At 51.5% G+C, this 52,859-nt stretch overlaps 6 protein-coding genes across 15 annotated transcripts in view; 3 read left to right on the top strand and 3 right to left on the bottom strand.

The window, feature by feature from the left end:
* Nucleotides 1–3,446: 3,446 nt before the first annotated feature.
* On the bottom strand, nucleotides 3,447–3,743 carry LOC127206498 (40S ribosomal protein S27-like). Its single transcript, XM_051165784.1, has one exon. It carries the CDS (start codon nucleotides 3,735–3,737, stop codon nucleotides 3,486–3,488), a length of 252 nt encoding a protein of 83 aa, XP_051021741.1. The 5' UTR covers nucleotides 3,738–3,743; the 3' UTR covers nucleotides 3,447–3,485.
* A 3,069-nt stretch (nucleotides 3,744–6,812) lies between these two features.
* On the top strand, nucleotides 6,813–11,509 carry LOC127200001 (C-C motif chemokine 27-like). 7 transcript variants are annotated; one of them, XM_051158054.1, is made up of 6 exons: nucleotides 6,813–6,914; nucleotides 7,206–7,273; nucleotides 7,528–7,587; nucleotides 9,783–9,835; nucleotides 11,002–11,134; nucleotides 11,326–11,509. In XM_051158054.1, exons 2-6 carry the CDS (start codon nucleotides 7,227–7,229, stop codon nucleotides 11,480–11,482), a joined length of 450 nt encoding a protein of 149 aa, XP_051014011.1. In that variant the 5' UTR covers nucleotides 6,813–6,914; nucleotides 7,206–7,226; the 3' UTR covers nucleotides 11,483–11,509. The 7 variants fall into 7 exon arrangements, with proteins under 7 accessions (XP_051014011.1, XP_051014004.1, XP_051013996.1 ...); XM_051158047.1 differs by having other exon boundaries at nucleotides 9,756–9,835; XM_051158039.1 differs by having other exon boundaries at nucleotides 9,738–9,835.
* A 124-nt stretch (nucleotides 11,510–11,633) lies between these two features.
* On the bottom strand, nucleotides 11,634–22,125 carry Il11ra (interleukin 11 receptor subunit alpha). Its single transcript, XM_051158098.1, has 13 exons — nucleotides 22,012–22,125; nucleotides 18,250–18,349; nucleotides 18,053–18,113; nucleotides 17,035–17,204; nucleotides 16,794–16,908; nucleotides 16,592–16,624; nucleotides 16,349–16,515; nucleotides 15,421–15,584; nucleotides 13,989–14,130; nucleotides 13,344–13,466; nucleotides 12,986–13,082; nucleotides 12,657–12,739; nucleotides 11,634–11,905 (listed from the first exon to the last, which is right to left on the bottom strand). Exons 2-13 carry the CDS (start codon nucleotides 18,347–18,349, stop codon nucleotides 11,865–11,867), a joined length of 1,296 nt encoding a protein of 431 aa, XP_051014055.1. The 5' UTR covers nucleotides 22,012–22,125; the 3' UTR covers nucleotides 11,634–11,864.
* A 1,988-nt stretch (nucleotides 22,126–24,113) lies between these two features.
* Galt (galactose-1-phosphate uridylyltransferase) lies at nucleotides 24,114–27,698 on the bottom strand. The gene is made up of 11 exons (XM_051158027.1): nucleotides 27,545–27,698; nucleotides 27,052–27,221; nucleotides 26,556–26,631; nucleotides 26,348–26,396; nucleotides 26,090–26,219; nucleotides 25,904–25,960; nucleotides 25,611–25,733; nucleotides 25,237–25,369; nucleotides 25,046–25,129; nucleotides 24,577–24,731; nucleotides 24,114–24,326 (listed from the first exon to the last, which is right to left on the bottom strand). Exons 1-11 carry the CDS (start codon nucleotides 27,624–27,626, stop codon nucleotides 24,240–24,242), a joined length of 1,146 nt encoding a protein of 381 aa, XP_051013984.1. The 5' UTR covers nucleotides 27,627–27,698; the 3' UTR covers nucleotides 24,114–24,239.
* A 6,665-nt stretch (nucleotides 27,699–34,363) lies between these two features.
* Nucleotides 34,364–36,722, top strand: Sigmar1 (sigma non-opioid intracellular receptor 1). 2 transcript variants are annotated; one of them, XM_051158014.1, is made up of 4 exons: nucleotides 34,364–34,611; nucleotides 34,773–34,973; nucleotides 35,083–35,175; nucleotides 36,361–36,722. In XM_051158014.1, the coding sequence occupies exons 1-4, from the start codon at nucleotides 34,461–34,463 to the stop codon at nucleotides 36,570–36,572; spliced, it is 657 nt and encodes a 218-aa protein (XP_051013971.1). In that variant the 5' UTR covers nucleotides 34,364–34,460; the 3' UTR covers nucleotides 36,573–36,722. The 2 variants fall into 2 exon arrangements, with proteins under 2 accessions (XP_051013971.1, XP_051013961.1); XM_051158004.1 differs by having other exon boundaries at nucleotides 34,367–34,611; nucleotides 36,231–36,722.
* A 10,208-nt stretch (nucleotides 36,723–46,930) lies between these two features.
* Nucleotides 46,931–52,859, top strand: part of Arid3c (AT-rich interaction domain 3C) — a 6,469-nt gene continuing 540 nt past the window's right edge. Inside the window, exons 1-6 of one of the 3 annotated variants that reach the window (XM_051165758.1) lie at nucleotides 46,931–47,242; nucleotides 49,021–49,093; nucleotides 50,969–51,152; nucleotides 51,268–51,557; nucleotides 52,098–52,280; nucleotides 52,663–52,752. In XM_051165758.1, coding sequence (XP_051021715.1) covers nucleotides 46,931–47,242; nucleotides 49,021–49,093; nucleotides 50,969–51,152; nucleotides 51,268–51,557; nucleotides 52,098–52,280; nucleotides 52,663–52,752 — 1,132 coding nt within the window. The remainder of the gene's footprint in view (nucleotides 47,243–49,020; nucleotides 49,094–50,968; nucleotides 51,153–51,267; nucleotides 51,558–52,097; nucleotides 52,281–52,662; nucleotides 52,753–52,859) is intronic. The other 2 variants (XM_051165775.1, XM_051165768.1) reach the window with 2 other exon arrangements.

The following is a 52,859-nucleotide window of genomic DNA, read 5'->3' as shown; positions in this document are numbered from 1 at the left end:
GAAAAATATTTGGAGAACTATTTTGAGAAGCCACTTGGAGAGCACAGTGGTGCTGTCAATAAAAGGAATGGCCTAATGGAGCCTTTGGCTGGAAAGCTCTTTGTTTTGCTTGGTAACTAACTTGGTTTAGGCTTGGAACAGCGCAGATAAAAACTAACATAGGGGCTGGTGAGATGGCTCAGAGGTTAAGAGCACGGTCTGTTCTTCCAAAGGTCCTGAGTTGAATTCCCAGAAATCACATGGTGGCTTGTAATCATCTATAATGAGATCTGGCGCCCTCTTCTGGCATTCAGGCACACACGCAGGCAGAACATTGTATACATAATAAATAAATCTTTTTTTTTTTTTTAACTGGCATAGATGTCTCAGAGGTTAAAAGCATTTTACTCCTTCTGCAGAGGACCCAGATTTGTGTCCCAGCATCTACATGGTGGCTCACAACCATCTGTCACTTCGGTTCTGGCCTCCTTGCACACTGAATGCATGCGGTACACTTATGCACATGACACTAACACTCATACACATCAAATTAAAATAAATCTTTTCTAAAAATAGAATTGGTATTTTTGGTTTGGTTATTGTTGTTGCCTGTCTTTATTGTTTGATTGGTTTCTGAGACACAGTCTCACACAAGCCAGGCTGACCAGAACTCAGTATGTAGTTGAGGATGAACTTCAACTCCTGATCTTCCTGTTTCTCCACCTCCCAAGTTCTGGGACTACAAGCTACCATGCCTAGTTTATGTGGTGGTAGGAATCAAAACCAGGGCTCCATGCATGCTAGGCAAGCGCTGGGGTAATAATATTTAAAATGACAAACTTGAGTCAAGGGCACAGTGATGCACAGTTCCAATCCCTCAGGAAGCAGAGACAGGAGGATTAAAAGATTGTGCTCAGGCCTGGAGAGATGGCTCTGGCTCTGTGGTTAGGATCACGTGCTGCTCTTGCAGAGGACCTGAGTTCAATGTCAGCATCCAGCTCAGGAAACTCACAGCCTCCTGTAACTACAGCTCCAGGGGATCGAATATACTCTCTGGGTTACTTAAACACATGTGCACACACACGCACATACACACCAATTTTTTTTTTTTAAATAAAGATGGGGAGCCAGGCGTGGTGGCACACGCCTTTAATCCCAGCACTTGGGAGGCAGAGGCAGGCGGATCGCTGTGAGTTCGAGGCCAGCCTGGTCTACAAAGGGAGTCCAGGACAGCCAAGGCTAACACAGAAAGACCCTGTCTCGAAAAACCAAAAAAATAAAATAAAATAAAAATAAATAAATAAATAAAAATAAAGATGGCCTTTGCCCATGATTGAATCCAGGTGAGCCAGGCAAGCACAGGAAATGATGTCATAAGCTGGGAATATATCTGCTTATACAGCACCTCCCCCACGTGTACCAATGCACTTGGCAGCCTCGCTCCTTTACCTGCATGTCCTATATACACACCCTTCTCCAGACAACAGACTTAGCATCTTCAGAACACCCGCAGAGCTCCCCCTGGACATCTCCCTCTCTGAACAACAGAACGGATGCCTCGGTTCCTGACAACAATCCTATTCATTCAACGGTGTCCCCAGAGCGTCCAATTTGAAGATGGGGAAGCTGATCCAGTCTGAATTAGTTTGGGGAGTACATGAAAGAAGTCAAAACCTTGTCTTCAAGTAAACTCTGAGGGAGAGTGACCCATTTACCATCTTTCTCCTGTGTGCAATTGGGTGGGCATGGGAATAAGGTCAGGGCATTATGTAAAGGGTCCTGTGTAGAAGGAAAATGATTATATAGCCTAACCTATCAATACCAACAGAGAATCACCCTCACGGTACCCCTAACCTATCAATACCAACAGAGAACCACCCTCGTGGTATCCCTAACCTATCAATACCAACAGAGAACCATCCTCACAGTACCCCTAACCTATCAATACCAACAGAGAACCACCCTCACGGTACCCCTAACCTATCAATACCAACAGAGAACCACCCTCACAGTATCCCTAACCTATCAATACCAACAGAGAACCACCACCCTCACGGTACCCCTAACCTATCAATACCAACAGAGAACCACACTCACAGTACCCCTAACCTATCAATACCAACAGAGAACCATCCTCACAGTACCCCTAACCTATCAATACCAACAGAGAACCACCCTTACAGTACCCCTAACCTATCAATACCGACAGAGAACCACCCTCACAGTACCCCTAACCTATCAATACCAACAGAGAACCACCCTCACGGTACCCCTAACCTATCAATACCAACAGAGAACCACCCTCACAGTACCCCTAACCTATCAATACCAACAGAGAACCACCCTCACAGTACCCCTAACCTATCAATACCAAGAGAGAACCAGCCTTACAGTACCCCTAACCTATCAATACCAACAGAGAACCACCCTCACAGTACCCCTAACCTATCAATACCAAGAGAGAACCAGCCTCACAGTACCCCTAACCTATCAATACCAACAGAGAACCACCCTCACAGTACCCCTAACCTATCAATACCAACAGAGAACCACCCTCACGGTACCCCTAACCTATCAATACCAACAGAGAACCACACTCACAGTACCCCTAACCTATCAATACCAACAGAGAACCACCCTCACAGTACCCCTAACCTATCAATACCAACAGAGAACCACCCTCACGGTACCCCTAACCTATCAATACCAACAGAGAACCACCCCATGCTACCCCTAACCTATCAATACCAAGAGAGAACCAGCCTCACAGTACCCCTAACCTATCAATACCAACAGAGAACCACACTCACAGTACCCCTAACCTATCAATACCAACAGAGAACCACCACCCTCACGGTACCCCAATGCCAAAAGAGAACCACCCTCAGGGTACCCCTAACCTATCAATTCCAACAGAGAACCACCCTCATGGGACCCCTTGTGACCAAGCTCCTCCTCTTTAAGCTCACAAAAAGAAGCCACAAACAAGAATTGGGTTCCTTCAAGAACACCTGGCTACTCACTCCAGTGGGAGCGGGGACTGCCCCTGACTCTCTTGCCTTCTCGTGGGACCTTTTCCTCCTACTGGGTTGCCTCATCCAGCCTTGATGTGATATGTGCTTGGTCTCATTGCAGCTTGTTAGGCTGTGTTTGGTGGGTGTCCCTGGGAGGTCTGCTCTTTTCTGAGTGGAGGTGGAGGGGGGTGTGAATTTGGAGGAGAGGGGAGGGGAGGGGAGAGGGGAGAGACTAGAGGAAGGGAGAGAAGGCAAACGGCACTCCAAATGTAATATATGAGAGAATTGGAAAATTGGGGCCCTTGCAGATCTTCATTCACATGGTTGGCTGCTCTTACAGTGAGTTAGGACCCTTTCTACTGCTTGGCTCTGGATAGTTTCTTTGCTATTTATACAAATCTGCGTGAGCTCCTAATTTTATTTATTTTATTTTATTTTTTATCTAAAATGTGTTCATTGGGGTGGTTCCCCCTAATCTTGAATCAGGTACTTTCAGTGCTGCCTCCTCCTGGAGGAGCATCCTCCTGTCAGCCTTGCTCTTTGGCCTGTAGGCTGACAGAGAACAGTGGTGCAGCCAACACACAAGACGACCATTGGTGCGTGGCTAAAGGCGGTGGTGATTTTATAGCATCCTGGGCATTTCCCATCCATAGTGTAGGAGCTGGGTCTCTGCACCAGGCGCTTTTTCCTGTGTTTCCTCTTCTCTTCTGGAGCAGGATGAAGGAGGTTCTCTGTCAGAGGCATGTTCTGGTAGCTTGAGCTCCTGTTTTCAATTCTTTGGATAAGAAGTCAAGGACCCCACCCAGGTCCCGACCAGGTCCCGACCAGGCCCCGCCCAGGCCCCACCCAGGCCCTGATCACCAGTAACAAGGGGACTCAAGCAGTCTGACCTCCACTCCTAAGTTTCCCTGTGTATGGGGTCTTCTCATAGGACACTCTTGTCACTTACTGCTTTTCTAGGGGCAGCAAACACGGCCACTAGACACCTGAGGTCTGATGAGCTGTTTCAGATCTACTTGCATTATTTTTTAACTGTGTGTGCAGTGGGTTGTGAACACATGTTCTGATCCCCTCAGAGGTCAGAGGTGATAATCCCTTGGAGCTGTTGCTGCAAGCAGTTGTGAGCCACCATCAGACATGGATGCTGGGAACCAAAGTCAGGTCTTCTGCAAGAGCAGTACACTGGAGTCATCTCTCTAGCTCTCCCATTTTAAAAAATGTCTCTTTACTCTTGATACTTCCAAACAGGCATAGAATGAAATACGATCATAGCTACACCTCCCAATTTCGTTTTTCTTTCTTTCTTTCTTTCTTTTTTTTTTTTTTTGACAACCCACTAAGTAAGTTAGCGCTGCCTGTATGTGCGCGGGTGTGGAGCATCCACTGGAGCATGAGAAACCTGCCAGGGGCCACAGGCTTCAAAAAGAATGGTTCTCTCCCTCCACCCAGCAGAAACTCTCAACTGCCAATAGCTCCTAGCACCGGGTGGGGCCGGGAGATCATCTAGCCCGTCTCTGACAGATTTTCAGCTAGCTGGTCTTATAGAGGTCTTATGCAGGTGACTTTCTGTGCGTTCGTGAGTGGGCTAGCCATGTCTCCCATGATCAGAAAGCTACATTTCACAGTACACAGATCCCCATACTCTGGCCCTTACATCCTGTCCACTCCTTTCCTACTATGTTCCTGAGCCACAGCTGGGGGAAAAGGGTTGACAGTGATGTCCCCTGTAGATCTGCAACTCAGTCTCTTTTCTTTCGGTGCTTTGTTGGTCTAGTAACCAATCTGTAGCAGTGGCCCTCCGGCATCCAAACGTCAAACCTCATGAAAAGCTCTGATTAGCTGTGCACATATTGACTGCTCAGGCCTTTATAATCTATCACAGTGTTCAAGAATTGGCATACGGGGATCACAGCACTGTGGTTGATAGCCCCACCACCACTATCATATAAAGTGGAAAACTCCTATAATCCTAGCACTAGAGAGACTCGGGCATAAAGATTGCTAAAAGTTCAAAGCCAGCCTGGAATACGTAGCAAAACCTTGTTTCAAAAATAATAAGTCAGGTGAGGTGCGGTGGTGCACGCCTGTAATCTCAGCACTCAGGGAGGCAGAGGCTGGCGGATTTCTGTGAGTTCAAGGCCAGCCTGGTCTACATAGCAAGTTCCAGAACAGCCAGTATTACACAGTTATCCCTGTCTCAAATAAAATAATAATAATAAAACAATAATAATAATGAAAAGAGAGATAAAAATGGCCTACAGGAAGAAAAACAGCCCATTAACAATTTTCATCTCTGGACATTCCTGAAAGTTATGGAACATAGAAAAATGGATCAAGAGAGGAGAGGGGCAGGAACGGCCAGACCAGGAGGGTAAAACCTTGGTAACCAGAAACGCAAGGCACAAAGATTGGATATAATATGAAAGCTTTTTATTTTTATTTTTTTTTTGGCCCTGCTCATCACGGGCAGGGTGGAGCTCAGGCGTTGGCTACACAGGCCCTGCAGTGGCTCTGGGAGGATCTTGCTCTGCTCCTGGGACTGTGTTCCAAGAATGGGAGGGGCCAGCTCACCCTCCCTCCCTCCTCCAGCCCCCACATATCTCAAAGCTATAGGGAAGAGGTGGAGTCTTACTTTCTTCTCTGTTGCTGCCGTAAGATACTCCCACAAAGGTAACTTAAAGGAGGAAGGGTTTATTTTAGCTCACAGTTTGAGGTGGTCTGTCCATCCTGGCAGGAAAGTGAAGGCAACAGGAGCTCACTCTTCACCCTGACTCCTGCCCTTGAGAACGGCAGCTCAAATACCTCATGAGATCAATACTGTAAACCTTTCCCTAGGGGTAACAATGCAACACACACACACACATACACATTTTACATTTTGTTAAAAAAAATTTATTTTCAATTATGAGGGGGTATGTGCACATGAGAGCTGGTGCCCTTAGAGGCCAGACGCACCTGTTTCTCCTACCGCTGGAGTTGCAGGTACTGTCTATACGTGCAACGCCTGTGCTGGGAACTAAGCTCCAGCCCTCTGCCAGAGGCTAAGCCATCTTTCCCACCTCCCATCCAAACTCCTGATTGCCGTCATGGTCGGAACAGAAATCAAGGAGTAAGAAACTAATGCAGCTACTAATAAGTTTAAAAGCAGCTGGGCATGGTGGCACGCGCCTTTAATCCCAGCGCTCGGGAGGCAGAGGCAGGCGGATCACTATGAGTTCAAGGCCAGCCTGGTCTACAAAGTGAGTCCAGAACAGCCAGGGCTACACAGAGAAAACCCTGTCTCAAAAAAAAAAAAACGAAAAAGAAGAGGACGAAGGGGAAGAGGAGTGCGCATACCATTTCCTAGACACTCGATACCACATGATTAACTGAATGTGAAAAAAAAAAATCCATTAGATGATTTGGCCAAGGCCACTGAGCTAAGAAATATTTCCATAGTCTCACCTGCTGTGTAGGCTGTGTTCTTTGGTGGCCTATTCTGGCCTGAGGTCGTTCAAAGGCTGGGCAAGCAAGAAAAACAATTGACAAGGTAAAAGTCAGGAAAGTGGGGGCGGGGAGGGGGACGGGGGAGGGGGAGAGTACTGTGAAGAGAATCAAGGTCACGTTCTACCAGTGTGATAAACTCTAAAATTTGTCTGCATCCCAGATAAGAGGATTCTGTGTGTTCGGCCTCTTAATAAACAACGACTACGCCCCTTAAACCACAAAAACACAATGCCACTTCTCAACGTAACATTGTGATCTCACATCTTCGGGGGAGGGGGGGGCGTAGACTGGTCCCTCCCCTTCCGGGAGATACGCAAGCCCCACCCCTAGAGTGCGAAGGTATCCCTGTGATGTAATTGCTAACGGTCCGTTTCCGGGGAGGAGCCAGGGAGGGCGGGGAGTTTAGGCTGTGCCGACCCCTGGGCCCCCCTTCAGGTGACTTCAGCCCCTGAAAAAAAATCTTGATCCAGGGCCCTAAATGTCCCAGCCCCACTGCCGCCAGACTTCCTGACGACTCCTCGTCCCGGTCCCCAGATAACCGTCCTCCTAACGCCTTAACTTCCAGTGACTTCCATACCATCAACCCCATCCTGTCCCGATGTGGCAGTCGGCTGCCAGGGGGCCGCCTGCCTCAGAGTACCTGAGGATTATTCACATTCGTCCCGGGAATGGTGGAGAAGGGGTCTTGCGGCTGGGAATAAATCTTCCCGTCGTCCTGTTCCCCAGGAACCGTTCGGAGCCCGGGACATGTCGCGATTGAGGCGATACGAGGTGGCGCTGGAAGCTGAGGAGGAGTGAGTGGGTGGAGGCGGGAGGTGCGGAGGAGGGATGTGCGACCAGGGGGGTGGGGAGGAAGGGGAGGAGGGGGGAAGGTTCGCGTCCAGGGGCGGGCGGAGCGGGCCCTGGAGGGGCGTGGGCTGCTGCTGTCCAGCCCCTGGGGGCGGGGTCAGATTCCGGGGGGCGGGGCTTTCTCGCGGGCTAGGTTCCAGGGGTGGGGTCTGTGGGTCAGCCCCGCCCCTCTCGGTCGGGCTCTGCTTTCTCTTTGCAGGATCTATTGGGGCTGCTTCTACTTTTTCCCTTGGCTGCGAATGTGGCGCAGGGAGCGGAGGTGAGGGGGCTGCGATCTCACGGGGCGGGCATGAACGCCTAGTTCAGTGTCTGGAGAACGGATGCGGGGGGGAGCCCAGGCGCCCCTGCCCCGCCTCATGTCCTTGTCGGGTCGCCCTACAGCTCGGCGCACCCCCGGGAGCAGAAGCTGGAGCCTCTGCGGGGCCTTATGAGCTGTTTGTCGAGCGGCCTGAGGCCTGCTCCCCAGCGCCCAGGTCGTGGTCTCCTCTGTCGCACCCCTACCACCGCTGCACAGACAGCAGGTGCATTAAAGATTTAAAAGTCACGCCCACTGCCTTCCTGACTTTTACCGCCGCAGACGCCTTTGGTGCTGGGAATCCCACTCCACACCTGCTGTTTTCCTTACCCACAGGGCATATGCCTCCCTGGTAGGATGCCCTTGCATGCTTTCAAGGGTCCCTTCATCATTGTCAGGCTTCCAATTACTATCAGTAACAGGCTCCCTGCCACACCCTCCCCAAAAGCGACTCCCCCCCCCCCCCCCCATTTATCAGTGTTCCCACAACTCCAGCTGTTACCACTTTCCTCTAGCTGGCGCTTTGCCAAATGTCTGAAGCCTCTTTTCCTGGGAGTGGATCTAAAACATTTCAGCCAAAGTTACAGAGTCAGCTGTCAGTGAGAGGAAGGACAAGTCCCTAGAGGCTGCCTCCAGCTATCCACCTCAGGAGAATGACAAGGGTTGAAGGTCTAAGGTGTTTCCGATAGTTAAAATCCCAAGCCGGCTCCCCCATCTGATCCCAGTCTTTTGTCTTTAATTTTATTATATGTGCGTATTTGCATGTGTGCGTACATATGCCCACAACAGTGCATGTGCATGCAGAGGCCAAAGGACAGCTTCTGAGAATCAGTTCTTTTTTTTTTTTTTTTTTTTCCCTACTCTATGGGTTTCAGGGATGGAAGCTAGGTCCTCAGGCTTGCCACCATGGCCATCTTGCCAGCCCTTGCTCGCAGTTTTAAAAATACTTGGCATCAGCAGGCACAGGCAGTTCCTGCTACTTCCTTAAAAGGGTCCTGCCACCCCCATTTTAATCTTGTCAGCCCAAGTCACTCTAGAACCAATGACCCCTTACAGTGGCCAACAGTCAGACCTGCACCTCCACCCAGACACTTAACTCCATCCAGCACCAGGAAGGACACCTGAGGATTGTGTTGTAGAGACGGCCTGGGTCTGGCTGAGCCCAAAGCTGACTTGTAGCCTGGCCCTGTCCCTGCCATGGCAGCTTTTGATGGGAAAGAAAACTTGGCCTCTGTATCTTTGAAGAAGACAGAAAGGACAGATGGGTACACAGCCAGGAAAGTGTTTCTGCCTTCCAAAGATATCCCAATTAGCAAGTCCAAGAGCACACACAAATGGCAGACAACCAGCTAAGAGAGAACACATGTGACAAGATGAGAGAACAGGGGAATTTCCTTAGAATGCCTCTCTTGGTGCTACACCCAAGCCCTGGGGCAAAGGTCTAGACTAGAAGTAAGAGAGATGCCCTGAAGCCTCTGGTACCGGAAATGCAGGATGCGTGGCCTCTGGGTTGTGGTTGCCTTCCAGCATGCAAGCCTCTGGCCATTTCCTCACGATCTCTAAAGCAAAGACCCCTTCCAGTGCTTTGCCTAGGCCTGGGCCCACATCTTCCCAGGCTGTCACAAGACCTCTGAGTCAATGTCCAGAAGGGGCCTTTGGGTCTCACCCTGGACAGGAGGAAGCAAAGCTTGGGTTTTCAGCCTAGCTGTAATGAACAAGCTGCTCAGGGCCAGTGGAAGCCATCTCCCAGGGGGCTCCACCCCGCAGAAGATGGCTGGCCTCAGAGGAGAAAAGGCATCATCCAGATAAGGGATGGATGGTTGGGGTTATGATTCAGTTTGTATTTCCAATCCAGAGCAGAACTTGAGGATTAAAATCCCTAGATTAGGAGTCTGGGCCATTAACCCAACAAACCCACCACACCTTATGCAGTTTACTGCTTTGCAGAAGGAACTGACTCAAGATGAGTCGGGATTTTGCAAGGAAGGAAGAGGAATAGCAAGATGGGGAAATGGGTATTTCTGAACCTGGGTTGGGAGGGGGTATGTTCCTTCAAGCCCAGCGTGGACAGAGAATAGAATTGAGATCCAAAGAGACCTAACTTTGCTCTTGAGTCCGATGTCTCCAACAAGCCAGAGACTAAGTCTGGAACCCCCCAGGCTCCCACTGACAAGCTGGCATCCGTGGAACAAGACAAAGCCGAAACAAGAAGGTGAGCTTTGAGAGAGGGACTTTGTTGTCTTCTGGGAGTTCCGTTGCTTGGCTTGCTTGTTGAGGCAGGATCTCACTGTGTAGCCCAGGCTAGCCTGGAACTCACTGTGAGGACCAGGCTAGTCTCAAACTCAGAGATGGACCTGCCTCTGCCTCTGCCTCCCGCGTGCTGGAAATAAAGACATGTGCCACCACTCTGCCCTACCCCCCCTTTTACCTGTTTCAACATCAGCAACCCAGCATCAAAGAGCTTTTATTTCTCCTCCTTTTTCCACCTCAGTCTCCCTCCTTATCTTCATAGTGAAAGTTTCCCTGTTGGCCAAGAAGAGTCTGTTAGGGGCCCAGTCCCATCAGTTTCTTGTGATTAAAAAAAAAAAAATGCAGGCCAGGGCAGGGAGTAAGGAGGAGAAGATGAAGGCAAGTTAGCGCTGGCCTGCCTCCTGTTCCTACCCACCCACTAACTCTTCCATCAGAATATGTGTACACTGGCACGGTACAGAGGGATGATTGTGGAAATGCAACAGCATTACGGTGGGGCTTCTGGGTATAGCTGGGTCTGTATGGGTTTTGTCTATGACTGTACATTCATGGGCGTGGCTGTATGAGGTAGCATGACGAACGTATGACTGTGAATGCGCGGCTACGGGTATGAGTGTAAATGCCTATTAGCAGATGCTACAGTGGGTCCTGGCTGTCCAAGCTTCTGTAACACCAGCCCCTACATCATTCGATACATCTCTCCCATCTTCTCTGTCCAGGCCTTATAAGCCCACGAGAACTGGCAGTCCGAGAAGGGGATGGGCTCAGTGACAGCAGGCCAAGAGTTAGAGCTCAGTATCACAAGATAAGCAAGGCATTGCCACCTGTCTCTGACTCACCTGGTACCCCCGAGGCAAAAGACAGCCAGATAAAAGGGAGGGGAGTGGAGGGGATGAGTGAGAAGGAAGTATCTACTAGGCTGAGAGCATGGAGGGGATCTTTCCCATCAGCAGCCTCCTGCTGATGTTGCTTCTCAGCCCGGCCCCGGGAGCAGGTAAGTTCTCGGGGGTATAGAACGTTGAGCAAATGAACTAGATGGAACGGGCCAAGAAAACTCAACCTCTAGCCGTCTAATAGAGCAGCTGTGGGTCTGGACCTTTCTAAAGACATGGCCCTGTTGTTCTCCAGCCTTGCCAATGCCTTCCAGCAATAGCTGCTGTACTCAGCTCTACAGACAACCACTCCCGATCAGGGTACTGAGGAGGATCATCCGAGTGGAGCTGCAGGAGGCCGACGGGGACTGTCACCTTCAGGCTGTTGTGTGAGTTCTGCCCCCAACCTTGATACCTCTAACTTTGCCCGCCGAGGCTGATCCCACCCCTAGCCCAATGCTAACTCTAACACCTACTCAAGGTCTTCTCCGGCTCTTACCCCTCACTCCTGAACCCTAGACCTAAGCTCCCCCCACCACCCCTCAGCTACGGGCTTAGCTTTGGACTTTTCCCTTCCCAGGCTCCACCTGGCTCGGCGCAGTGTTTGTGTTCATCCCCAGAACCGCAGCCTGGCTCGGTGGCTTGAGCACCATGGGAAAAGGCTCCAGGGGACTGTACCCAACTTAAACCTGCTACTACAAAAGAAAATGTCCTCAAGCCCACAAGAGCAAAACTAATAAGACAACATTAAACAATAATCTCCAGAACTTTCTTCTGTCTCTTTATTTCAACTCTTGCCAGTCCCGATAAGGGTCAAGGCCAAGACTGCACACACACTCCAACCATCTACACACACACACACACACACACACACACACAGTCACACATGGACACAGACATGCACATATACATACATTCCTTGAGTGGACTTCCACCTCAAGGATGACATCAGAGGTCCACAGAGCATTCAGCTGGCAGCAAGTTTGGAATATCGGGTCTCAAAGGAAAGGGCTCCAGGCTTCCAGCTAAGACCTCCACCCACAGCGATCCACCGCCCTGTGTCTTTCTGCCTGTCCATTTGACCTCTCGGGTCTAAGTCTGACCGGGTTACAGGGGAAATCAGCTGAAGTTCTCCTGGGTCCTCTGCAGGTTTGGAATGCCTAAAAGAACAGGGAGCAAATCAGGAGACAGCAGGACGTGGGTCCAGACATCCTGAAAATAAAAGGGCGGGGGGTACATTCCCAAGCCAAACACTCTGGGGGTGGAACAGAAGAGCCTACTGTTTTTTGTTTTGTTTTGTTTTGTTTTTTAGTTTTTCGAGATAGGGTCTCTCTGTGTACCCTTGGCTGTCCTGGACTTACTTTGTAGACCAGGCTGGCCTCAAACTCACAGCGATCCGCCTGCCTCTGCCTCCCGAGTGCTGGGATTAAAGGCGTGCACCACCATGCCCGGCCAGAAGAACCTACTTTTGAGGGAGCCCTAACAGCCTAAAGATAAGGAGGTAGGCATAGTTTTGGGCCTAGGGGTAGAGGTGGCAGAAAGCTCGGTGGAGCGTGTGCCAAGCAAGCCTGTGGCCTGAGGCCAGTCCCCAGAACCCCTGTAAAGATAGAAAAGGGGAACTCCACAAAGTTGTCCTCTGACCCAGCAGAGGAGAAGAGCAAGAATTGATCCAAGACATATGAGGGGGCTGGGGGGGGCGGTGGTGGAAATTTCCAGTTCTGACACCTTGAAACTGAAGGGAGCTACCTGGAATTCCCAAGACTTCAAGAGGGAAGAGACCCATTTCTGAGACTAGGCACTCCGGAATGAAAGGCCTAAATCCAGCCATGCCCAAGAGCCACAGATTCGCAGGGCCTCAGGTTCTTAGGCCAGACACTCAAGTGGGGCCACAGATTGCTAAGTGCTGCTCACCGGGAAGCTTGTCCACCGGGATCATTGGTGCCAAGAAGGCGGGTTTCTGAGGCCTGTCCTTCCCGTCCTGCCGCAGCCTCAGCCTGGAGCACAAAAGGGCAGCTGTCTCCCTAGTTCTGTGTCTCCTCCAAGAGGATTTATTAGCACGGGGTGAAGAAGTTAGTGAAAATCATGACGGAGAGGACAGCCAGGTGGGGAGAAGTGGTTCCAAAGTCAGGCAGGTCCAGCAGGCAGGCAGCAGGTAGTGGGGACGGTGGGACGAAGTGGTCTCTGGGCATCCAAGCGGGGCTCTGGGGGTTACAGCTAAGGCACCAGTAGCGCTCACTTACCAGAGCCCCAGTGCCAGAGCTCCAACAGCCAAGCCCAGGAAGGAGAAGATCCCCAAAGATGCTAACACAGCCACTTGCTCCGTGGGGTCCCTGTGATCTGAGGGAGAAGGCTCCTTGTCACTGGAAGAGCCCTGTTAGCCACCCCTGGTGCTACCTTCTGTCTAGGACTTTCATCCTCCACACTGTTGTCTGTTTGGGTGTCCCCCCGTCCCCCCCCACCGAGACAGGGTCTCTCTCTGTGCAGCCTTGACTGCCCTGGACTCAGCCTTGTAGACCAGGCTGGCCTTGAACTCACACCGATCCGCCTGCCTCTGCCTCCCAAGTGCTCCACACACCATTGTGAATTCACCAAGCTTACCAAGCGGTCTTGAGTCTGGTTGCACGGAAGGCCTTGGAGAAGTGGGACCATCCTCCTGGGCTCCTGCCTCTTGCTGCTGTTTGTGTGCCTGTCTCCCATCGGGTGTGTCATCCTGCAGGGGACCTGAAGAGAGGTATACATAGAAGCTTTTGCTTTTGTAAGGCAAGGGCAGGGCTAGAACCTAAGTTTAAGGGGTGGGGGGGCTATGAGGCAGTTTCAAGGGGTACGGGCCAGCTCCCGGGGATCTGGCTTGTATGCTTGCAGATATATGCTCTGTGCAAAGGTGCAGACTCGGGGCTAAAGTCAGGGCAGGGCTTCAGGCCCCCAAAGCTGTAGCATTGGACAGCGATAGCAAGTGCTGAAGGACCCTAACAAGGGGATGTGTAAAAGTGTCTAGCTGGGGCTGGAGAGATGGCTCAGTGGTTAAAAGCACTGGCTGCTCTTCCAAAGGTCTTGAGTTCAATTCCCAGTCAACCACATGGTGGCTCACAACCATCTATAATGAGATCTGGTGCCCTCTTCTGGTGTGCATGCAGGCAAAACACTGTGCATATATGATAAATAAAATAAAAATTTTTTAAAAGTGTCTAGCTGATAGTTGCTTTGGGCAAGGGCTCTGCCCATTTCTTTGTCTTTGTCTCTCACCAGCGCTAGGAGTACCCCAGGCCTCCAGGCTCCAGGCACTCCAGGTGCCAGCGTCCAGGAAGTCCCTGGCACTGACTCGTACCACGTGGGGCAGCCCAGCCACAGCGTCTGTTATCACCTCTTCCAAGCCAATGGTCTCAACCTGGAGGCAAAGATGGTTCCTCAGGGCAGGGTCCAAGCTGTACGTAAAGAACCTGCCCAGCCCCAGGCCCAGAAAGAGCACCCCTTTCTCGCACTGCCATCTCCACCAGCCTGGTAGAGAGGGCCTAGGCCCCATGTCGAGTGGCTAATGGCACAGAATCTACATCTGGGGCTTGGAAAATGGAAGCATGTAGTGGTTTCTTAGAGGGTCTACGGTGGTGCTAGTCTGTGTGCGTTCAAAACTTTGTTAAACTACTTGCTGAGTGGATTGTCTGTCTCTCTATTCTCAGCTTCCTCGTTTGTAAAACGTTTGTAAAACAAGGGTGACTATACCTAACGGAGATAACACATGTCAAATGTGTAGTGTGTAGCATGGTACCCTGCAGGCAGGCAGCTCTGAGTGCAGATTATGGGGTAAAGGGGCTGTTTCCCAGGATAGATACCAACCAGTCTTTGACATTTCTGGAAACGGGCAGTCACTGTTCTCAGCTAGACATAGGAATGTGTATATGGGGGTGGGGGGGGGGGTCCTCTGAGTAAAAGGTATTCCCTTTCCTAGAATTTATTATCTCTGTGTGTGTGTGTGTGTGTGTGTGTGTGTGTGTGTGTGTGTGTGTGACACTATACGTATGGCAGTCAAGAGGATAAACTCAGGACTAAGTCTTTTTGCCTGTTACACTGTTTGAAACAGGCTTTTCATTTCTCTCAGCTGCATAGCAGGCTAGCTGGCCCATGAACTTCTGGGGATTGTCCTGTCTTTCTTCCTTTTGCTTTGGAGCTCTCAGGTTACAGACTGCACTGCCTCGCCTGGCTTTACGTGGGTTCTGAGGACTCAAACTTGGTCCTTGCACTTACACAGCAATTGCTTTACACGCTGAGCCATTTTCCCAATCCCTAGGAGGGATTTTTTTTTTTTTAAGCCATTTCTATATTTCACAGACAGGCTTACATTATAGTTAGTTAGCTAGGACAGAAGTCCTACCAGCTGTAACTCCCAGCACCCAGCTCAACACCTGGGAACATTACATAGAGGGGAAAGTCAGGTCTTCTGAGACCTGCCAATGCTGGGAAACTATGCAGAATATTCCAGGTCTCAAAAACAGAGACAGAATCCAAAAATCAAAACTGAGACATAGCCAGGCATGGTGGCGCACACCTGTAATCCCAGCACTTTGGAGGCAGAGGCAGGAGGATCACTGGTCTACAAAGTGACTCAAGGACAGCCAAGGCTACACAGAGAAACCCTGTCTCAAAAAAAAAAAAAAAAATTGAGACACACTGCAGACCTCACCGTGGACCAGGCTGGATGCTGCACTGGACGGTATTGCAACCGGAACTTGAGCAGGAAGTAGGGTTGACGAGGCCAGGAGGCAGGGTATGCCCAGCTGGCGAGCAGGCGCCGAGGGTAGCCAGGTACTGACTCCACTTGTAGTCGCTGCGGTGGATCAGGACGCACTAAGGATAGACAGATGCAAAAATTCAGGGTAAGCGACAGGTACTCATCTCTTCCCACAATGTGTGCGCAGAGGTACTTTAGTCGGACACCACCCAGGAAGAAGAGGAAATGCCAAATTTGATCACTCGTTTAGCCTCAGGATCTGTCTGTCATCCTTATTATAAAACAAGCAGCAATCCGGGAGCAGAATTTGGTAAGTTTGAATAATAAAGGGGATTCTTCTTTCCATCCACATTGGCCCAAATTTCAACCTAAATTTACTGCCTTCTCCCCTCCCACACTCAGGTCAAGAAGAAGGGACCAGCAAACCAATTCCCCTGCACAGGGGGAGTTTGGGATTGGGTTGCCTCCAGCATAGGGCCTAGAGGTAGGAGTCTGTTAGGGTGTGCAGGGAGTGGCAGCGTTCACCCTGTGACCACCTACTCTTTACGTATGAAAAGGAGAGCAGTTGGAAGTTGGAACAAAGAGGGTGTGAGTCAGCTGGATGTGGTGGCCTATGCCTGTTAATCCCAGCTCTCAAGGACGCAGAGGCAGGCGGATCTCTCTGAGTTCGAGGCCAGCCTTGTCTACAAAGGGAGTCCAGGCCAGCCAGGTCTACACAGAGAAACTCTGCCCTGTCTCGGAAAAACAAACAAAACAAAAAAGTGTGTGTGTGTGTGTGTGTGTGTGTGTGTGTGTGTGTGTCTGTCTGTCTGTCTGTCTGTCTGTCTGGGTCTCTGTGATGTGGGTCTGGGAAGGAGGCACAGGGGTCTGGGATACTCACAGATGCTCTGTAATCTCACATCCAGTAGGCTGGTGCTGGCCCCCAGTGGGTTCACCTCAGTCACGTTGATTCGGTACTCACTCCAGAACTCCGCCCCATGGACCACACATCGTGAAGCCTCCAGAGGGTCCTGTGGGCATGGCCAGGGCCCTGTGGATGGGCTTTCCCTAGAAGGGATGGAAAGTCTTAGATTTTGGAAATAGGACACAGATGAGAGTCCCTAGTCTTTCTCTCATGTCCTACCTCTGACTCTCAGCTCCTGGCAGGGTCTTCTTCCTGGTAGAAAGGGTGCCATCTGAGGTCAGAAGGAAAAGAGGCCCCCCACCCCAGCCCACCCCCGCCTTCACTGTGAATTTGTCAGAACTTCCCTCCCTGCCTCCCATACCAAAATCATGCCAAAACCCCCAATGGCATAGGCACACATACCAGACACACCCACACATACCTGTAGGAAGTGAGGTAGCGGGTAGGCAAACCGCTGACCTGGCCCGGACTCCAAGTACAGGAGAAGTTTTCATAGTCCACTGCTTGGCAGGAGACCTTGGGTCGAGCTGGGGGAGCTGGAGACATAGACCACAGCTGCAGGCTGACACATCCTTACCTCCTCGCTATCCCAGGGAACTTGCTCAGGCCCCAGGTCCCCATAGGAATTCCGTGGCTCCTCACCGCCCTCTTCCCTAACTCACAGCCCAGCTGCAGGGTCACCATGCCCCCAGATACACCATCCAGGGTCTGGCAGACATAAGCCCCCTCATCGGCACTGTCCACCTGGGCCAAGACCAGTCTGTGTCCTAGTCCAGAGTCAGGTCCCTGGAGCAGCCTTGATTCCCCATCCCGAAACCAGGACACTGGCGTCCTAGAGGTGAGATGAGGTGAGGAGACAGAGAGAGACTAAGTGAGGCCACTCAACTGTTCTCTGAGAGCTCCTAAGCACACTTGCAATAAAAACAGGATTCCATGCCTGGTGTGGTGGCGCATGACAGTCACATCTCAGGAGGCTGAACTTGGAATGGGGAGGCCTGTAAGTCTGAGGCCAATCTGAGCTACATAGCAAGTCCCAGGCCATTCCCGGGTACCAAAATAAACAAAGCAATAAAATAAAAACAAGAAAGAAGAAGCCAAACCAAAGCCTGAATTCCCTTCTCTTTATAAAGTCCTCTGTGGTCTGCTTTTGCCTTCTTTTCCTTTCTCATCTCAACCTTCCTTCCCCACAGGCCACATTGTCTTCTTTCTGTTCCTTAGTGCTGAGGTCATCCCCACCTCAGGGCATGTTCACAAGCAGTCGCCTCTGTCAGGAGCGTGTCTGCTCTAACCTGCATGCGGCTGCTGCTTTTTGGCCTGGTAAGATTCTTGTGTGCTCACTGTCTGTCTGCCCCACTAGGATGAAAGCTCTTGAAGTCATGCATCTTGCTGTATCTCATGCAGTAGACCAGGCACCTTAGCAGACACTCAAACATGCTAGCTAGTTGACAGACTGATGATTTTTTTTTGGTACTAGGTATCAAACCCAAGGCCTTGTACGCGCCAGATAAGCTACATCCCCAATCCCCGGCTGTATTTTCTACTGAGTAAGTACAGTTGGAGGGTTAGGACAGACAGGAAAGGCTGACAGCCAGAAGAAGCAAGCATAGGAGGGAACACGCGGTCTGGGCAGGGTCAAGAAAGGGCCGTGAGTATGAGAGTAATGGGTAGGTAAACACTCACCCACTATTCACTCCAGGGCAGCACAGCATCGCTGGCCTGCCGGGCTGCGCATACTGGACACCTGTGAAGAGGATCTGAGATGAGGCATCTTCTCTTCTATCCCCGTTTCCACATAAGAGGATGACAGGGTGAGGAGCAAGCTCACCTCCACCCCCTGTGCGGTCATGGTGTCAAGGCATGCAGAGTTATTTCCTTACCTGGAGGACCCCAGGCTTGGGGGCAGAGAGAGGAGGAAGACACCAGGGCTGTAGCCACAGCCACCAGGACCCTGCTCAGCCCCGAGCAGCTGCTGTTCATCTGTTGAGAAAAGGGGACACTTAGGAGTTGGCCCATCCATGAGCTAAAGCCTGGCTTGTCCTTTCCAAAGCTAGGGCTTCCTTAGCAAAATTGAGGCATCAAGAGAAATGGAGCTACTGGAAATAACTGAGGCATCTAACCTGACCTTCCCTTTCCCACCGTACACCCAGTGCTGTGCGTATTTGTTCTTGTGAGGTGTGAATGTGCAAGAATACACACACACACACACACACACACACACACACACACACACACACACACACACCAATCCTGGGCTTAAGGCCCAGAACAAAAGCCAGAGGCAACAGTCCGTGCCAGCATTCACCTCCCCCCTCACACACACACACATACACACATACACACCACCCTTGGCGCTCACCCCTGGCACCGAGGGCTGGCAGCAGCTCAGCCACTCCCATTAACCCATAAAATTCAGCTGCTGGGAATTCTGGCACCCACCCCCAAATTGACCAAGGCTAATTATTGCATCTAGCCAATCTACAGCAAACTTGACCACCCTAAGATAGGGAGCTGGCATGATGGGTCCAAATGTACCCTGTAATCCCAACATGAGGCCCTATCCCTGCTCTGCCTGCCAAGCCTCTAGGCTAGCCCTGGCTTCTTGCTCTAGCACTTGGGCCACTCAGATGAGCCTGGCTTGAAATCGTGTTGGTTTCGAGCCTGTGAGGCCTGATGGAGCGACAGTGCATGCTGGGGCTTCAGTATCAAGTGGATCCAGATGCCCTGACTGCTGCCAGAGGCTGGGAGACGGCGAGGAGCCAGCAGATGGAGATGGAGACAGGGTGGCTGAGAAGGGAGGAGGAACTGGGAGCCTGAGGAAACAGGAGTCTGGTGCGAGTGAGGGCCATAGCACCAAGTGTGGGGTGGGGGTACAGAAAGGTATTGAGGACCAATAGGCAACGGGACTGGGGAACAAAAGGCAAGAGTTCTGGACTGGGGCAGCAGGAACTCAAAGTCTGAGAAGTGTGCACACAGGAGTGGGGTGCTGAGAGAAAGGGCTCTGGGCTGGAGAGGGGCAGTGGCTTAATTTAGTAAGAAAGGGGCAGCCAGCAAGCCCTCACACAAAGTGCCAGAAGACCTCCTCCAGAGTAGCACAGAATGAGGCCTTCAGACAGCTGTGTCATCCGACTATCTTGTTCACACACACACACACACACACACACACACACACACACACACACATACACCACGCACACGCACCGGGGTCCCCAGCCTCCCATTTGCCCTGTTTAGCCCCCACCCTACCTCGGTAATCACAGTGTTTGAGTGTCCATGGCCTCCAAGACTTCCTCCTACAGGCTACAGCAGTGTCTCCTGCTCCACTGAGTCCTGGGACCCCAGAACCATCCTCTCCCTCCCATGCTCTGCCCCGCCCCCTCGGGGCATTAGAGCTTCACAGGCCCCCTCCTCCTCCCCTCCCCCCCCAACTCCCTTCCTCTCCCCTCCTCTCTCATTCCCTCCCACCTCAGGGCCTGGGAAGGAAAGAGGCCTCCCTCCCCTTCAAGCTGGAAAGGAAGCCAGAGACCCAGCCAGGACCAGCAAGAGGGAGAGAGAAGGGGGTTGCTCCTGCTGGTGTCCCTGTCGCTAGAAGATTTCCTGTGTTCTCACAGAGCCACCGAAGCCATATTTACTCAGGGAGTCACTAGGTACAGTTAGCAGAAAGATATTCACTTGAACACATGTGGACACAATAAAAATTAACGCTCACACACACACTCATTTCTTTCCTCTCCACTCTCCAGCGAATGTTGCCGTGGGGTACAGCTGGCTGTACTTCCAAGGGAAACCAGGCCTCACACTGGAGAATATAAGGAAAGGCCAGAGTCCGGGTCCCCCGCTCCCCCTGGAAGGCCCAGTTATTTCTATTTTCCCCCTCTACCCGCTGGGCCTCAGCACCAGGAAATGCCTTTGATCCCTCAGTGCCAGATACACAAGACTCACAGTTACCCTCAGGCTCCTGTTCTCAGACCCGGTCACACACAGGTACACACACTCAGACACACTAATACACCTCAGCCTACTTGTGGTCCCACAGACACGGAGACACACACTGTGTTGGGGTGGGGGGGTGCAGGGTCCCAGTCCTCCCTATAAGCAACCCCCTTACCATGAGGTGTTCATAGGAGCTCTTGGCAATGACAGATCAAAATCATATCAAAGTTACCAGTCCTTGTGTGGCCAGAAACAAAGAGTAAGCAAGGGGACACTGAGGTACAGACAGCTTGGCGACAGAACTAAAAAAGCAGAAACGCCGGGCGTGGTGGCGCACGCCTTTAATCCCAGCACTCGGGAGGCAGAGGCAGGCGGATCGCTGTGAGTTCGAGGCCAGCCTGGTCTACAAAGTGAGTCCAAGATGGCCAAGGCTACACAGAGAAACCCTGTCTCAAAAAACCAAAAAAATAAAAATAAAAAAATAAAAAAGCAGAAACACAGAGACACCTGGGAGAAAAAAAGCTGTGAAGGGACATAAAAGATCTCTCCAGCCGGGCGTGGTGGTGCACGCCTGTAATCCCAGCACTCAGGAGGCAGAGGCAGGTGGATCGCTGTGAGTTCGAGGCCAGCCAGGTCTACAAAGTGAGTCCAGGACAGCCAAGGGTAACACCTTGTCTCGAAAAACCAAAAACCAAAACAAAACAAAAAAAGATCTCTCCAGGAAAATAATCGTGGGGACAGAGAAAGTGATGTGAAGAAACTGAGTCAGGCATGAAAACAGAAACACCAGTAGACTGGGGGATAAAGCTCAATTGGTAGAGCTGGCCTAGGGCTGGAGAGATGGCTCAGAGGTTAAGAGCACTGTCTGCTGCTCCTCCAGAGGTCCTGAGCTGGCCTAACATGCATAAAGCTCTGGGTTTGATGCTCAGCATCATATAAAAACATGTGCTCCAGAGGCTTAGGATACACGTGGCCCTGCCTTAGACAAGAGCTGTGGACCAGCGATGGGACTTAACTTTCTCAAGCCCTGGCTTCACACTAGACAAGCACTCACTCTCTCTCTGAGCTGCATTCCCAGCCCCCCATCAGATCTGTGCCTTGGGGGCTGGGTCTGTCTATGCTGCAGGTCCTTAGAAAAGTCAGTCTCCCTTGACAACTGAAATAGTTCTGGAATATAAGAACACAGCTTCTCTCACACAGTCTATGCTAGGACACAGTCACAAGTCTCCCTGTTGCTCTTCTACATTTGAAGTCACACATTAGCGTGCAGGTACACACACACACAACCTAGCCACCCACTTCTAAACCGCCCCCAAGCCCCCCCCCCCCCCCACACACACACCCCGAGCTTCCCAAAACACGCTCCCTGGTGTGGTCAACAGGTCCTCTCGCAGACAAACACACAAGACAAAAACTGCCCCACTAACAGACGCATGCCCATAAATGCTGTGCCACAAAGCCGACCCAAACTGGAATCACGCTTCTCAGAACGCAGTCACCATTAGCTGTCAGACACACCAGATGACAACAGATGTCAGAGCCTCACACACTGACATCGTCACACACACACACGCAGACACTGCCTCGAACTCACACAAACTCATTCCTCGTCCATCAGTCACCGGCTGCCTTTCAGGTCACACACCATCCTGCCCCGCCCCCTCTTGGCAGGACGCGGGAGTCAGCACCCCGGTCCCCGCAGGCCTCACCTTCCGCGGCAGCCGCCGCCAGCGCCCTCCGCCCTCACCCTCCGCCCCGGCCTCTGCTCCCCTCTAGCGCTGGGCTCGGGCAACCGGGGCGGCTCCTCTGGGCACCAATAGAACGTGAGAGGTGAAACAGGGGTGGGGGCTCTCGGCCCATTGGAGCCTCCACCCGCCAATCACTTCCACCTCCTTCGGACACTTCCTGTCCCGTCTGGAGCTTAGTGGAGGAAGGTGGCCGAGTGTGATTCCCGAGGACAAAACCTCAAAGTGCAATTCCTCTGACCTCTCCTGGCCTGTCCTCCTCAGGGACAGCAGGCCTGAAAGTGCTAAGGCCCTTGCCCACACAGCCTCAGGCCCCCTACTGTACCACTGGGCAGCTGACTGCGTTCAGTGAAGGTGCCCCCTGACTCGAGATAAGATCGGGAGACCGGAGGGTTGGTCCTAGTTCTCAAACTTGGTTGAGTATTATACTTTTCGAACAGCCAGGGCCCGCCACCCCGTGCCAGTTAAAATCACAATCTCTGCCCATTGCATCTGACTCCCAGCACTGTGTTTTAAAACTTCCCCAGGTGATTCCAAACATGAGGCAAGGTTAGGGTGTGTGTGTGTATATTTACGTCTGTCCTAAGAAACCAGCCACTGACCCAGTGAACAAGGAAGGCGCCTACTTTGTCTGATTTTTTCCAGACCCAGGCAACACTCTCAATCCCAGGCACCCACAACGACTCCAAGATCGCAGGAAGAATGATCCCAGGTTAGTTGGCAGGAAGAGAAAAGCCAGGGTACTTCTAAGTCAGGCCCGGTTACAGGTCCAGGTTTAGTGTGACACCTCAACCCTAAGACTCATTTCCCCTGGAAAAGATGGGACAGGTCGGAAGGCATCCTGGCCATCTTGTGTCACTCATAACTCTCTCACTTTTGCTTTAGAATTTGGAGTAGACCACGTGACATCGGGTCGCCTAAAGCAAATGGTCTGTTGTTCCTCCATTATCACAGAGAAAAACACATCCAAAGAGAAAGGAGTAGGCTCAAGATGGCTGCCTGTCCGTGCTTAGTTCAGCTTTCTGGCCGGTGCATTGATTGGAACGCAGGTAGGTACTGAGGCTACGTATGCCACACAGAGAAATGGAGGAAGCCAAGAACACAAAGCCGCAGGGACACTCCCAACCCGCCCCTTTAGCCCCTGTGGTCTGGAGCAGAGTGTAGCTGTGGCCGCTCACAAAACCAGTGTTCTGGCCAGCAGCCCAGTGTCTGGGATGACCACTGGGACTACGGCTTTGCTCACCCTCTCCCCCACCAAACTTTGAGGCTCAGGCTTGGTGAGCCAACAACAGGGTCAATGATAGACACAAAAGGGCTCTGGCCTTTCCCGAAGACTCTGCCAAGCTAAGAACACGAGATTTTTAAAATAGTCTCCTAAATTAGAATGGCGTTTATATCACAAGGTAAGAGGGTTGGATACAATACCGAATACTGTTCAGAGAGTGGAGGTGGGAATTTTTTTTTTTCTCCATACTTAGGGCCTGAGAATGTCAGCAAACCACTATCACTGAAATACTTCACAGGGCCTTTGTACCTTTTATTTTATCTTATTTTATTTTATTTAAGATTTTATTTATGTATGAATGCTTTATTTGCATGTACACCTGCAGGCCAGAAGAGAGCACCAGGTCACATTATAGATGGTCATGAGCTACCATGTGGTGGCTGGGAATTGAACTCTGGACCTCTGGAAAAGCAGACAGTGCTCTTATCTGCTGAGCCATCCACCTCTCCAGCCCCTGTACCTTTTATTTTTAGACAGTCTCACTAAGTTACCCAGGCTAGCCTTGAATTTGCAACCCTCCTGTCTCAACCTCCTGGGTAGCCAGGATTACAGATTCGTACCCTGAGGCCCAGCTTGCTTTGGTTTCAGAGACTACTAAGTCTTGCTAAGTAAGCCAGACTGGCCTCAAATTCACAATCCTACTTCAGCCTTCAATGCGTAATTACGGGTGTTGCACCATTGTGTCTGGCTGGCAAGGGAATGCTTGCATCAAGTGTTTGAAAAGCTCTAGGCAAGAGTGTTTGGAGTCACACTTAGCTATCACCCAAAGCCCAGAATGTAACAGTTCACACCCCTCTGGTGTCAGAAAATACGGTTAAAATTTGAGATGCAGTTTTATTGATGTCACATCTGCCCAAATTCCATATCCCAGTTCTGTCAGGCCAAAAGATTCAAGGACCTGCTGTCATTACGGTCGGTCGACGGCTGCTGTCTCCTCATCTTTGTGTGCCAGGCAATAATGTACCTCAGGAAGTGCCCTCAATCTCTCTGCAGCCTAGAAGGGGATGCAGAGCAATCAGGGAGAGTTGAGAGTCACCCAGATTGGTATGGAGTTCTGGGCCCAGGAAGTACTGAGGTGGGACTGGAAGACGGGTGACAAGGACAGCTGGATTAGCTAGGGGGTGGAGTTGAGCGGCAACGCCTACATGTTTATGAGGCTCCTTAGCGTCCCGACTATGGAGATCCCTTGAGGAATTGAGGGGAGGAGAGAAGATAAGAACAGCAGGGATGCTCCGAGCCCTGACCTGTTCGGGGGTGAGGTCCCGTTGAGCCTGCGCAAGCATTTCATAGCCAACCATGAATTTCCGGACCGTGGCGGAGCGCAGGAGTGGAGGGTAGTAATGGGCATGCAGCTGCCAGTGGTCACAGTGGGCTCTGGCCTTTAACCCTGTGGGAGCCCCTGACAGGAAGAAGGCAGACGCGATCAGGAAGACCCTTGGCCAAGGCTTCAGCCTAGCTCCTCCCCTAAACCAGGCCAGGTGCTTAAATACTACATCTCCCAGCATCTTCCACCAGGGAGCTCAAGCATTAGGGGGCCACATTGCTCCGCCCCCTGCCTCCCAGCCCCCACCCCAGTCCCAGCACCCTCTGCTCTAGTCACTTGTTTTAAGACCACCAAATGTTTTAAGGCCTGGTAGAGATTGTTATCTCCCTGAGCGAGAACGCAGCAGCCCAGAAATAGTACCAGGGTCACCCCAACACTGAAAGCCTTACCGTGCCAGCCCATAGAGTAGGGGAAAGGCGTCTCAAACAGGTTGTCATACTTGGTCAAGAGCTTTTTCATGATGGTAGCTAGATCTGTAACCAGAGGCCCTAATTTTCAGCCTGGGGGATGGATGCTGGCCCCACCCACCCTGGCCGTTCTATTCAGCAGCCAGTCCCAGGGTCCTACCCGGGAGGCTCACCATCACGTTCAGCAGGGGTCAGCTCAGGTAGCCGTCGCACATGCCGCCGGGGCAGCAGCAGTGTCTGGAAAGGCCACACTGCCCAGAAGGGGACCAGGACTATCCAGTGCTCGCTGGTTAGGACCAACCGTTCCTGGACACACAGAATGGAAACGAGGTGTGAGTGGGGAGAGAGCAGGGGAGGGGACAAGTATCAGGAGGGCAGAAGAGAGCTATTAGATTGAGCCTTTCCACTCTACCACCACCCTGGTCCAAGGCCTCGTTGTCATCCTTTAGAAGACGGTCAATGCCCTGGCCTTTCACACACGTCTCTCTGTGATGGCAAAAGGGGTCAGAGACGCCTTGGGGACACAAGGCCGCCAGCTCCCTCCCACCTTCCTGAGGAGCTCTTGGCGGCCATATTCCAATAGTAAAGGCTCTCCATGCTGGCTGTGATAGCTCTGCTGGGATCGCTCTTCGCGCTGGGCAATATCTGGCAGGAAGCTGCTGGCCCAAACCTGTCAAGGGGCAAAAAAAACCCAAAGAAGAGCAGGCAAGCCCATTGTCTCTAAGGCCCCCTCGCTACCAGTGTATCTCTTCTGCCCTGTCCCTTAATCTAGTTCTCCTATCCACAATGCCAGGCACGGACTCAGCCAAGAAAGCCGTTACAGTCCCCCGACACACCTACCTGGCAGTGGGGGTGGGGGTTGGAACAGCCCATCATGGCTCCTTTGTTTTCAAAGATCTGTTGGGTAAGGAGAAGAGAGACTTAGTCGTCAAAGAGACACCAGGTCAACCCCTTCCTGTCAACCTCTTGTGGAAGCAGTGACGCTAACTCCCCAAAAACCAAACTTCCGTCTCCCCCCTCACAGACCTGCACCCAAGGGTACTGGGCACCCAGCTCCTCTGTGACTGCGGCCCATGCATCGATGACAGCTCGGATCTCGGGGACTGACATGAGTGGCAGGGTCACATCCGACCAGGGGTGGAAACACATGACCTTACTTGGTGGTGAGGAAAAGGAGATGACAGAGGGACAGGGACTGGAGGGGGGGGGGCGCTAGGGGCAGGGCCCAAGCCCAGGTCTTGGTCTTCAACCCTGGGCTGGAGGTTGTAGGGAACCCATAGTTACCAAACTCCTCTGGCGGCCTCTGCTTGAAAGAGAGGATGGTCACTGGGCCCTGAGATATAGAAAGAAAGAAAGAAAGAAAGAAAGAAAGAAAGAAAGAAAGAAAGAAAGATAGATAGACATTACCATTTGCAGCACAAGTTCCCCCAACACATCCAGTCTCTCCCCCACCCCCACCCCACCCCCACAACAGTGATTAGACTGAGCGTACCAGGATCCGGAGCATCGGGCTGCAGAGCCGGGAAGTCATTGTCAAACACGAAGGTGCCATTATAGTGAGGATTCACCTACTGACAGGAATAGGCTAGAAATACTACCACCTGGTGGGATTCCAAGGGCTACACAGGCTGCAAGGGGGAGGGCGAGGAAGGGCCACACCCTAAAGATCAGAAGGGCGACGGTGGCGCACGTCTTTAATCCCAGCACTCAGGAGGCAGAAGCAGGCGGATCGCTGTAAGTTCGAGGCCAGCCTGGTCTACAAAACGAGTCCAGGACAGCCAAGGATACACAGAGAAACCATGTCTCAAAAAAAACCAAAACAAACAAACAAAAAACCACCACCAAAAAAAAAAAAAAAAAAAAATCAAAATTTCTTGATGTGATATGACCCAAAAGGAGACCCACTGCTCCCTCTTGTGGGCGGAGGGCAGCAACAAGGACGAGCTTATTTCCTCGTAGTTCACGAGGTGGTGTGTATTTGGGCTCACCTCCCCGTTGGCTCGCGTAGCCCCGGGACACAGAGGGTTGAGTGGGTCGTGGCGGGGCACCGTCTTCAGCAGCTGGGGCTCCATTTGTCCTTGCCAGGGCCGCTTCATGCGATGGGCTGACACTAACACCCACTCGTCCTGAAGCGGGTTGTAGCGAACATGCTGGTGTTCTGGAGAGATCAGTCGGTCAGGATCAGTCAGCAAAAGCTCCCAGTCCCTACGGCTTCCCACCCCACCCCCAGCCCCGAACAGCCGGAATGCCCTTAGCAGGCCCAAGCTCAGGGGCGTTCGGTCGGCGCAGGCTGGCGCGGGGGAGTTAAAGGGTTAAACCTCTGCCGTGCCACACAGGCCTGCAAGCCTTTCCTTCCTTCCCTCGGGCCCTCCACCCTTCCTGGGATTGGAGTGCGGACTCTGACGCTGGGACAAGAATTTCCTAGGGAGAGAGGAGGCTCGGCTCCCCGCCGCAGCGGGTCCAGGCTGCCCAGCAATTTACCGCAAGCCCGGAAGGTCCCTGCCATGGTGTCCGCCCCTGACGCTTCCTGGCGCTGCTCCGCGTCGGCTCCGCTGTGCGACATAAGGCCACCTGAAATGACTTGAGGTCAGTCGGGAACGCCCGCGGGCCTAAGTTCAACATTCCTTTTTTTTTTTTTTTTTTTTTTCCCTTTATTCCTCCCCGCCCCCGCCCCCGTCCCCCTTGACTCTCTCTGGATGATTGGCTAGCCGCCAACACGTGACTGGCCAGCCTGCCACTTGAGGGCGGAGCTCAAGACAGCCACACCTCTCGCCGGGTGGTCTTGATAACCCACTTCACACAGGATTAGGGGCCACTTCTCTGAAGTGCGTCTGTGATAAATAGTTGCTGTGCACGTTCGTCTGGCCACGGATTCAGCAAATATTTACTAGGGGCAGGGGAGGGAAATTTTCATAGGTGTAATGTAATGACTTTTGGTCATAGTCACCCTCCCCTGTTACTATTTTCTTCTCAAGCTTTGACACCTTTCTTCCCAGTGAGCTCCCTTATTTTCATTTTTGTCTTTTTGTGACCCACTGAGATTTGCTGGGAGTGCTTGCGTGAACATAAGGGAAAATAGTTATTGGAACTTGGGTGATATTATCAGCTACGCCACTGGAGGACACCCCTCCTGCTAGCAATCTTTTAACTGCCAATAGTCCCCTGTGCAAAGAACAGCAACATCCTGAACTCACAATGCCCCGGGTCACCTGTGGAGCAACTGTAGCAAAGAAGCAAGTTGGGGCACAGGTTGCAGCGTGGTGGCAGATGCCTTCAGTCCCAGCAGAGGCAGAGGCAGGTGGATCCCTGTGAGTCCGAAGCCAGCCTGGTCTACAGAGCAAGCCCAGGACAGCTAAGACTACACAGAGAAACCCTGTCTCAAAACAAAAGAAAAGTTGGGGGGTGGAGGGGGCCTTGATCACTATAGATGAAGCCTGAAGCCTGGTCCTTCAGGCCGGCCTGGAGGTGTGAGTAGCTCACTATAAAGATACCTCCATCCTCATCAGCAGAAACGGGCTTCGGAAAGAAGAGCTGAGAAACGGCGTGTGGCGGGGTTCACCTGTGAGCCCAGCACTCTAGAGACAGAGATATGAGCTTGCAAGTTCAAGACCAGCCTGCACAGTTCTACATAGCAAGACCCGATCTATAAATAATAAAGTAAACAAAAAGAAGATGAAAGAAAGACAGACAGACAGACAGACAGACAGACAGAAGCCAGACGCAGTGGTGTGTTCGCCTATTGTCGCAGCTACTCTAGAAGCCAAAATGGATCATTTGAACCTGCCTGTTCTAGACCATCCTGACCAATAGGATGAAGCCAGTCTCAAAAACAAGCAACGGCCAGGCAAGGTGATACACACTGGTGTTTGGAAGGGCAGGGACAGGTGCCAAAACTACTTGAGAGAGACCCTGTCTCAAACAAAAGGGAAAAATAAATAAACATGAAAATGTGGGGCTCCCCAGACTGTGGAGATGCCTCAGCCTCTGTCTGGAAAACATCGTATGCATTCTCTCTTTTTATGATTTATTTGTTTTCTTTTATGTATGTGAGAGTTCTTCTAGCATTTATGTCTGTGCAACCTGGAACTGGACTTACAGATGGCTGTGAGCCACCATGTGGGTTCTGAGAATCGAACCCAGATCGTCTGAAAGAACAACAAATGTTCTTCACCACTGAGCCATATGCCCAAGGTAGGTCCCAAGGGTATTCTCTTAAGAAAGTTTGATTTTGTTTAGAGGAAGTTTTTGGTTTTGGTTTTGGGGTTTTGGGGGGGGGGTTGTTTTGTTTTGTTTTGGTTTTTCTTGTTTGTTTGTTTTTTGTTTTTTTGTTTTTGGTTTTGGTTTTTTGCTTTGTTATTGTCTTCCTTCTTTTCTGAGACATAGTCTTATGTCTCCTAGACTGGCCTTGAACTCTCTACGTAAACGCATGACTTTGAACTTGTCATTTTCCCGCTTCCACCCCCTGACTACTAGCATTATAAGAATGCAGGCTAGGCCGAGCCAGGTATACTGGCAGCTGAGCTGCAAAAATTGGGTCATTGGTCATTGATATCTGCCCTGAAATCGTCAGTCTGGAATCTGAACAAGCCAGTAGTTAGAGGGCAGAGAGCAGGGACTGAACTATGAGTTTTACCAGGATGAGGGCAGGAAAAGAGGACATGCTCTCTACTCCTTCAGTGACTAGACTGTGGCGCTACTTTTACTCAGGAACACTGATGCTCCCATGTCACTCTCTAGGTCCAGCTAACTCCTGATGCCCTGCAGGGCCGGGGCATCTTCCTACTTCCTCCTCTGTGTGTGTCTTTCCAGATCCCTTTTGTGAGTGGGGCGGGGGGGGTGGCAGGGGGGACAGGAGAGTAGTCTAGATAGGTCCTCTCCCTCTATTTAGGATCTCTGCTGTGACATTTGGAGAAGATGGCTGTCATCCTCATCCTATTCGTCCCCTCCTGGAGTCACTCAAAGCCATAGGATTTGGTGTTTTGCATTGTTTTGTTTGAGACAGGGTTTCTCTGTGTAGCCTTGCCTGCCCTGGACTCGCTTCGTAGATCAAACTGGCCTTGAATTTACAGAGATCCGCCTGCCTCTGCCTCCCAAGTGCTGGGATTAAAGGGGTGAGCCACCATGCCTGGCCTCATAGGATTTTTTTTTTTCCAAGATAGGGTTTTTCTGTGTAGCCCTTGACTGTCCTGGAACTCACTCTGTAGACCAGGCTGGCCTTGAACTCGGAGATCCACCTGCCTTTGCCTCTGCCTCCAGAGTGCTGGGACTAAAAGAATGAGCCACCATGCCTGGCAGGATTTATTATTCTTTTTTAATGGACCATGCTGGAAGGGGTTTGTGAAAGACCAGAGAGGGAAGTAGTAGGCCTGATTGTCTCAGAAAATGTTTCTGCACGGAATGAAGGCTGAAGCCTGCTACACCCTGCTCTGGTATTGCCTGCGTGGAGGTTGGGGCTGTTACAGCAACTAAGATTACTTACTGTAACTCATGTAGACAAGAGACATATTTCTATCTATAGTGCAGCTAGTAGTTGAGTCTGAGAAAAATGGTCTTAGAAAAGGATCAATTTAAGAATGACAAAGATAGCCAGGTGGTGGTGGCGCACGCCTTTAATCCCAGCACTCGGGAGGCAGAGGCAGGTGGATCACTGTGAGTTATAGGCCAGCCTGGTCTACAAAGGCTACACAGAGAAGCCCTGTCTGGGGGGTGGGGGGGGGGTGGGAGAAAGAAAAGAAAAAGAAAAAGGAATGACAAAGATGCTAGAGACTCTTCAAAACATGTTTCCTCGACCTGCCACTCTCCCCTAGATTTCGCAAAACAAAACAAGGATGCCATAGTCCGTCTCTCCAGCCTTTACTTTCTGCTGTACGATATATTGCAACATAAGCAAACGAAAGGGCAACAGAGAAAATGATTTATTAGAATGGCTTACAGGCCGCACGCATGCTAGTCCAACAATGGCTCTTCACCAGTGAGGGTTCAAGAATCTCACAAACACCCACTGTTCAGTCCACGAGGCTGGATGTCTCAGCTGGTCTTCAGTACACACTGAAATCCCAAGGAAGTAGGCTCTAAGGCCAGTGAGGGGATGGACTTGCCATCAAGACGGAGAGGCTGACAGCAGAAGGTGTGGTCCAGATTAACAGTGTATCTTCCCACCTCAAAGATCTGGATTAGAAGTAAGCCTTCCAACTGCAAATGACTTAACTAAGGGGGAAAAAAAATCCCTCACAGGTGTGCCCACTCCTCTGGATTTTTAAATTCCAGATGTGGTTAAATTGACAACCAAGAACAGCCATCACAGGGTGAGGAGATTGTTCAGTGGCTAAAAGCACTGGCTGTTCTTCCAGAGGTCCTGAGTTCAAATCCCAGCAACCACATAATGGCTCACAACCATCTCTCATGGGATCCGATGCCCTCTTCTGTCTGATGCCTCTTCTGTCATGCATGCCAATAGAACATTCACATACATAAATAAATAAACATTAAAAAAAAAAAAAAAAAAGACTAGCCATCACAATAGATGTTGTGTAACTGTTTCCTCCTAGGATGAAAACATCCCATCCTATAAGGAGCTCCTTGAAGCCGGGCAGTGGTGGCACACGCCTTTAATCCCAGCATTTGGGAGGCAGAGGCAGGCAGATCGCTGTGAGTTTGAGGCCAGCCTGGTCTACAAAGTGAGTCCAGGACAGCTAAGGCTAACACAGATAAACCCCGTCTCAAAAAACCAAAAGGATAAAATAAAATAAAATAAAGAAGCTCCTTTAGCAGGAAGGTAAACAATTCAAACAGCATCAGCAAGTCCCTGAAACCGACCAAATTCATGAGGCCCCTCCCTACCAGAGTGAACAGCAAACACTGAGAGTCCTCAGACAAAATGAAGCTGAGCTGCAAAGAGGACTCTTATTTTTTGGAGACAGGGTTTCTCTGTGTAGCCTTGGCTGTCCTAGTCTCCCTTTGCAAAGAAGGCTCTTGAGACCAGACCAGCTGCTTGGAAGAAGCAGAAACCAGCTGAGCTGCCTGAAAGAGGTTCAGACCCACTGAACCACGTGGAAAGGTACCCCCTTCCGGCCTGTGGAACTGTCTGCAGCCTCTGCAGTATGTTCCAGCTTCCCAGCTTTTTTGTGAGTTGTCAACCATGTTGGAGTGGGCTTTGGTGGTGCAGCTCTCTTTGAGTCGTCTCTGATCCTGGAAGCGACCCCAATACAACTCATTGGTCCACCAAATTGGATTTTGGTGGTATTTGTACCCTGGACTGTCATGGGTTCCCTATCTAGTGGTGGTGGGTCTCCCCAGGAAACATCTTGTCTGTAACTGCAAAGGTGAAAAAAAAAAAAAAGGCATAGAATTTCACTTTTTTTTTTTTTAAACTTTACTGCCTGGCAGTGGTGGCACACACATTTAATCCCAGCACTTGGGAGGCAGAGGCAGGCGGATCTCTGAGTTTGCGGCCAGCCTGGTCTACAGAGTGAGCTCCAGGACAGCCAAGGCTACAAAGAGGAGCCCTGCATACATGTCAGTGTGCCATGTGTGTGCAGCTCCCACGGAGGCCAGGAGGAGTCAGATCCCCTGGGACCGAAATACAAAAGGTTGAGAGGTACTATGTTCCTACTAGGAATCCAGCCAGGTCCTCCAGAGGAGCAACCAGTGCTCTCAACCACTGAGGCGCCTCTCCAGCCCCAAGATTTCACATGTTTTCAGAAACTAGAAATGCCATACAGTGTTTCTGCTTCCATTTCATTGTCCAGAATAAAATCACACAGTACCTGTCCCTATCTGATTACAGAGGATAATTGTGGGATGTACTCTGATCCTTCAAGAGCAAAAGGAAGTGACTCTGCCACATACTTCTACTGAAAAAGTCTTGAATCCCTTGGCTACATTTGACTGTATCGATCCTTCGGCCCACCACTCCTATGCATAAGGCTAGATTCTTCTAGCTCCTTCGTGGGCTTGGTTGCTGTTCTTGTTGTTGTTGTTGTTGTTGTTGCTGCCGATGTTTTGACGTGGCCTCCTGTGACCTATGCTGACTCCATAGCTAAGGATGACCTTGAACTACAGATCCTCGTGCCCTTCCTGCCCAAGTTCTAGAAAAACAAGTGTGTGCCACCACTCTCAAGCCTTATGTTGTCTTTTTGTAACTAACACATATAGCCCTAACTATGTGCTGAGCACTAATTACTTGAAAATATTAATTCATTTAACGATAATAATAATGAAGGTATGGCCTATGAAGCAGATACTTTTATTTATTTATTTTATGTTAGAGATAAAGCTGTCAATACATACTTTTGTTTTGTTTTGTTTTTCGAGACAGAGTCTCTCTGTGTATCCTTGACTGTCCTGGACTCGCTTTGTAGACCAGGGTGACCACGAACTTACAGCGATCCGCCTGCCTCAGCTTCCCAAGTGCTGGGACTAAAGGCGTGGGCCACCACCGCCCGGCTGTCAATACATACTCTTAAATGCTAAGACATACGTGCTCTCTTCCTTGAACCTTATTCCAATTTTTGCTCCCCTCTTCTATGTAGCCCAGAACTATCTGCGTCAAAATCTAGTCCCATAGCTCCCCAGTGGATAAGTCTATTTGGTTTAAAAAGCCTTTCGCATTTTTGTGCTCCAGAATTTATAATGAACTGTAGACTTAGAGAAAACTCTATGCTAAACAAGCATGTCGGTTCACTCCTTTACCGCCAACACCGTGGTGGAGGCAAAGGCAGGAGGATCCCGGTGAGGCCAGCCTAGTCTACATAGCAAGTTCCCGGCCAGCTAGGGCTACATAGCGAGAGCCTGTGTAAAATATTACACGTATATACATATATTTGCATATGCTGTCTCACCCCTCTGCCCTTTGACTCTTGGAGTGGTTCCCAAACACCCTCCTCTTTCAGGGACAGCCACCGCTTAAGGAAGGCCTATCCCTAACTTTGCAAGTGGCACTATCTCCTCTTCGCTTCTGTGCTAGCGAAAGTTAGAAAGCTCTACTTCTGGGCTCGCCGGCCCAGATGGGTCAGTCCATTCTAGACCTTCCCCGCAGTTCACCTCCACCGCCAGCCCACCCCCACCCCATCCCCCCAAAAATGAGCCTGGAGCTTGGCGGGGGACGGGGGCGGGAAGGGAGGGGGCGGAGAAACACCAGGACTGAACACTTGAGCCCCGCCCCCTCACCCCTACCGCGCCACCCAACCCCGATGCTCGCCTCGCTAGAAAATGGTTCAACCCAGAGGGCGGTGCTAAGTGATTCGGGGCGTCGCGATTGGTCCGGGCGAGCCGTACCACGGTGTCGAGGGGAGGGGGGGCGCGTCCGTGGGCAGCGGCTTTTTGGAGGCTGTGAGTACACAACCTGCCGCCCCGGTTGTTGAGTCTCGCTGCTGGCGTTTCCAGGCTGCCCGCTGGGATGCAGTGGGCGGTGGGCCGGCGCTGGGCATGGGTCACCTTGCTTCTGGCTGTTGGCGCGGTGCTGACCCAGGCCGTCTGGCTGTGGCTGGGCACGCAGAACTTCGTCTTCCAGAGAGAAGAGATAGCGCAGCTTGCTCGACAGTATGCGGGTGAGCTGGGTTGGAGGGGGGGAGGGCCCCGGCACGGAGCGCAGCTGCGCTTCTCCGAGAAGCGCGTCTAACCCCCTCCAAGCCCCGGACCCTCGGGATGGCCTCACCCCACGCCTCTCCCCCCCCCCTTTTTTTAAATTCTTTTTTCTTTTTTGCATCAGGGCTGGACCATGAGCTGGCCTTCTCTCGGCTGATCGTGGAGCTGCGGAGGCTGCACCCAGGCCACGTGCTGCCGGATGAGGAGCTGCAGTGGGTGTTCGTGAACGCGGGCGGCTGGATGGGCGCCATGTGCCTCCTGCACGCCTCGCTGTCTGAGTACGTGCTGCTCTTCGGCACCGCTCTGGGCTCCCGTGGACACTCGGGTCAGTGTTGGCGGTGGGCCGGGTTGGGGAGGCTGGGTGCCCTCCCATCCTGAGCTTGTGTGTCGACAGAGATACCCTGATGGTCGATGTCTGGTTTGTTGTTGTTCAGGGAGATACTGGGCTGAGATCTCCGACACCATCATCTCTGGCACCTTCCACCAGTGGAGAGAGGGCACCACGAAAAGTGAGGTCTTCTACCCAGGTGAGTGAGGAAGTTGTGCCCGCCCTCGAGCCGGAGAAGGGCGTAATGAGGAAGCCTACCCAATGGGTTCCTTCCTTCCCTCCCTGGTAAGCCACAGGTGTTTGGTTAGGGCAGACCTGAGGAACTCAGCCGCTTTCATCTGTTAAAGGAAACAGAACATGGCAGTTTCCAGTCATAGAGGGCTGATTTTTTTTTTTTTTTTTAAATCGGCCTGTTTGACCCAGCCATTATCCAAGCAGTTGTTTGGGGACACTCATACCCAAACATTAAGACAGACATTCATTTCCCATCTTTCTTTTTAAACTAGTGAGGCAGTTTGGGGTTTGGGTGTTTGTTTTGTACTTTTGTTGTTGTTTTCAAATTTTTATTTGTTTTTATGCGTCTGGATGTTTTGCCTACGTTTATGTCTGAGCACCAGGTCAGGCCTTCAAAAGAGGGCATCAGATCCCTGAGACTGAAGTTACCAAAACTGTCGCGAACCATCAAGTGGGTGCTGGGATTGAACCCGGGACCCTGGGAGAGCAGCCAGTGAGTGCTCTTAACTACTGAGCCATTGTTGTTTAAAAGAAGAAAGGGGGGGGGGGGGGAAGTTTTGGAAGAGTCGGTGTAAGGTTGTAAGCATCAAGCATTTTGATGGAACAGCTACACTTCTCAGGGAGCCTAGTAACCACACCCCCTGTCAAATTAGCCCAGCTCACAGTTCACAACATTTCCACTAGATATGAGTTAGGCTTGGGAATACAGATGCCCCTGACTTCCGTTTTATTAGCCTGTAGCCATGGGGGTGGGGTGGCCTTCTGTAGTCGTATCCCAAGAGAGGACATGGGCCAGGAAATGCCATAGACTATCTGGGACTAGACATTTCTAGTCTCTCTTTTCCCCTCTGGACAGCCAGGCCAGCGGGGTAGAGGTTTTTTTTTTTTTCTTTCTTGAAACTGTCTTTCCATTCCCCGCCTCTACAGTGATAGCCCACAGGCCAGGGGGGTGCAGTGTAGAAGGCAGTGGCAGAGCTAGGCTCCTGAGGCTGTTTTCTGTCTGTCACCCCCCCCCCCCAGGAGAGACCGTAGTGCATGGCCCTGGAGAGGCAACGGCCGTTGAGTGGGGACCAAACACATGGATGGTGGAGTACGGCCGAGGTGTCATCCCGTCTACCCTGGCCTTTGCACTAGCTGACACGGTCTTCAGCACCCAGGACTTCCTCACCTTCTTTTATACTGTTCGCTCCTACGCCAGGGGCCTCCGGCTTGAGCTCACCACCTACCTCTTCGGCCAAGACCCCTGAGGAGCCAGGCCTGAGGGGGAGACCTGCGGATGGACAGGAGCAGGCAGGACCATGTTCATCGACTTTGCTGGAACTCATGTGCACAGACGGCAGCATATACCACACAGATAATTAAGTCCCTGTTGTGTGAGGAAGGACATACATACTTCAGCATCCAAGACACACCTTTTTGGGAGCAAACGAGACACAAAGAGATGCTAAGACTTGTGTGTACTGTAAGGTCATGCACTCATGTCCATCCAGAGTCCCCCACATATATTCCGGGGGGGGGTGGTGTAGGGGGGCTGGTCATGTTTGAACCCATATCACAAGTTTGACTCACTCACTGACTCAGAGCTTCCTGCTGGCTTTCAGGGCTCTGAGGTTAAGGACTGGGGTAGATGTTAACACCTCAGTCCTGTAGTGATCTCCGGTTGAAGGAGAAGAGGAGCTGCCCTTGGGAGACCCGCCCCCCCCCTTTCACATGCAGCTAGGCTGCCCTTCCCTTCATCTCCCCTCTCCTCACCATATGCCTTATCTTCCATTCCACCCCCCTGCTATGCAAGCGCCCCTGTGGCTTGTCCTCCATGCCCTGCAGCCAGCAACCAGCGCAGCTGGGAAAGCAGAGGGATGTTCAGAGTGCCAAAGGAAAGGACGGTCCTCCATCTCGGACACCCCTGCAGCCGGGGTAATGGGAAAGCTGGCTTAAGCCCAGGGCCTAGAGAGGTAAAGCCTGGGTCCAAGGAGGCCCCCCATTCCAAAAGAAGCCTTTAGTGTGTGTGCACACCCTATCAGTTTTCCAGACGTTTCTGTTGGATTCCCTGTCTACCTGTCCGTCTCTGTTAATAAAAACATTGTTAAACAGTTCCACTTCCTTCTGTGTCTGAACAGCAGGGAAGGCTGCTGTGTCCTAAGAATTTAGGCCAGAGCCTTATGCGTGCTGGGCAAGCGCTGTATTAGCCACAACCCTAGAAGGCTCCCGCATCTCCGGCTGACTGGGTGGTATCTGTCCCAGGTAAGTTTTCGGATATGAGATAACTGAGGCCTGTGTGTTGTCTCCTCTCACATCAGCCCTGGGGGGTGGGTCCTGAGAGTTTAACCCTAAGTGGCCATGGGGTGGCAGTGTGCTCCCACTTTGGAGCTGAAACAGCTAGATTTTCTTGTGGGCTCCCAGAGTATGGGGTACAGCCACACTTGGAGCAAGAATTCATGTGCTCTGGTTTGCCTTTGACCCAGCATTTTCCAGGAGCTCCTGCCTGGCGCAGAAACGGACCAAGCGCAAGGCAGATGGAGCCAAAAGCACACGCACTCCCAAGGACCTTGTTCATAGCTTTTTTTAGTCAACAAATTTGTATCACCTTTAGCCTGGTCTTATTTAGGTTGAATAAGGTCCAGACCATTCCTATTTCTTGGACTTGATAAGTTAATATTAGAAGTTAAACATTCTAAAAAACACAAATACAAAAGGCTATATACATAAACGTATTTGACGACATCAAAAATCTAGTCAGGCATAGTGAGTGAGTGGCTCGTGCCTGTAATCACAGCATTTGTGAGGCAGAGGCAAGAGGATCTGCAAACTCCATGCCAGTCAGGTGTACACAGTGGGTACAGACCAGCTGGGACTACAGAATAAGACTGTTACCTCAAACAATAAGAAGCATCAACAATTTTTGTTTTGTTTTCTGTCCTGGGCTCAATATGTAAACTAGGCTGGCCTCAAAGTCACAGCCATCCACCTGCCTCTGCCTCCTAAGTGCTGGGATTATAGGCATGTGCCACAGTGCCTGGCTAGCATCAACAACTTTTAAGTGTGTAGCTCTGAATATAAAACCCGGGCAAATTGGCCACCTTCATACTTTCCCTGTAAACCCACATTACCACCATGTTGGCTGTGACAAGCTCCGCCTCTAGTCTAGAAGCACGCACATCAGGGATGTCCCATCACCATCTTAAAAAGGACTCTCCTCCCCACCCCCATCTCTGTTGTTAAAGCCACTGGTCATTTCATAGTTCTTTGTTTTGTTTTTGTTTTTGTTTTTCGAAACAGGGTTTCTCTGTGTAACAGAGCCCTGGCTGTCTGGGAACTCACTCATAGGCTGGCATTGAATTTGCAGAAATCCACCTCCATTTCCCTGGTGAAATCTCTCCTGGGACTAAAGGCGTGCGCCACCACTCCCAGCCCCATCTCATAGTTATTAACTTTTGTTGTTGGTCCTGAGGCTCAAATCTAAGAGCTTGGACACTCTAAGTTCATGTCCAACCACTTAGTGCCAATGGCCCTCAACTTTGTTTTGACGCAGATAATATCTCTTTAAAAAAATTTGGCTTCAAGGATAATTTTTGTTTTATTTATTGATACTTTTTTTTTTTTTTTTTTTTTTTTTGAGACAGGGTTTCACTGTGTGGTCTTAGCTGTCCTGGACTGGCTTTGTTGAGCGGGCTGGCCTTGAACTCACCGAGATCCACCTGCCTCTTCCTTCCTGAGTGCTGGAATTAAAGGTGTGTGGCACTGCCACACTCAGCATTTTCTTTCTTTATTCACAGCTCCTTATCTTCTTGTAACTTTATTATTTGTTAAAGATTTGTTTATTATATATACAATGTTTTACCTGCATAGCAGAAGAGGGCATCAGATCATGTTAGAGATGGTTGTGGGCCACCATGTGGTTGCTGGGAGTTGAACTCAGGACCTCTGGAAGAGCAGGACAGTGCTCTTAACCTCTGAGCCATCTCTCCAGCCACCTCTTCTTGTAACTTTAAATGCAGTCTACACGGCTGAAGGATATAGCTCAGTCAGTAAAAGTGCATGCTACAAAGCATGAGGTCCTGCATTCAGATCCTAGCTGTACCCATGTAAAAAGCTGGGCATGGCCACGTGCCAATAACCCCAGTGATGTGAAAGGTATGCACATGGGTATTGCTGAGGTTTGCCAGTCCATAAACTACTTCCAGGTTCAGTGAGATACCCGGTCTCAAGGGAATAAGGTGAAAAGAATTAGAGTAGGGCCCCCTGTGTCCTCTGGCTTCAGCACAGATACACCCAAAATAGGTAACATCTACATATCTTATTGTTTGTTTTGTTTTGTTTTTTGAGACAAGGTTTCTCTGTGTAGCCTTGGCTGTCCTGGACTCCCTTTGTAGACCAGGCTGGCCTCCAACTCACAGGGATCCACCTGCCTCTGCCTCCCGAGTGCTGGAATAAACGGTGTGCACCACCACACTCGGCTACATATCTTTTTGTCTGCTTATCTTGGTTTTGGTGTGTGTGTGTGTGTGTGTGTGTGAGTGAGTTTAGACAGGGCTTCACTGTGTAGCCCTGGCTGTCCTGGACCGGGGTGTAGACCAGGGTGGCCTCAAACTCAGATCCACCTGCCTCTGCCTCTCAAGGAATGAGCCGCCGCCACCTGGCTACATATGTTTGTTTGTTTATTCTCTCATACAATACATCCTGACCACAGTTTCCACTCCTCCCAGTCCCTGCCTCACTTCCCCTCGACCCCAGATCCATTCCTCTGTTTCCCTTCAGAAAAGAGCAGGCCTCCCAGGGACATCAGCCAAATACAGCATAACAAGTTACAATAAGACCAGGCACAAACCCTCATATTACAGGCGGGTGAGGAAAAGGGTCCCGAGAGCAGGCAGCAGAGTCAGAGACAGCCCCTGCTTCCACAGTTAGGAGTCTGCCGAAGCGCCAAGCTGATAACCATGACCAATGTAGAAGACACATGCAGGCTCCAGGATTTGTCACTTCCGTTTCTGTGAGCCCTCCTCGGTGGATTCTGTGGGCTGTGCTCTCCTGTATCCTTGGCCTCTCTGGCTTGTACAATCTTTCTCTGTGCTGCATCCACACATCTTGACTCCTCTATCTGTGTGTCTTAGGGTTTCCATTGCTGTGAAGAGATGTGATCCAGGCAACTCTTACAAAGGAAAGCATTTCATTTGGTCTTGCTTACAGTTTCAGAGGTTTAGTCCACCATCATCATGGCAGGAAGCATGGCGTTGTGCAGGCAGATGTGGTGCTGGAGAGGGAGCTGAGAGCTCTACATCTTGGTTTGAAGGCAGTGGAAAGGGAACTGCATTCCACACTGGCCAGAGCCTGAGCATAGGAGACCTCAAAGCCCACCCCCACAGTGACACATTTCCTCCAACAAGGCCACTTCTACTAACATACTCCAAGGACACCTACTCCAAGGCCACGCCTACTCCAACAAGGCCACGCCTCCTAATAGTGCCACTCCCTATGGCCGAGCATTCAGATACATGGATCCATGGGGGCCATTCCTGTTCAAACCACCTCAGTCTCTTCCCAGGGCTTCAGCTTTGGGCATCTTACTCCCTTTATTCAATATCTCACCTGGTTGTTGTTTTTTAAATAAAGATCTATTTATTATTATATATACAGTGTTGTCTGCTTGTACACCTGCAAGCCAGAAGAGGGCATCAGGTTACATTATAGATGGTTGTGAACCACCATGTGGTTGCTGGGAATTGAACTCAGGACCTTTGGAAGAGCAGGCGGCGCTCTTAACCACTGAGTCATCTCTCCAGCCCCCACCTGGTTGTTTTTGTTTTTTTTTTTTTCTTCTTTTTTCGAGACAGGGTTTCTCTGTGTAGCCTTGGCCATCCTGGACTCACTTTGTAGACCAGGCTGGCCTCGAACTCACAGCGATCCGCCTGCCTCTGCCTCCCGAGTGCTGGGATTAAAGGCGTGCGCCACCACGCCCGTCTCACCTGGTTGTTTTTAATAGGTGTCTCCAGATGCCCAAAGGAAACTGCTTTATTTCCCAATCTTATGCGACCCCACCATGGTGCAGTCTTCACTGCCTTCGACTACACTTTGAAACCTTCATATGCTGGATGGTCTCACAGCTCACAGTCTACCCACAAATCCTCAGGCTTATATTAAAAACATATCCAGACCTGGTGGGAGTAGTGGCACATGGTACATATGCAGAAACCTGTAATCCCAGCCTACAAAATCGGAGAACTGTGGGTTCAGGAGCTGCCTGGCCCCCATAGTGAATTCTGGGCTATATAGAAAAACCTAGTCTTGAAACAACACTAAAACCATCTAGATTCTCGCCACTCCCTACCACCTCCGTTGTTACCAGTCTGGTTCTGGACACCAGCATTTATTGACCATACTTGCCTCTTTAGAGGAGGTGCCTCACAAAAACCAGAGGCGGGGCCTGGAGAGATGGCTCAGAGGTTAAGAGCACTGTCTGGTTTTTTGTTTGTTTGTTTGTTTTTTGTTTTTTAAGAGATTTATTTATTATTATGTATACATAGTTCTGCCTGCATGTAACACCTGCAGGCCAGAAGAGGGCACCAGATCTCATTAATAGATGGTTGTGAGCCACCATGTGGTTGCTAGGAATTGAACTCAGGACCTTCAGAAGAGCAGCCAGTGCTCTTAACCTCTGAGCCACCTCGCCAGCCCCCTGTCTGTTCTTCCAGAGGTCCTGAGTTCGATTCCCAGCAACCACATGGTGGCTCACGATTGTCTATACCGGAATCTTATGGCCTGCAGGTGGACATGCAGATAGAGTCCTTAAATACATAAAAATAAATCTTTTTTAAAATATGCCATCTTTTTATATAATTTATTTTTATTTTCTTAGCATTGGGGTTCTGCCTGTCTGTGTCTGTGTGAGGGTGTCAGCTCCACTGGAACTAGAGTTACAGACAGTTGTGAGCTGCCATGTGGGTGCTGGGAATTGAACCCAGGTCCTCTAGAAGAGCAGCCAGTGCTCCTAAGCCCTGAGCCATCTCTCCGGCCACCATAAAATAAATCTTAAAAGAAAAACCAGAAGCAGACACTCATTCTAAAATATTTTCACTGACTTTCTGTGTCATTTGGTCCTTTCTTTTCATGAATCAGCTCCAAGGCCCAAGTGACCTGTGACTCACCCTCAGCCACCCCATGGCCCCTGATTGTCTTTCAGTCCGGCAAACACTTTTGCACTTCGGGATAGCTAGTGTCAACGCTCCTACTTAGATGGCCACACAGCTCCCCTGCCCTCAGTTTCTCCTAGAAAGTCTTTCCTTTAACACACAGCAACATGCAACATCCTTTCTGTGGTAGGTTCCAAGTACATGTGTGTGTGTGTATGTGTGTCTGTGTGTGTGTATGTCTGTGTGTCTGTATATATGCGTGTGTCTGTGTCTGTGTGTGTGTGTGTGTGTGTGTGTACCCAGGGATCCTCCTGTCTGTGCTCTCCCACCCCACCCTGCCCCCTGCCTCTCAGGCTGGGATTACCGGCTTGTGCCACGACTCCTGGTTTTTTGGTTTGGACTCTGGGGACTGAACTCGGGTCCTTGTGCTTTCGCAACAAGCTCTATCCTTTAACTTTACCTCCCCAGCTTCCTACCCTCCGAGAGCAGTTTTTGACGCGTCCTCCTTCAAGAGCTGAAGCCTAAGGGCTAGAGAGAGAGCTGGCTTTGTGGCAAAGAGTGCTTCCTGCTCTTGAAGAGGGCACGAGTTGTTCTCAGCACCAGGTTGTTTACCCCGGTCCCAAGTCGGGGCCTGAGCGTACCAGGCATGAATGCAGTACGCATACGTAGACACGCAGGAGGGCGCGGAGGACGTCAGATCCCCCGGAACTGCAGCTGCAGGTCATCTAGAGCTTCCACGTGGGTGCTGGGTCCTCCGGAGGAGTAACCAGTGCTCTTAATTTTCCAGTCACCTCTCCAGTTATCTTGTGAGGGTTTGTTGTTGTTTTGTTTTCGTTTTGCTTTAAGTTTGTTTGTTTTGGTTTTTGTTGTTGTTTTGTTTTGTTTTCTTGATATTTGAGACATGGTTTCTCTGTGTAGCCTCTGCCTCCCAAGTGCTGGGATTAAAGGCATGTGCCACCACACCCAGCTAAGATTTTTTTTTTAACACATTATTCTGCCTGCCAGAAGAGGGCATCAGATCACATTATAGATGGTTGGGAGCCACCATGTGGCTGCTGGAAATTGAACTCAGGTCCTTTGGAAGAGCAGCCAGTGCTCTTAGCCTCTGAGCCATCCCTCCAGCTCACCCTGTGAAGTTTTTGTTAGTTATTTTCTTGGTTACTGTGACAAACACCTGACAAAAGCAACTCAAGGGAAGGGATTACCTGGCCAGCAAGAACAGGTACGGTCCATTACAGCAGAGAAATTATGGAGGGAGGAGTGGGGGGCAGCTGGTCACACTGTGCCCCTCAGTGAAGAAGCAGAGGTGAGGGCTAGAGAGATGACTCAGCTGCTAAGAGCACCTGCTGTTCTTGCAGAGAACCCATGATGGGTTTCCAGCACCCACACAGCAGTCAGGGCAACTAAGAATCACCATGGAAACACACCCCTCAGTGTGTTAATGAGGGTGGTTTTCCTTTTTTCTTTTTCTTTTCTTTCTTTTTGTTTGTTTGTTTGTTTGTTTTTTGGTTTTTCGAGACAGGGTTTCTCTGTGTAGCCTTGGCTGTCCTGGACTCACTTTGTAGACCAGGCTGGCCTTGAACTCACAGTGATCCTCCTGCCTCTGCCTCCCGAGTGCTGGAATTAAAGGCGTGTGCCACCACCGCTCGGCTTGTTTTTTGTTTTTTTTGTTCTTGTTGGTTTTGTTGTTGGTTTTTGTTTGTTTGTTTGTTTTTGGCTTTTCAAGACAGGGTTTCTCTGTGTAATAGCCCCTGGACTGGGTTTGTAGACTAGGCTGGCCTTGAACTGATAGAGCCCCTCCGGTCTCTGCCTCCCTGAGTGCTGGGATCACAGGCATGTGCCACTGTGCCTGGCTCAGAAAGGTTTAACGGACCATAGAAGACCAGCCCTGAATGTGGGTGCTATGCCATGAACTGGGGCTCCAGACTGAATAAAAAAAAAAAGGAGAAAGTAAGCTGAGCACCAGCATTCCTATCTGCTGCTCTTTCTTTTGTAAAACTTCAGTTTAATTTTTATTTTATCCTCCAATTATCCACAACATCCCATGACTGTCTGCCCCTGTGCATGCGCTAATTCCACTAGTGCACCCCTCATGGTGGGCCTAGCATAGTGGGGTGTGGGAGGTCTGCGTGAGGAGGGCATGTATATACTCAGACAGCCGTGAGCATGGGGTGAGGGAGTCTCAGTACAGAAGATGACTGGAGGGGTTGGAAGGGACCAGGACTGGCTACGCGATCAGGTATGGGAGGGGAAAGGCCGAGAGTAGCCAAAGGACTAAATGGACCGAGCCCCAGTATGGCCAGGCATAGCCACAGAGAACAAGGGGTCCATAGAGCAGCAGGAGCCGGATTTCAGAGTAGGGCGGGGTGTAGAGGCGGGGCACCAGGGCTGGACCGGAATGTGTGGTCCGGGCCAGGGCCAGCTGAGACTAGGAGGAGCTAAGAAATGAGAGGAGGGGGAGGGAAGACTCCTGCCCGTGTGGGGGCATGTTTGTCCTGAGGCATATGTGCCCTACCCGGGGTAAAGTCAGAGGGCAGCCTCAGCACTAAAGGCTTTGGCGTAGTTGCATAGCCAGGCACATGCCACCCCCGCTGCTCTCCCAGCTTACTGTGGTCCTCGTGCCTTCCACAGGTGGGTCTGGTTGACCACAAAACAAAGCTCGGAATGGATGAGGGTACCTGAGAGGGATACGGGTCAGGGTGCTCAGGGGAGAGACTGTGGCCTGCTAGTCAGAACTCCCAAAACAGGAAAAGGCATCAGGGGCTTGGTGGGGTAAGGATAGGCCCTGTTGGCTCAAGGAGTCTGGACATGCAGATTTGGAAGTCAAGGGCAAGTGGGTGGGGAGTGTGTATGAAGGTGGGCAAACTGCTGATGACCAGAACAAACAGACCGTGAGACGCCGAGTCATCACACCCTTTGCTCTTCCATATGCACCTGGAAATTCTTAGGAGCATGTCAGAAGAAGTGTGCCTGTATTTCTAATACGGTGTGAATATCCCGATGTGGGTGTGCACGTGGCACAGAGACCTCTGAATGTGTCAGTGCCTAGACACGGGGCCACTGGCGTGTGCATACCTGTGCCCAAACTGCCACACACTTGCAGTCGGAGATGCCACATGTGCCGGGCAAGAGGCAACGCTTTGCTCTGGCCAGGTGTTCCATAATCACCCTAGCATCCTGCAGAGCGATTCCCCTGTGATCACAGCTTGCCCAGGCCCGTGACCCCTCTAGTGACCTTTAACCAGAATGTGTAAGATTGGGCCAGAACTTGTGACAAGGTGTTTTTATGTGTGAACATGAGTGTGGGTTTAGGGAACAGGACTTGTGAGCCTGGACGGGGCCATGGGCCGGAGTTTACTAGCTGTGGACTCTCCTCTCTCTTTCTCCCACGCGTGGTTTTCCCCATAGCTCTCCGGCGTCCCCTCCCTCCAGTCCGGCTGTAAGGAAGGTGGGAGACACCTGTTGGGGGACTAAGAGGGGCCAAGCCCACCCTGGCCTCTCCGACTGCGCCTGCCTGCCCGCCCGCCCGCTGCGCCCGCCCTGCTGGCCTAGGGTCCCGCCCCCCCGGGACCGCCGGCAGCGGAGTGTCCGCCAGTGAGCGCACGGTGGTCAGAAGAGCGCAAGGCGGCAGGAGCGCACAGCGGGGACCCTGCTCAAGGAAACCAGCTGAGATAGGAGCCGCCGGAAAGGCGGTAGAGCAGAAGGACCGCCCTGGAGACACCGGGGGCTTCGGGCGGTGCCAGGCAGGTGAGTGTAGCTGCAGGGCGCCGGGAGCCCAGCATCCAACGCAGTGACTCGCCGCCTCATGCCAATCTAGTCCCTGTCCCAGACCCATATACACTGCTGCCCTCCTGCAGTGCCTCTTGGATTCTTGATTCTTGTCTTTTACCTTTCTACACCGTTTTTCCACCACTGCTCTCTATTTTCTGTCTCTTTCTTGTCTTTTCTTTCTCCTGCTGCGTCGTCGGTCTTCCCGCATCTCTCTCAACCCATTTTGCTGTCTCTTTTCAGCTGTCGGTCTGTCCCTGTCCCTCTCTCTTAGGTATTTAGGTATTTCTCTCTCTCTCTCTCTCTCTCTCTCTCTCTCTCTCTCTCTCTCTCTCTCTCTCTCTCTCTCTCCTTTCCCTCCCTCCCTCTTCATCTTGGACCTCCTTCATCTCTGTCTCCCCACCTGTCTCTCCTCCAATCTGTCTCCATATCTCCCTGTCATTGTCTCTGTGTGTACACGAGTGTATGTCACATCTCCCTGCACCACTCTTCCTTGGTTTCTGTTACTCTTTCCTCCAATTTGCTTTGGCCTTCCCCTATCCTCAGTCTCTGGCCGTTTCTGACACCCTCCCCCCCCCCCCCCCGCCCATGTCTGGTCTCTGGTTCTTTTGCTCTCTCTATCCCTCCTTCTCTGTTTTCTTGGTCTGTCATTTTCTTATAACCCCATGCATGCCCCCTGAATCCATGAACATCTCCCCTTGCGTTGTAGGGTGTGAGTGCAGCAAGGCCCAGCACCCATAATTCCCTCCCCCACAGACGGCCCTTTCCTCAGGGCCCCGCCTGGTACCAGGAGCGCCCCCAGCAGGCGGACTGCGCCTGGAAGCTGTAATGGAGACCCTGCAGAGGCAGCAGGCAGCACGGCTGGCCCAAGGAGTGGGGCCCTTGGCCCCTCCCCGCCTACCGCTTCCACAGCCTTCTCTGCTTGGCACCCGGACCCTACAGGCTCCTGAGGGGGCTATGGGGATGGTTGGGGCTGAAGAAGAGGAGACTGCCGAAGAAGATGAGGAGGGAGACGCGCCCTTAGCAGAAGAGGAGGCAGCTGAGGAGGTCCATCCAGGAGCCCGATGTCCCAACTCACCTTCCAGCCAACCCCCTGGAATCCAACCGCATGAGTGGACCTATGAGGAACAGTTCAAGCAGGTAAGAGCCCCCTCCCTGCCACGGCCAGGCTGTCCCTCCTTGCTCCCCTCTGGCAACAGTAGTCCACACACCCCTACCACCCTCTGCAGGATGTAAAAACAGAGACCTAGAAGGATAGGAAAACCGGAAGATAGATAGTGATGCATCAGGAGAGACACCCATATAGGTAGAACGTACACAGGAATTCATTAAGAGGCACAGGAGATCACAGAAATGTGGGAGCTAACAATTGGGGGGGCATTGGTGACTTTGAAAGATGGGGAAGAATTGGGTTTAAGGGTCTTTGAGGGATGGGAGCCTGGAGTCTGAGGAATCCAGGGCAACACTATCTCACCTACCCTCTGACCTATCAAGTCGCAAGTACCAAAGGGACTGCCCCAGGCTGTCTGCTGTCTTTGGAAGGAGAATAGAGCTTGTTGCTCCTTTCGCAGACTGGTATACCCACCCTCTTTCCCGCTACACTGCTCTACCATTCGGTTTCTTCCTCTGGCCTCAGTTCCATGGGTGTCAGCTCCCAGCTTATGCTGGCCACTTCAGCTGCACTGTGATTGAGGCCCGCCCCCCACCACCACCCTGGCCCCCTCCCCCACAAGTCTTTATGTGCATGACCATAATCCGAACCCTTCCATACTAGGAACAGTAAAGCCAGGCTGTCACCATTGGTGTCACCATGGTGTTACTCAGGCCTGTGATTTCCAGCTGTGCCATTCTAGTGATGTCACTCAGAGGGTGTTGGTCTGGGGTATTTTTCTAGGAGTGCTAATCTGTAGCTAGTGTTCTATAGCATTAGTGTATGTAAGACCAGGAGTGTCACTCAGGGCCTTGTCAGCCTGGAGAGTCTCTAGTGACTGTTTCTACAGGGCACTGTTCTGGGCTTATGGTTGAGAAAGTGTAGATACCATTGTAGGTACCCAGGTGAGACTTAGAGCTCTGGGGCATGTGTGTGTGCGTGCATGTGCACGTGTGTGTGCATGGGTGTCTCCAAAGCTGGGTCTCTGGGGTTTGGTACTGATGGAAGGATTTTACAAGGTTGTTATTATTGAGGGATGGAGTGTTACTTATGTGACTCACAGCAAGCTGAGGCTGAGAAACTGTTGCTCTGGGTCGATGACTCCATTACTCTGAAACTGTTCGTTTTAGACTTGGGGAGTTATGTTGGAGGTGGGGATGACTCCCATCATATTCTGACGTGTCAAGTCCTGCGTTTCCCGTGTGGCCAGTGCTTGCGTAGTGTCTTCTGTAGTGGGCACTGTAAACCACCTCTGGAAGGGGATCAGACAAGATAGCCCCTGGAAGGAGTTTCCCAGCATCCTTCCTGCCTGAACTCACCCTAGTCCACGTTCTGGACGGCAAGAGTGTGAACTTCATGAAGTCCTTATTCAGATTAAGGCGAGCGACTAAGTGCCTCAGACACCCATCAGTCTTCTTTCTCAGTGTGCAGCACAGCCTCACCTTAACTTCCCTCCTGGGACTCTGAAGCTTGGTCCCCAGGATGCTCAAGACCATCCTTAAGACAGTACTTCCTGCTTCCCCTCTCCCTATATTTGCCAGATGCAAGGCTTGAGCTGCCTAGGATACTACTAGCTGGGATAGGTCTCTTGAATGTATTGAAGGCACCCTGCCTGCTCCTGCGGGTGGGTCTGGAGCTAGAGAATTCCCACCAGACTTCATTCACCCTTTCATGAAACACTCTTGTCCAGGGTACCGCTCGAACTGGGGCTCCAGGGGTTGGGGGGCGGGGTCAGTGGAGCTGGAGAATGACCTTGGTCCTTCCCCAGCTGTATGAACTCGACGCGGACCCCAAGAGAAAGGAATTTCTGGACGACCTGTTTAGCTTCATGCAGAAGAGGGGTGAGTACAGGGACGCGGGGGAAGTGCCCAGAAAATTCTCCCATCGGCTAGGTCCGAGGAAGGAGGGTCTCAGGGCGTAGTCCCCCTCAGGTCCTCCCTGCTGAGATCTGAGGGTGGTGGCACCTTGTCCTTTGGTCCCTCAATAACATCTTTAACCTCTGACCCTGCGCCCCCCCTTCTCCACCAGGGATTAATTAGTGGCCAACCCAAGGCAGGTTAATGAGTGTAAGATCAATTGGGAGGGTGGAAGTGGGAACTGGTCAGGACTGGCTTGAGATAGGAGGGTCCCAGGACTTAGGACCATCCGTGCACAGTGTGCCCTTCCTCTAGCCCGGCCCTTCCTCCTTTTCCTTTTTGCTTTAGCTCAGGGCACTCCCTACCCGTCCTGCAGCAGGAAGGAATAGGATTAGACTGAAGGGAGGCCTTCCTGAAGGATGGGCTGGGGCCATGGGGATGGGTAATGGGGAAAGAATTCCTCTCCAGAAAAATCTCAGTGTTGAAAGCATACAGAAAGGGGTCCAGGCCGGGTGAGGATGGGCAGCAGTCCATCACTTCCGCTTCTCCCCAGATTCATGGGACTGAACACTGACTCATTATCTCTCTCTACAAAGCTAATTAACTCACTCAGAGCGTAGCCTGATAAGCTGCTAATTAACTGGCTGCACTGCCCCCCCCCCCCAGTACAGCGTCTGGCCCAGTCTCCCCAGTCCCCAGCCCAATCCTCAGCAACCTTTTCTGGTCCCTTCCTTCCTAAGAGCCCTGGGTGAGGACCCCAGGCTTTTTTGCTCCCCAAGGAGACTAGGTCATGGTAGTCCAGTGTCCCTGCCATGCACCTTCCTGAAGACCTTTTCTCTCTTTCCTGGAAATGGGGTGGCATGGGCTGACAGCACTGCCCACACCCCGAGCTCTGCCTCCCTCTGCTCAGCTGCAGGGGGAGGAGGTCTCTCGGGGCCGATAATTTCCCCCCATTAATCAGGCCGCAGCTAATTGTTCGGGTCCAAAGGCGCCGGTGGAAGGGCCCGGGATCGGTAAGGAATTAACTGGGGCCCATCGCTCAGCTCAGACATGTCCCTTTGTCAGGACTGGCTGGCGGGGGTGGCTAGACTTAAAGAATTGGCTGGCCTAGGCAGGAGCTGATCCTTTTGCGCCTGCTGTGCCCTGGCTTCCTGCAGCCTTTGCAGGTGGGCGCTTTGGGGAGTATGGCTCTTCAGCATGCAGGGAAGTCCTTCCTACAGTCAGCAAACTAAAGCTTTTGGGCGAATCTGGCTATCTGGTAGATTAGAACAGCTTTTCGTTTTAACATATTTGGAAAATGGAGTTGAAACACGCCTAGAGACCTTGGCTGTCCTGGACTCACTTTGTAGACCAGGCTGGCCTCGAACTCACAGCGATCCGCCTGCCTCTGCTTCCCAAGTGCTGGCGTTAAAGGCCTGCGCTACCACGCCGGGCAGCCTGTGAGATTCTAACCTCAGGGTCTGTGAATAAAGTTTCGTGGGGGCACAGCCACGTCCAGCCTCTTAGATGTTGTCTAAGGCTGTTTCTCGCATATGATTGCAGAGTTGGGTATTTGTAACAGGTAACTTTTTGGCCTACAGAGTCTAAATATTTACCTTCCGGATCTTTACAGGAAAACTAAGCTGATTTCTTGTCTTAGTCTCCGGTCCTTCCTGCTATAGGACGGTACCGGGGAGGGGACGGGGAGGGGGGTGGTGCGAGGGGGACTCTGCCTGTAATCCTGCCCCCTCCTCTCCAATCCTTTCGTGGGTCCTGTCCTTACTCAAGCCCGGTGGAGATACCCTTCAGTTCCCCTGAGCTGACCTCAGACGAGGCCTAATGTTAGTGTCCTGACTAAGTGTCCTACCCACTTCTCACCAGGGACGCCAGTGAACCGGGTGCCCATCATGGCCAAACAGGTGCTGGACCTGTACGCATTGTTTCGCTTGGTGACAGCCAAGGGCGGCCTGGTGGAAGTCATCAACCGAAAAGTGTGGCGAGAAGTCACACGCGGCCTCAGTTTGCCCACCACCATCACCTCTGCGGCCTTCACGTTACGCACCCAGTGAGGACAGCAGAGGGCGGGGGACACAGGGGGCAGAGCCGGAGGGGCACCGCAGTGAAGGGCGGGGCAGCGTTGGGAAGATCCGCACTTCCATTGGCCATCCGTCTGCCCCTAGGTACATGAAGTATCTGTACCCATACGAGTGTGAGACGCGGGCACTCAGTTCCCCAGGGGAGCTCCAGGCTGCCATAGACAGCAATCGGCGTGAGGGCCGTCGCCAGGCTTACACCACGGTCCCGCTCTTCAGCTTAGCAGGGACGACACCTCGGGGCGCTCCTGGCCCCGTCTCGAGCCATGGCCCCGCCCCAGCCGCGACTCCGAGCTGTCCCGGTTCTGCCCAGGGTCCTGCTTCCGGCTTGCCAGCTCACGCTTGCGCTCAGCTGAGTCCGAACCCTGTAAAGAAAGGTGCGAGGGGGAGAGGGCGGAGCTTGGGGATGGCGTCTCTGAGATCTTTGCGCAGGGACTCGGGTATGGGAGGCATTGCGATATGAGAGCAGCAAGATCTGATGGGGCTCAGGGGGTCTGAAATCTCTAAGTAAGCGACCCTGAGCTTTAAGGTGAAGAAAGCCACGAGAGCTGTAGGGTCTGAGGTTCAGGAGAAGGTCCTTCATCCATAGCACCTTTATTCAACTGCTGCCTGCGTAGAAGTCCCTTTTGAATGTAGTTTGCTACTTCTGTGACTTATTTAACAACAAAGAGCATGGTAATTCTCTCACCTAAACCACTCTAGACCTATATGCTGGTCCTTTTTAATCCACATCTCCGGAGGCTTTATGCCAGAGTCTCTGGGTGAGAGGAGAGACTGAACATGGTTTATCAACCTATTTTGGTCCCAGGCCTAGGGGAGAGTCAAATGCAAACGCGGGCTGGTAGGACCAGAGAAGCCTAGTGGCCTGCTTCTTTCTTTCTTTCTTTCTTTCTTTCTTTCTTTCTTTCTTTTTCCAGAAGAGAGTGGACTTCCACCTCCACGTTTGGCACTACCTGTGGGCTTGGCCTTGGAGGCTGCCCGAGAAAAGCTGGCACCAGAAGAGCCTCCAGAGAAGAGGGCTGTGCTGATGGGCCCCATGGACCCACCTCGGCTGGGGGCACCCCCCAGTTTCCTTCCCCGTGGCAAGGCTCCCCTAAGGGGTGAGGAAGGGCTTGTTAGTGAAGGGCTTCGGACTTGTGGTACAGACAGATCCCTCTATAGATGGCCACATAATAATTTTTTTTTTTAGATTTATTTATCATTATGTATAGTGTTCTGCCTACATATATACCTGCAGGCCAGAAGAGGGCACCAGATCACATTACAGATGGTTATGAGCCACCATGTGGTTGCTGGGAATTGAACTCAGGATCTTTGGAAGAGCAGGGGGCGCTCTTGCCCGCTGAGCCATCTCTCCAGTGCCCCCACATAATTATAATATGGGGTTTAAGTAAAATGGGGGCTATCTGTAGGAATAAGGGAGGAGTCTAAGTGTGAAACCTGATTCCCCAAAATGTGACTTCCCTGCCTTCTTCTGGACAGAAGAGCGCTTGGACGGGCCCCTCAATCTGGCAGGCAGTGGCATCAGCAGTATCAACATGGCGCTGGAGATCAATGGGGTGGTCTACACTGGTATGGATACCACAGGCTGTCTACACTGGCGTGAAGTCGGGATGTAGACTGGCATGGGGGATTTTTTAGATTTTTCTCTACTAGCATGAGGCTCATGGGTATCTGAA

Source organism: Acomys russatus, chromosome 2, assembly GCF_903995435.1.
Source record: "Acomys russatus chromosome 2, mAcoRus1.1, whole genome shotgun sequence".
NCBI lineage: Eukaryota > Metazoa > Chordata > Mammalia > Rodentia > Muridae > Acomys > Acomys russatus.
Note: the sequence above shows the minus strand (reverse complement) of the source record. Positions and strands in the feature narration are given on the sequence as shown.

Excerpts from the sequence above, each read along its gene's own strand:
- LOC127206498 (XM_051165784.1), bottom strand. The coding sequence starts at position 3,737 with ATGCCTCTGACAGAGAACCTCCTTCATCCTGCTCCAGAAGAGAAGAGG.
- LOC127200001 (XM_051158039.1), top strand. The coding sequence starts at position 7,227 with ATGTCGCGATTGAGGCGATACGAGGTGGCGCTGGAAGCTGAGGAGGA. Across the intron at positions 7,274-7,527 it reads GCGCTGGAAGCTGAGGAGGA|GATCTATTGGGGCTGCTTCT; the intron begins GTGAGTGGGTGG and ends TTCTCTTTGCAG. Across the intron at positions 9,836-11,001 it reads GACAAAGCCGAAACAAGAAG|CCTTGCCAATGCCTTCCAGC; the intron begins GTGAGCTTTGAG and ends GTTGTTCTCCAG.
- Il11ra (XM_051158098.1), bottom strand. The coding sequence starts at position 18,349 with ATGAACAGCAGCTGCTCGGGGCTGAGCAGGGTCCTGGTGGCTGTGGCT. Across the intron at positions 16,625-16,793 it reads CGCTACCTCACTTCCTACAG|GAAGAAGACCCTGCCAGGAG; the intron begins GTATGTGTGGGT and ends CCTTTCTACCAG. Across the intron at positions 12,740-12,985 it reads GCTCTGGCACTGGGGCTCTG|GCTGAGGCTGCGGCAGGACG; the intron begins GTAAGTGAGCGC and ends TTTGTGCTCCAG.
- Galt (XM_051158027.1), bottom strand. The coding sequence starts at position 27,626 with ATGTCGCACAGCGGAGCCGACGCGGAGCAGCGCCAGGAAGCGTCAGGG. Across the intron at positions 26,220-26,347 it reads GAGGCCGCCAGAGGAGTTTG|TAAGGTCATGTGTTTCCACC; the intron begins GTAACTATGGGT and ends CTCACCACCAAG. Across the intron at positions 25,370-25,610 it reads GCCAAGAGCTCCTCAGGAAG|GAACGGTTGGTCCTAACCAG; the intron begins GTGGGAGGGAGC and ends CTGTGTGTCCAG.
- Sigmar1 (XM_051158004.1), top strand. The coding sequence starts at position 34,461 with ATGCAGTGGGCGGTGGGCCGGCGCTGGGCATGGGTCACCTTGCTTCTG. Across the intron at positions 34,612-34,772 it reads GCTTGCTCGACAGTATGCGG|GGCTGGACCATGAGCTGGCC; the intron begins GTGAGCTGGGTT and ends TTTTTGCATCAG. Across the intron at positions 34,974-35,082 it reads GGGCTCCCGTGGACACTCGG|GGAGATACTGGGCTGAGATC; the intron begins GTCAGTGTTGGC and ends GTTGTTGTTCAG.